Raw genomic sequence first — 72,089 nt, 5'->3', positions numbered from 1 at the left:
TACAGAACTTTGTGTTCAACTAATGTGGAAGCTGTTTATGGCAGTTCCATTTTTTTTTTTTTTTATTGTGTTTTAACATTGATTTGCTTGCTGAGGTATTGATGGATGACCAGTGCCTGTTGATCTGAGGTAGAGATAATAAAACATTAAAGGAATCTATGAGGTTCTTGAGGTGTGATAATCTGAGGCTTGGTGCTTATCACCACATTCATTTGTAAGTTCAAAATTCAAAGTATACATATGTATTGGATAAGATTCTCATTCACACTCAACCAGAGGGGTACTTGTCTTTCAAGAAGACGTAAACTGAATTGAATTCAGCATAAAACAACTTTACACTACCAACATAATATAAAATGGGCTCAATAAATACAAAATTCAGGCTCTAAGAAAAAGCAAATGTTTTGATTGTGTATTTTAACTTAAAAACAAAACAAAACAACAAAAATGTAGCCACTCAAAGTCTTTTGGCATTTTTCTTGTCACAGGCCTATATATAAAGGGTGTAGAAATCTTACTAATCAAGGGGAAAAAAAAAAAAAGAAAAAAAAAAGAAAAAAAAAAAGAAGATTATTTTTGAGGCATATTATCAGTCAATGATAATGAGCTCTATGAGACACCTCAGTTAACAGCCAAGCGCAGGATAAATGATACGGAACTGGTGACTTGAACACCAAAAAATTTATGAGCAGAAAAAATACTTCAGATTTCATATATTTTAGAATTCTTGTACTGCTGGGAGAATTAAATAGCCATTTAATATTTAATCTACTTTTTAAACAATATTTTGCTCAAACTGAAACCTGTCATTCCAATTCCCTGGCACTAGTCTAGTCTTTAATAACAGAAAGATCAGCTGCATGTTTTCTTTAAGTGGGCATAACTTCAACTGGATACGGTGGGCCCTGTAAGTTATAACCAAACAGTTTTATAAATTTAAATGCAGATGCCATCAGGAGAATAAGAGTTGATCTGTGAGACAGTGCAAGACCTTCAAAACTCTAAGAGTGCCACAACAGCACCACTTCACATCTCTTAATGGTACAAATTGGACTTCTTCCCCTCATATAGGAAGCCTGGCTACATCCCAGGTGTAGCTATTGGCAAGAGTTAGCCACATTTATGAAAAGATGATATCCTGCAAATAAAGTGCTCTTAACCCTTGATGAGAATTTAAGAAAACCACTAATTTTGGGAAAAAAAAAAAAAAAAAAAAAAAGGATTTTAACCATGACTCCAACAGAAAATATTTTAATAGCTTGCACCATCCTGCAGAGAAAATTGGGTTTTGTCCCTGCTTTATGTCCTTTCTGCAACCATCACCTCTCCTTTCCTTTTATCTTCCTCCACAGTCATCAGATTATTATTTTTTTTTTTTTTTCCCCAACTCATGCTTTTTTCCTTGAGGTCTAGAGTACTGCTTGTTCAGATTGATGTGTGTGACTGGCAGTGAGAACTGAAATGAAAGATGGCTACATGCTAACGAGAGCTCCCCTCTCATTCTGTGCTTCACACTCCGTGGAAACCAGTGATGGAATGAATGGAGAGGAGGACTATGTGGATGGGTGACACCGTCCTGTGCTGCTGTCAGGATCCATGGAGAGCAGCAGGAAAGCATCCACCTACATTTACATCTCGTCTGCCTCAAACATTTGCTGTGTACCCTTTGCCTTACTTTTGCCCTATTCACTGCTTTCATCCTCTCTCAGTCTCGCTACTCCTTCAAATATCTGCATTTCTTCTATCCCTCTCAGAACTTTTAACCTTTGTTGCTGCTCACTGGTGTGCAGATACATTTGGTGAGGTGTTGGAAAGCTTTATTTTGCCTATGAGATAATGGCAAGCGCTAACCCGGGAAAATGTCCAGAACTCCTACTTTGTGAATACTCTTGGTTTGGGACACAATATAAATCATTCTGCTTGAGAAATTTCCTTAGCTATCCCAGTACTGCTTAAGGAGAAGGAGAAGGAGAAATGTGATCAGTCCAGGAGAACATGCATGTGGGGGAATACTTAGGCAGGGTAAAGGGATACTGAGGAGAATTTCAGCTCAAAGTCCAGTTGTTTCCCCTGTTTAAGGCTGCAAATGAAGAAAGAATTGTGGGGCAGCAAAACCCACCATTCATGGGAAAGGAAAAGATAACTCCCTTTTTTTACTTTCTTCATACACAGTTAGGGAAGTATAATTTGTCTTTTCATTTAGTTACCATCAATCAGATTGCCCTTATCCTGTACCCTATCCCTATCCTGTCCCCTTTGCTCTAAGCTTCCCTCAACAACCCTGTTAACTCAACAACGTGCAAAAGTACATACACTGCTGCTCCAAAACTACAGTGATCATATCTCTGCACTTTATGATTTATGGATTGCACTACCTCTTTATGGTTGAATCAGCAGCAGTTAAAATTAAGTTAACAGTTTTCCAAAAAAAAACAGAGTGAACTTGCTTGATGGGTTCCAGTAGCTTGATCATACATCTAGTGTCCTTTTGTACAGGATGAACTTCCCTCAAACTGGAAAAATACCTATTCCAAACCTGTACTGTAGTGTTAATAATCAGAGTCACTTTCCAGAGTGATTAGTTTCACAATATGACTAATACTGGTATTGGGTATCTTCATGCAGGACATATGGTCACTGAACTTCTGCTAAGGAAACCAGTCTTGAAAGAGAGCATCTTGTCCTGAAACCTCTTGAAACAGATAGGACATCAAGGAAGATTATTAGAGGTGGTTTGCTATTGTCCTTTTGCTGAACTTAGGAATTGCAATAACCTTTGTTAGTCTTGACTTCTGTCTTCAGAGCAGCTTCAAAGAAAATGTTCTCAATGTATATTTTGAGACAATTAAGTATTGTTTGTACCAAGTAGTATAAATAAAAGCCACTGTTCTGCCAAGATCTACATTCCCAGGATTGAAAAATGGATATATTTGACATACATATGATATTATATCAGTCTTTTCACTCACTGTATAAGAAACCAGCATTACAACACTATTCAAAAGGTCGTCTCACAGGTTTCATGATTTTTTTTTTCAGATTATATATCAAAATATTGTATCTGTTAGTTTCAACCTTGTTCTAGTTGCATTGACATATGATCCCAAACCAGCACAATTTGGCATGTTTTGAACAAAGTGTCATTCAGTTAGACTGTAAATGTGAGTTATAATTGGTGAGATTAAAAGAGAACGGAAAAAATTATACCCTTTGTAATGAGGTGTTGTTTTTCTGTACAAATGACAAGGGTCTACCATGGCAGCTGACATCAGCAGAAATGTCAAACCTCTCTGCTGAGCAAAACTCAGTACAGAATACAACTTGCAATTCTCATTTACTAGCCTTGTTAAACCTCTTATCAGTGACACATACACTTTTAATAATAAAATAACGACTGCAGCAAAAGTTAGATCTCTGCCTCGAGAGTGAGAGATGTACTATGGGATCTCTGAAAGAGCCCAAAATATTTTTTGTATCACCTCATATTAACACAAGCTATATAATCTTAATTTGCATAGCTGCCGTGAGACATGTGCAGGGAAATTTGCTTCCAGGTCTTCAGAAACAGCTTTTGTCTTTTCCCATGATATGAATTTGTAGTAACTGGAGTTACACCATGTGTACCATTAGAAAGGGATGAATAAGCATTGACTCGTTGGAATTCCAGAAGGATGTAGCTTTTCAGGGTAGTATGGAAGCTGTTGCTCATGAATTTTTCAGTGTTCCTTACTGCAAGAATGCCACTCCCATAGTGTGGTTTGCCTCTGTTAATCCTTCTATTGATACTTCATTAATCCATAAGAAGGATGAATGGATGGGATGATGGAAAAGAAATAAATAAATTCTGTTTATTTACATTCTGACCTTTTCATCTCTACATGTGTAAAAGATTAATTCCCCAGTCATGGCATACACTTCTTGCAGAAAGTTACCCATGTAAACAGCTTGCTTAATCAGGTAAGTTGACAACTGAATGGGCTACCTTAAGAGGGGCTTTGGCAAACCCTTCTCTGTAGTCAAAGTTTATGTTCCCAAAGCATGCAGAATAAGACAGGTTAATTTATCCTGTACTCTGAAATCCCCTCAGAGTCTGGGGTGGTAGTAGAGGTGGTTTGTTTTTCTTCAGAAATCATCTGTAGAGACCTGTGTTCATGCTGGCATGTTCTAATCATGTTAAAAAGTGAAGCAAATGCTATTACATCTGCTAGTCCAGAGAAATAAGACATATGAATGAAGTCCTTTCAATCTAGAACTTGGAAATATTTCACTAGAAAATGGAAGATACATAATAAAACATCTGTGATAGAAAAAATGTGTAACTGTTATAAAGAAATACTCGTGAATTCTTCTTCATATACTTCAATATTTCATGAGTTCTTCTTCAATATTGAATTTCACATATTCACTGATTGATGACAAATCTGCCATTCAGGTTTAATTCTGAACAACATTAGGGGGTCTTTCCTCATCTAAGCGCTGCATTGCAACTACTATCAAATCCATTTGTATTGTGATTTGTTTGTTTTTGAGAAGAACTATCATATCTGAATACAAACTAAAGATGCGGCAGGAGTGTATTAAATAACTTAAATGGAAAGAGAGGAGAGAGCAATACTGATCAATGAGATTGTCCCCACCTTTAAATCAGTGGGTTGCTCACTACCTGATGACTGTGAGCTTCTTGTAGTCCAGGACTTTCTGCTGTTTTCTGACCTTTCTGGCAGTAGGCTGTACAAAAATTGAGTCCCTTAGAGCTGTGATCTCTCTACCCTAGTGTCCTCAGTCTCTCTCTCTCTCTTTTTTTTTTTTTTTTTTTTTTTTTTTTATGAAGTCTTCTCCTCCAAACTTTAGCTTTCTTTCAAAGATCTCCTTAACCATTGCCTTCTCCTCCAAAACCTTTCCCATGCCAGGGAATGTTCCACTTCATTGATTTACTCTAAAACAACTGCTAATACAGAGATTTTACCTTTGCCAAATGCAATGCTTCCTTGCTTCAAATTCCTCATCTCACACATTTCTGCTCTGGTAGCATCATCCCTGAGTCATACCAAGATAACCAGTAGTGTGCTACAGATCTTTCAGACCCTTTCTTAGCCAATAACATTATTCCTCCTTTATTTCTATAGCCTAATGGGACCTGTTACCAGATACAGGTATCTGTTACCAAATACAGGTATTAAGGGATTTACATGACCAAGCCCATTTCACTCAGCCAGGTCATTGTTTTCTCAGGAGTTCCACCTTGAAAAGCTAAGGTCTGGCAGAACTGATGATCTTTAGAAAGCATGACTCTTCCAGAAAATAACTTTATATCCCTGTATTGACAGATAGTTGAAGAATTAGGATATAAAAGAACACAAAATGATTGGTTGTGGTGGCATGGGTAACACTGCATGCCCATCGTGTATAAGGAAGGCAGGGGAGCAGGATGGCAGGGTCAGCCACAGCCCCAGCTGTTCAGTGGAGTGCTTCTGCTGACACAGGACCGGTGCTAGAGGACATGTTGGAAAGCTTGTGGGAGCTAGGTCTGGGAGGTACATAACCCTTGGCCATGATAAGATATATTAAACACTCCAAGGTTCAGCTTTGCAGAAGTGTTTACAGTAAATGCAAATGCAGACGCAGTTCCTGTTGATCAGCTGACATGCAGAAAGCAGCTCATTCTCCCAGAGATACAATTAGACTCTTAATGAGCCTAAGCACTTACTTTGGATACCAATGGTAAGAACTATTGGTAAGAACTATTGCCAGACCTTTTATTAAAAATAATTATTGCTTCAGCACTATTGCTTCAGGGTAACTCTGGTAGATTTATTATAGCCTGGTTACAGTTAGTATATTTTCTTTAAAGCTGGATGAGGCTAATGAAGAATAATTGTGAATATTTGATCCATATTCAACAACTCTTCATCTAACTTGTGCTATTCTGAAGCCATAAAGCAATTATGGACAGCTACGGCACAAACGACAACAGATTTGCTATTTTCTTGCATTGCCGGAGTGGCACAAACCAGTCAAAACCACCAGTATCACTCTTTTGTCCTTTGAGCACTTTGGTTCAGCTATACCATGTCTGAGCAGTATTCAAAGAACTGAGGTAGGCAGGTTTGAAATTCATATCACAAATAACAGTGTTAAAGACTTTTAAAATATCCTTATGCTTGTACATTGCTGAGATGCACTTCACTTTAATGAATTTTTAAATCGCAGAATTTCTTTGTGAATGCTCTAGAAAAATTAAAGACAAAAAAAAAAATGATATTCTATATCCATAAGTACTACTCAAAGAGTTCTAATTTCTGTATAGCTCGTGCTTCAGCATTCAGGCATTATAGGTTTCCAGAGAGATCTTCAGTTGAATTATTGTTTATATTTACAGTATGTCTCCTGACACTGAAATTGATGTGTATTCATATTTTATTTTAATGGCATTGAAGATGATACTTATGTTGCTGTAATAAGTATTGTCTTCAGGACTCAAAGAGCTTAAGATTGGATCAGAGCTCCCATTTAAGTATCAGTGCTAATGCTGCTAATACTGATCCTATTAAATTGCACATAAACTTCTTCAGACACTTAGAAGATCTTTTCAGTGGTAGAATTCAGTAAGCATTTACTGAAATTCAGTAAGCATTTATGAAGCAGTGTACAGTTGTGTACATCAGCACAGTAATATTTACTTTGCTCCTGGAAATAATATGTATGCGTTTACTTTCTCTTGATTTCTAGGATAATAATGTATGTTTTTATTCCTCTTAAAAGAGAAGCTTCCAGGAAACGGGATTGCTAGCACTGAAACTTACTCTTCATTTGCCTGCTGGTTAGCTATACTAGTTTCAGACCCCATCAAGCCTTCTGAAATGGAGCTGATAACATTGTAGCATCTCATAAATAGAAAGCATAGATGCATACCATATTTTATTACACTGGCTGTATCTGCAGATGTGAGACAACAATTCTGTAGCTCTCATACCAAAACCTTCATTAGATTATGTATTGTATGTCCCTTCAAAGACAACTGTATTCAATGCTGGAAGTGGAAGAGTATGTGGTAGAAACATAATACAAGATGGTTTTATTTTATTTTTTTTCTTTTGTTGTTTGCTTTCCTTAAACAACAGCAACAACAACAACAAAAAAAAAAAAAAAACAGGTCACCCACTGTAATATTTCATTAGGAAAGGACTATATTGATAATACAAAAAGGAACTTAGTGAAAGCATCTGTCTCACCTTCTCCACAGTACAGTGCAGGTGTAGCCCAGCCCAAGAGATTCCTTCAGGAGCATGCCCTGTTCAACAGCCACGTCTTGCTGGGTGAGTGCTTTGACTTTGGGACCAGCAGCTACATTTGATGGTATTTAGGCATCATTCAAGTTAAATGAAACCTTGACATTGCCTTTGCAATTCTCCTGCACCTACCTTGAGAAAAAATATAAACAAATGCTTGAGTTCTTGGGCTGGAAAGACCATCTCTAATTTTCTCACACTTTTATCTCATCCATTTATAATTAAACTGTGTTTAATTATACTTTCAGCTGTTCCAGAAGACTGGCTGAATTGGGCATGGCCTCAGAAGTGCCAGCAAAACTGTCAGAACTAGATAGTTAAAGACCAAAATGGCCTTTAACAAAAAAGAACCAGTAACATGCATGGTTCATACTGCATTTACTCTGGTCCCAGTTTTTTTGTGATTGCATATATGAGTGCAAAGTGAAGTCCTGCCCCTCTTTTGCATTTACTGGGCCTGCTATGGTTGCTTTCCTAAGGTTACATGCCTCTGAAAGATCCAAATCATGGTTCTTAACTGTTTCGATAGGATAGTGAAGAGAAAGGGGCACTGAAAAAAAATGTGATGAAGAAATAAAAATAAAATTACAAGACTGGTTAGCATTTCTATTCCTAACTGAGAAAGTGTCACCTGCACTCATGTCTGAAACTCCAGGTAATCAGAAAAACTAAAGGCAGCTGCAGTGGCAAAATGAGGTTCCTGACCAAATTATTTTCCCAATGTTTTGCAATGTAGCTAAAAATTCCTTGTACCTGTTATCTCACATTCGAATATTATTAGAATCTAGTGATAATAATAAAATGCACAAGATCACATGCAAAGAGCCTCATTACCTGTCAGCCCTTAGGAGGGCTGATGCAAGGGAATTGTAAATGCATGTCACACCGTGGATACTGAAATGACTGCCATCCTCTGCCTATGGGAAAGTATTTGAACACCATGTGTCAGCACCTTCTGTACCTATTCAAAACAAGGATACTAACAAAACTGAACAAACTGCTAGTCTGGGCATTTCTAATTAGATGTGTGGCATGGAAATATTCCACACGAGAGGGCATCTGAATCTGACTCACAGCAAGCTTCACGTGTTATTTAGCAAAACTGCTTAGTACAGTTAGCTGTGCAATACAGTTATATAACTTCTTAAAATAATTTCGTTGCAGTGTCTCAGATCTTCAACAAAGATATTGGAGTGTAGTGGGGACAAAGTATCAAAGATTAAAACCCAAGAAAACTTCCGTATCCAAAACAGAATGAACACGTATGAAAATCATGAACTCAGGTACAGCCATTCATTTCAAAACAGATCATTCAGTTCAAACATTGACGTCTGAACTCTGAAAAAGATTCCAATTTTCTCTTTAGCTCCATTTCCCTGCATACCTAGAAGTATGCATTTGTAGACAGATATTCAGAATTCACTTTGTTCTGGAAGGGACGGTCAGAAAGCATTTAACACTTCCTTAGGCTAGGTAGGAAAAAAAAAAAAAAAAAAAGTTTTCTGAAAGCCTAATGTATGAGCTAAGCAGTTAGGGAACAGGGAACTTGGAAATAGAAAGATGAAATCTTTCTAGAATAATGAAATCCAGACCTCACACTCCCAGAAGTATATAAATATTTATGAATTGTATATATATATATATATATATGTTGCTTAATATTGAAGTCCAAAATAACTCTGGGATCAGAAATCAGAAAACACACTTCTCTCAAACCTATCTCAGCTCAGCAAACTGTAATTGCAGTTACAGCATCTCAGTGTTCATACATGCATTCCTGTCTAGATTTCTTTGTTTGTTCCTTTTTTCTTCTGTGGTTTAATAGCTGCAAAATGAGCATTAAGTGTGATACATTTCACCCCTACTGCCAGCAAATGGCCTGTAAAATGGCCTTTGGAAACTTCCGCTTTGCAAGTTGCTTCATTCCAGGTTAATATTGTCAGATGGTTCTTCACCTGGTGCAACTGAGGAAGTGATGTCCCATCACCAGAAGATGGAAATGCCTGTTATGGGAGGGCTTGGGTGGAACCACTGCTCTCACACCCACCTTACTTTCAACTTTTATAACTGTAGAAATCAGGAAAAGGACCCAGAACAAAAAGAAATCTTCCCTGAATGAGGTGCCAAAACACAGAGGAGCTGAGGATCCTCTGGTAGCCATAGGTTTTCCTACTTTCTAGCTTCAATCAGCTGCATGTTGACTATATTAACACTAGGGCTCTCCCTACTTAGAAAAGTCCTTTATATCACTTTTGGAGGAGAATAAATAATTCTATAATCCAATCTATAGGAGTCAAGACAACTAAAACAGGTTTTGGTGCACACAGCAGTCTATAAATTAAAATTCTGGGATATGTCCAGGGTGCCTTCTTGCTACAGGGGTGTTCCTGCAATACAGACATTGTCCTAAACCTTTTTGGTTATAAATTAGGTACTTCCCAAATATTGGCATGGAGATAGTAGCTCAGAAACATTAATTGCATGTCTGTTTTAGAGTGAAAAGTTGGGCAAGACACTATTTGCATAATCATGTTATTTCTAGGAAGGATACTTTTCATGCCAAAGTAAATACCATTCTGAGAATGTGCTTATGCATTAGACAGGCAACAAGCAATTTGTAGCTGCCAATTTGTCCTAAGCTATCAATCGTAGATGCTGAAATTGCCTTGGAGATTTTTTTTTTTAATATGTATTTTGTTTAATATACAGACACATAACATAATCTGTTTTTAAAAAGACACATCTTTCTTAATTTTCAATTTTACGGCACCTTCACTCAAGTTAGATGACATCTGAAGCAAACAGGGGTAAAAGAGCCTTCCTGTGGGAGTAAACTATATTTACACCCTCTATGAAGTTTTTTTACTGTACCAGAACAGTCTAGTATAATCAGAATCAGGTGTACTTTTTGCCTACTGTTTTTTTTTTTTTTTTGCTTGCTCTACCATTCTTTATTTTTTTTCTTTTATTTTTTGAAATGCCCAATGATTTCCTAGGTGGCAGGTCTGATTCCCTGGTGCTATATATTTTCCTGTTGATGACTTCTCCTACAGTTCCAAATTCCTCAACTATGCTTAGTTAACATTGACCTTCCCAAGACCCAATGAAATGCAGAGAGAGAATGAAAGCAGGGTACATTGCTGTCTGGAGGTACTTGTATTTCTTTCTAATTTAGAGCAGAAAATTAAACTAGCTTAGATTAGGTACCTAAATTTTGGATGGCAGATACTTGGTAAGATGTATCCCACTCATGACACTTCTTTACAAGTATATAGCAATTAAAAAACAACGAAAACAAATATAAATTTTCATCTATCCCAAGGATCCTAAATATTGCAGTGCTACAACTGTTATAAGTAGCCCCAGGAAAATCAGTCCAAACAGCAGGGAATTTCCCAGAGATGATGCATTTCTCACTGTGCTACCTTTGGATCCCTGGGCCACATGACATACTGAACACCGAAACCAAATTCAAACCTCAAGTTTTAACAGAAAAGTGAATAGCGATTTAAAATTAGGAAAAGAAAACAACTGTTCAATAAAAGCAACAACACAAGTAAAAGTATGGAAAAATCTGAGGCTGGAAAAGAGATCACAGGGGAGAAGACAGGGTGGCTCTTAGAGCCACCAGAGCAATGGAAACCATTTAGAAAGGAAAACTTCTATTCCTCCCATTAAATTAAGTATTCTGCAAGTACCCAAAGATTAAAAAGATACTCTGGGAAACATTAAAATTTTAAGTAACTTAAAATACAGTAAAAAACAACAACAACAAAAAAAAAGCCACTTGCAAAACAACAGTAAAAAGTAGAAAGAAAAAGCAAATTGTTTTCGCACTGTGACCAATTGATCAAAAATCTCAGCCCTGGCAGGAAAAAGGAGGGAATAAGTTCAGGAACTACTGATATGTCACAAAGATTGTCCCAGAATTAGTCCTTTTTTCCGCTTATGACAAGAGATCTCCAGCTGAAGCACTATCCCTCTTTGCAACAACGGGCTGAGTAACAAAATGGAAATTAAAGCGGATTTCATTTTCTTCATCAGCCTTTTCCAGAATCTGCTTGGGGAAATGCATGAGACTGCCTATCTGTCTGTGTGTGAAAACTGGCAGGGTAAACAGGCTAATCAGCTCCAACCATGCCTTTTGCAATCAGACTCTCATGAGAATTGCACACACTTTTTCCACCCTGTTTCTTTTGAAAATAAGCACTCATATTACACAGACAATCTGCATTGAATTAGTGACAGCTCTGGGCGAACACCAACCCGCCCAATTTAGGCAAGTCTGCTCATCAGCTTTGTTTTTTGAATCTGTACAAAACGTGTGCCCCTTGTAGTATTGCCTGGTGCTGCTCGTTTGCTCTCTTTAGGCACATAGGAACAGTATGCCCAGGATATTGCTGATTCAAGCAAGAAGTTGGCTAGCTCAATTAATTTTTATATCAGCGTTCAGCTTTTGGCCTCTTTCTTTCCCAGGTAGCAGAACCTGAAAATTAACAAGACACTGTGGTAATTTCACTGTGTTTGTCATTAGAAGAAGCTATGAAACCTTGCAGCCAAAGCCTTTATCTATTGGTGGACAATTGCTCAGAGTGAGAGATACTGGGTACAGCAACATCCCCCGGCAGCAGAAGTCTCTTTCAAGAAGTCTCCATCCTCACCAACTGACACCCTTATGTGTGACCATATACTTTGCAAGCAACTGTCATTGCTCCATGTTGTTGAAGGACAAGCTCTGAAAGGCCATCATATAAAAGGTGTGCTCCCCACTGGGGATTAGCACTGAAATAGCAGATTTAGCTATTTAAAAACAGGTTAGCATAGTTTTGCCCTCCCTGACAAAAGGTTTGAGGAGCTTTTCAAGTAAACCATGCCCAGGAAGATGTGCAATTTTGGTGGTTACTTCTGTAACAGAGAGACCAAAAAGAACATTATTTTCTTTTCCTTTTCCTTTTCCTTTTCCTTTTCCTTTTCCTTTTCCTTTTCCTTTTCCTTTTCCTTTTCCTTTTCCTTTTCCTTTTCCTTTTCCTTTTCCTTTTCCTTTTCCTTTTTCATTTTTTTCACTTGTCTTTATGTATTTGATTGACTGGTGCCTCCGTTCTGTATTCTCGGTTAGCATCATTAGACACCAGCTTGATAAGATTTAGATGAATCCACACAAGACAGCAGGAATGCCTCAGGTGGCTCCCACAGTTCTGCTCCAGGGACCTATGCTCTATCTGTGCACCAGTGTGTTACTTGCTGGACCATGCAGTTCTGTCTCTGACTATTCCCCTAAGGAGAGTCTGCAAACTGAGTGCACATCCACTTTTACCCTTCAGAAGCACTAGGTTGCACTAGGAGCCTGACTTAACTGAAGCAGTGGACCACAAGGTGATTAGGTGATAGTGTTCTAGCTGTCTGTGAGGCTGCAGTGCTCAGTGTCCTGCAGTGCGACTTCTAATTTATTAATTAACTCAGGTATACAAAAAAAAGGTAAAGTGTATTAAGAATTATAGAGCCCTATTTCTTCAGGGTTTGTTCCTATGGCATAATTAAAATGATTCTGTGTTGCTGTTAATTCCTTAAATATAGATTGCTTCCAACAAGGTTTGACTATCTGTTCAGTGTTGGTTTTGACTGAGTGCTGTGACTGCAAGACAATATTGCAGGGCCATCTCATTTGGTGGAGGGATGCTTCTGCAGTCCACTATGCTGAAAGGCACCTTTTATATTTATTTCCACCCCGACTTTTTATTTTACAGAGCATGTTCTAGTTGGAGGCATCCATTAAATAAAGTGAATAAGTCTTAAATAATGTATTTATTACATCATCACTACCAAATCTGAGTATGCATACATAAGTCAGCTTATGAATGGGGAAGTGTGTCCCCTCTGTTATTCACTCTTTCTCCATTGAAGAATCACAGCCCATCCTAGACAATATAAATTAAAAACTCTACACAGCAACTTGCATTGAAGCTGTAAAAATTACAGACATATCCCAGCTGCTTTTATATAATTATTTCAGGGAAGAAGCTTGCTGTAACATGACTGCATGGGCTAGCTATCTGAGAACATGGCTAGCAGGCATCTCACGAGTGCTTGCTTATACAGCAAAAAAGACTCCCCTGGCACCAATTCTTCCCTGTCAGTCAGGCGAGGAACACCAAGGCTGGAGGCTTTCCTACCTGTACTGCTTTCACTTGCTATAGGGATATGTCCCCATAGGAAGGAATATATTCCTTAGAAAGGAATTCAGAACAAAACAAAACTGAGTCATACTGAAGAACTGCTTATCTGTTAAGACTACACAGAAGAAGTGTTCTTCAGCCAGGATGCCACTCACATTAAAATGGTTGTACACAGAAGCCGGTGATAGGCACCCATTTGTGAGAGTGAGATAATGCATTACTTTCCTGAAAGTAGGCAGATTGCTTATTAAATTTAACTTGCCGTCTGTGTCTTCTGGCAATGCCAGTGACAAATCAAACTGCCTGGGCTTGGGCCATATTGGAACAAGAAATGAGGTAAACAATGACATTAAAAAGTAATGCTCTGCAAAAGCGTTTTACTAAGTCATTCTAATACACTATTCCATACATGTAAATTATGCGTGATAGGCATAAAAGACTCTTGTTTCGAATTACCTGCGTTATTTGCTGGTCCTTTCAGAGTGTTAATATGACTGGTATATAGGCAAGCTGGCAAGCCTCAGTCATTTTAATTGATTGATGTATCTTTCAGGTAAAAGATCCTGTGATTTTGAAACTTCTGGTGTAACCAGATTCAGGGAACAGTGTCTGATGGATACTCATACTGCTAGAAAAATACATACTAAAGCAAAATATGTACACTGTTAATTTTTACACAGCACAAGCTGAAATCCAAGCAACTCATGATGGGTATGAGCAGTTTGAAGGGAAGTGTCTAAAGCCTTCAGTGTCTGGCACAGTAAGTGATGGACCATGTCCAAAAAGTAGGAATTAATAGAATCGTAGAATATTTCAAGTTGGAAGGGAAGCACAATGATCATGGAGTCGAACACCTGGCACCACAACGAATCACCCAAAAATGAGACACTATGCCTGAGAGCATTGCGCAAATGTTTCTTCAACTCTGACAGGCTCAATAATGTGACCACTGCCTTGGGTAGCCTGTCCCAGTGTCTGATCACTCTCTGGGTGAAGAACCTTTTCCTAACACCCAGCCTGACCCTCCCCTGTCCCAGTTCCATGCCATTCCCTGGGGTCCTGTCGCTGTTCCCAGAGAGCAGAGCTCAGCACCTGCCCCTCCACTCCCCTGGTGAGAAAGCTGCAGGCCGCCATGAGGCCTCCCAGCAGTCTCCTCTTTTCTGGACTGAATTAATCAACTGACCTCCACAGGACCTCATACTTTGTCCCCTCTAGACCCTTTACCACCTTTGTAGACCTCCTTTGGACACTATCTAATAATTTAATGGAATTTTTATACTGTGGTGCCCAAAACTGCACACAGTACTTGAGGGGAGGCCACAGTAGCACAGAGCAGAACAGAATAATCCCTTCCCTTGACCAGCTAGCAATGCTGTGCCTGAGTCATATGCATTAAGACTCCATGTGTGTTTATATACACTAGTCCAAATGGGTAGATAAATGAACAAAATGAAGAAACCAAATGAAGTTTAGTAAGAGCAAATGTAGAGTCCTGCGCATGGGAAGGAACAACCACACATACCAGTAGAGACTGGGAGACAATCTGCTGGAGAGGAGCTCTGAGGAGAAGGACCTGGGGGTCCTGGTGGATGACAGGTTGACCATGAGCCAGCAGTGTGCCCTCGTGGCCAAGAGGACTAATGGGATCCTGGTGTACATTAAAAGGAGCGTGGCCAGAAGGTGATCCTCCCCCTCTATTTTGCCCTGGTCAGGCCTCACCTGGAGTACTGTGTCCAGTTCAGGGCTCCCCAGTAAAAAAGGCAGGGATCTCCTGGAAAGAGTCCAGCGGAGGGCCACAAAGATGATACGGGGCCTGGAGCATCTTCCCTATGAGGAGAGGCTGAGACCTGTGTCTGTTCAGCTTGGAGAAAAGAAGACTGAGAGGGGATCTCATCAATGTGTATAAATACCTGAGGTGTGGGAGACAGAGGGATTTGGCCAACCCCTTTTCAGTGGTTTGCCGGGATAGGACAAGGAGTAATGGCTGCAAGATAGAGCACAGAAGTTCTGCACCAACACCCGAAAGAACTTCTTCACAGTATGGGTGACGGAGCACTGGAACAGGCTGCCCCTGGAGGTTGTGGAGTCTCCTTCTCTGGAGATATTTAAAGCCCATCTGGACGCCTGCCTGGGCAGCCTGCTCTAAGGAACCTGCTTTGGCACGGGGGTTGGACCCGATGATCTTTCAACCCCTTCAATTCTGTGATTCTGTGAACAGTCTGGAAAAAAAACAAAACAAAACAAAACAAAACAAAAAAGGCTTCATGCCTCTTTTATATTCATTTTGCATAGATATGAATGATTATACAAATGCCAAATGCTAAAGTATCAGATCCATATATAGGTGTTAAACAATAAATAGTTCCCTCTTCATTTCCAAGTCTAATTAGGTTGATCAATTACAGAAACTTCAGAATAGCTCATAGCTAGTAAAATATGAAAATAACAGTATTTTTGTTAAACATTACATACAATTCCATAATGTCTAAGTTCACTAATGTCTTGTACTGGTATAATTGTATTAAATAAACAAAAAAGCAAAACATCACCACAACCACCAACAAAAAAAAACTTTACAAAGACTGAATGTTTTCCTGCAACAGTTAGAATATCGTATCGGTAACTAAAATCAATAGTTAATTGAATTATAACACCATGATTAGATTACATGACAGCCATGTACTTACTTGTCAGTCAGCTGTAACTTGTGTTAATAAGATTCACTGAGCTCATTATCTTTTGTAGACTGTTAATTTCTGAAACAAAACAAAAAAAAAAAAAAAAGAAAAAAAATAGGACCTGTGAACAGAAAGGATGTTGTCTTGTTAAGCAAATGCCAGATTGTTGCTGAACACTGCACAAGAATAATGAAAAGAAATAATCTCCACAGAGAATCTTTTTTTTTTTTGTTGTTTTTTTTTTCATATCCATATTCGGGTATTGTTAAAAGTCTTTTAGGCTTTTAATAGGGTGAGGGATGGAAGTAGTTCTGGAAACTGCCCATGATTAAAAATACAGATTTTTAAATTTCTGAATGAATCACACCCACCTTGATAATAATGCCACTTCATCTCATGGCTGCTCACTAATGATCAAGAAGTGCCCTAAAATATAGGACCAAAAAAATCTACCTGGAACATGTAGTCCAGATTTTTACAATACAGGTATGAAATTTTATTTTCTGCCCTCCCATGCCACAGCAGGCAAACAGCACTCACAATTCTTACAAACTTATGTATGAGTATTGAAGTGTTAAAGGAAAAAAGTGAAAAAATCTCCAGTAGACCACTGAAGAACAGCAGATATGATTGAGCACACAAATTACAGCCCTGAGTGAAATAAATAAATAAATAAATAAATAAATAAATAATAATAATAATAATAATAATAATAATAATAATAATAATAAAGGTTGCTAAGAGTCTGACTTTGGGTAAATAGCTTCCTTTTCCAGCATCTGGCAATCAGTTCAACTCCAAGCACTGGAAGGACACATCAGCTAAATGTAAATGTGAGTTTTTCAGTATTATAGGGTGTTTCAGAACACTTCACACAACTGTTTTTGTGGTTAATCCCTACTGTACCTGAGGAAAGGAAATCAAGTTACAAGGAAAAGGGAAAACTATTTTCTTCAATGCTTACGTGTGATCTCAAGAATATAGTTAATTCAATATAACTATATGACTAAAAAAGTGTTGATTACATTCCTTTCAACTCTACTATAAGAAAGTTTCTTATGTCAATCTTTTATTTTGAATACGAAACACACCTCTAGTATGTCATACAATCCTTTGTAAACATTTATCAAGCTTCATCTTGAAACAATTTAGGTCCTTGCTCCCATTACTCTCTTTGAAAAGTTACTAAAAATTGAGGATGTTATGGTTAAGAATTTTCTTTTAATTTACAGGACCTATTTCCTCATCAATTTTATAGTCTTTTTTTCTCTCCCTTTCTCTCAATATTATAAATGACATTTTTTCCTGTACTTGATTTGCAAAAGTTTGACTTTTTTTTTTTCTTTTTTTTTCCTGTAATTTCTCGTCATGTTTCTGTTGGATTGGCACATAAGGTGTACAAGATCTGTTTATCAGGGTGGTCTATTAGATTGTACTGAGCAGAAAGAGCAGGCCATCATTTTGGTGTCCAACTACCCTTTTTCTCATGATCTCTCCTCCAAACAGTTGGCAGAGCTTTCCCTGTAGTGTTGAGTTAGTTAACCACTAACTACAAAACTGAAAAACTGTGGGCCCAGAATCTTTCTCTATGGGACATCTCTATTTTTTGATAACTGCTTCTAAGTGCAATCCACTGAAGCCTACTCTACAAATATTTCTTTGTCAAATAATCTTTGTTCTTTTTCAACTCCAAACCTATAATCACTCCAAATGTCTCCCCAAGCTGGGAGAATAAATCTGACTGAACTAGCTCTCTGTCATCAAGACATCCTTATGGTAAGCTACAAATCAGAGTCAGTCTCGAATGAGAGAACAAAAGTTATATGAGCACTATGCTCTTCCTTTCCTTTGCTCCTTCAAGATTAAGGAATACAGGCAGCCAAATCTGTCAGGACTTTGCTACACGTCTGGATAAGTATTCTGATGCTAGAGTATCAAAGGAAAAAAAAAAAAAATAAATAATAAAAAGTTATGTCTTAGAGAAATACTAGATATATAACTATGAACAAAACAAAAAAAGAAAAGCATCAATACTGTATTTTTTTTCCTCCTGGTACAAAACCAAATATTACAATACTAACACAAGAGTCTCACCACCACCATAAAACCTTTGGACAGTGCTTATAATATCTTATAATAAATAAGTTATTTTGTTGAGCAGTTATGATTGTGCTTTTTATTCCTCATCCTGCAAACTCCATGAAAAACAGGAAATGTCAATAATCCTTTTCTTTAGAAATGGTGAACTGAAAGCACAAAACCACCAAGTCTTGCAAGATCTAGTGGTAGCAAGTTTGTTTACACACCTGTTCCTGTTCCTATTTTCCATTAATATATATGTTGTTACTTTTATGTAATAACATGTCTCAGCTTTGAGTTCTCAACTAATGTCTCAACTATAAGTTTGTAGAACATGATACACCAGCCTTTCCTACTGAAGAATCACCGTCTGTTTAAGCACAGTTTTCTGATGCCTGTCAACATCTATGATATGCATTTCTTTAAAGTGATACTATTCATTACACTACTTTTACCTAATTCCCAAGTGTTTTGCTTGTTTATTTTATTTTATTTTGTTTTGTTTTGTTTTGTTTCAGGAGGTGCAATTCTACATATTGGTTTTGTATCATTCAATGAATTATCACTCTGAGATCTGCATGTCATTCTGCATGTGATCTTTACCAAGAACTTCTGACTGCTGGAAGCCCACTGTGACAAAGCTACTCACAGAAGGCTTCAGTCTGGAATGGCTGAAAGCTCTTACATAGCGTGTTACATTGCATCTTACATAGCTGAATACCAGAGCTGGCAAAGGATGCCCAGAGCCTAGAGATGGAAGAGAGCTTAACAGGAGAGCTACTGTAGGCCCACATGGATGAGTTATAGTTGTCCCATCCAGAAAGTCAGACGCATTAGGAGCCCAACTCAAATGCCCAACTCAAATGGGGAATAAAAAAGGAGGTATGTGTGCAGTTGCAGGGCTATGATCTCGTCACAATTACTGAGACATGGTGGGACAGTTCTCATGACTGGAATGTGGCCATGGACGGCTTTTTGCTTTTTAGGAAAGACAAGCCCAGAAGGTGAGGTGGTAGCATTGCATTACAGAGAAGCTCTGCCTAGGAGGGGACGATGTGTGAGTCAAGAGCCTATGGGTGAGGATTAAAAGGCAGGCCAACAGGGGTGACGTGGTGGGTGTTTACTACAGGCTACCAGATCAGGCAGAGGAAGTGGATGAGGCCTTCTAAAGGTAACTGCAAGTTGCCTCACATTCGCAGGTCCTGGTTCGTATGGGGGGCTTTAACCATCCCAATATTTGCTGGGAAGACAACACAGCTCAGAACAAACAGTCCAGGAAAGTTACTGCAGAACATTACGGATAACTTCTTGATGCAGGTGATAGGTGAACCAACAAGGAGAGGGGTGCTGCTGGACGTGGTACTAACAAACAGATACTGTCTAGTTGGAAATGTGAAGGTTGAGGGCAGTCTTGGCTGCAGTGATCAGAAGATGAAGTTCAATATCCTGTGAGGAGGAAGCACGTCAAAAAGTAGGACGACAACCCTGGATTTCAAGAAAGCTAAATTTGACCTCTTCAGGGACCTAACTGGAGGAATCCCCTGGGGCAGGGCCCTAGAGGGAAAGGGGCCCAAGTGAGTTGGCTAATATTCAAGCACCACTTCCTCCAAGCTCAGGATTGGTGAATTCCTGTGATAAAGAAGTCAAGCAAAAGGGGGGCAGGAGACCTGTGTGGATGGGCAAGGAGCTCCTGGGAAAACTTAGAAGGAAGCAGTAGGGTGATGGTTGGACCAGATGATCTTGAAGGTCTTTTCCAACCTTAATGATTCTATGATGTGTAAGAAAAGACAGACCACTTGGGTGGTCATAGGAACACTGTCAGAGAATGCAGGGATGCAGGGATGTAATGAGGAAGGTCAACGCCCAGTTAGAATTAAATTTAGCAAGAGACATCAAGGACAACAAGAAGGACTTCTTCAAATACATCAGCAGAAAAAAAAAAAAAAAGAAAAAAAAAAAAAAGAACTAGGGAAAATGCAGCTGAGCTGCTAAAGGAGGTGGGTGCTTTTCCTGGGTTAAAAACTCTCTTGATGGCCATGCCATGTTGGGGGAAATGTCAATCTGCTGGAGGGTAGGAAAACCCTACAGAGGGACCTGGACAGGTTGGATCAATAGGCAGAGGCCAGTGGGATGAGGTTCAACATGGCTAAGTGCCAGGTCCTGCACTTTGGCCACAACAGTTCCATGCAACGCTACAGGCTTGGGGCAGAGTGGCTACAAAGCTGTGCAGAGGAAAGGGATCTCAGGGTGTTGGTCAGTGCTCGCCTGAACATGAACTGGCAGTGTGCCCAGGTGGCCAAGAAGGCCAACAACACCCCAGTTTGTAGAAGGAATAGTGTAGCCAGCAGGACCAGGAAGGTGATTGTCCCCCTGCACTCCTCTCCGGTGGGGCTGCACCTTGAGTACTGTGTTTAGTTCTGGGCCCCTCACTACAAAAAGACATTGAGGCCCTGGAGCATGTCCAAGGGCTACAAAGCTGGTGAAGGGTCTGGAACACAAGTCCTGTGAGGAGTGGCTGAGGGAACTGAGGTTGTTTTATAGTCTGGAGAAGAAGAGGCTCAGAGGAGGCTGCAGAGGAGGCCGCAGAGTTACTCTCTGCAACTACCAGAAAGGCAGTTGTGGGTATCTGTGGGTTGACCTCTTCTCACATATAACCAGTGATAGCACTAGAGCGAATGGCTGCAAGTTGTGCCAGGGGAGGTTTAGTTTGGAAATCAGGAGACATTTCTTCTCAGAAAGAGTAGTTAAGCATTGAAACGGGTTGCACAAGGAGGTGCTGGAGTCCCTGGAGTGTTTAAGGAGAAGTGCTTTGTTTCATATCCCAGCCCAAGGCCTCTGTACATTACTGGAATTTAAAGTACATTCTTCAATCTCAAATCACAAAGTACATTCTTCAGCCTCAAATCATTCACAAACTCTTCTGTATTTTCAACTCTTTTGTGTACCTCTTGATAAGAAACCTCTTAGATGCTTAATTTCTACAGAGAATACAATATCCTTCAAAGTATAATAAACTTTCTGAGTCACCTCCTTATGCCTAAATTGTCTGAAAACTACGAAAACATCAAGTGCTTCAGAACAAGACATTGTTAGTAATACATTGTCTTCCTTTTGCCTGTGCTTGTTGGTGTGAATGGAAAGTCAAACTGTTGAAATTCTTTATCACTCTCTTCTGTATTCCCAAATAATATAAACTCTGGAAAAGATGTTAATTGGTCCATTCGATGTCAGCTTCTTACTTCATTTACTGCGTAATGTTCAGGGATCACTGGGACACAGGAGGTTTGAGCTCTCAAGCACACCACCCTCTCAGTGCAAGAACAGCAGTCCATTCCTACCAGAACATACTACTCCAGATCTGATAGCAGGGGCAGTAGACAAACATCTCCTTAGAGGACCACTAGAAAAGATAGTAAGAAATCTACTTACCACCAAAGCTCTGTTCTCTTTATCAGATTCCTCATTTGCAGAGCCAGTTTCAAACAAAATTAATTACAGCCAAAAGTTGTGTTTGTCGTCCCTCCTTCATCTTTTTTTTTTTTTCCTTGCCTACTCCCCTGATCATGGTTCGGTTCTCGTTTTCTCTATTCTTAAATCAGACAACTTCTTTCCCAGTGCTGCCATGGTGACATCCATGGGGCACCCTCTGATGGTAACTTAGACATCCACCTGACATACTTGAACTAGGAGGGTAGTTCTTTTAGGGCTCCCCATAGTCCTTATGGTCTCTTGTAGTCTAAAATGTCCTCTGCACCTCTCTCCATGCACAGAATAGGAAGCCCAGAAAGGTTAGGCTCCTAAATTAAAAGCCTTGTTTGATGGGATGTATCTGGGCCTGAGAGCAATTGAGATGTAATATTCCTAATGTCTTTGGGCTTGAGAACAGGAGCACTATGTTTCCTGCACTCACTGGCACAGATATATCCCATGATAGCAGGACTTCAGAGGAGAAAACCATTCACTCTGCAGAACATGCATATATAACCTGGGTGTATGTGGGCAAATTCTCAAAGGAAAACCATGAAAGGTGCATCTATATTATAGTATTCTTTATCTATCTGCTCCAAAATTCAGAGATGTAAATGACCCATTTAATCCATACGTTCCCTCTATTTATCAGATATGGCTAAATCATTTCAGCTTGTATTTCATAGCAATTGACCTGATTTTACCTATTTCATGAAGTATCAGTATGGTTAGTATTTGGCAAAACTAAAAAGTGAATGAAAGCAGGCCTTGACCATGGTAAAAATAATAAGAATAATAATAAAATTAGTAATTAGCATTTAAGTTTAGAAACTTACTTTGTAAATATGAGGCATTACTTACAGCAAAATAAAGATCAACATCTGTTGAAAAAATTATTATTCTAAAAATTTTCATTAGAATTTAGCCTAGTCTGCACACATCTGTCCTACACAGTCCACCTAAACAGTATATCTGAGAAACAATCTGTTGTTGCAATAAAAGTTATACTAAATTATGTATTTCACTTTTAGCACTTTTCACTTTTAGCACTTTTTATTTGACATAAAGAATATTCTTTGTTTTTTATTAATAATCATCCTTAAGATATAACACTTTGTAAAAGCAAACAGGAAACATGATATTTATTGCAACAATAATTCAAATTTGTAGAAATTTCTTTATAAATTCTCAGGTGATTTGGGTATTTAGTCAGGTCACTGTAACAATCTGTCCTGAATCAGGTCATCAAGTTGCCTGGCAACCCCGGAAGTATTGACAAAGGCAGTACTACCTTTCCATATTTTTTTACCTCCCCTTAAAAATCAATGACAGTCTTTATATTTGTGATGTGAGATTAGCTGAGAAAATGCATGAAATTGCCAGAGAAGTGCATTGCTCAAGATATTCAATTTTGAAGGCTGGGTCCAAGCACATCACTCTCTATGGTCTCTATCATTATGGTTTTCCCTACCAGAAGCATTTGTTAAAGTATCATTTACAGAGACACTATTTCATTTAGTATATGTACTTCAGCTCAGCATTGGCTTTTTTTTTTTTTTTTTGAGCAGTTTCATTCAGGACTGAGTAAGAGATTAGCCTGTTACATGACAATATCATTATGATATTTTGTATGCAACAGTTAAGTTTAGTGTCATGAGCAAGAGAGAGTGATTATGGGGTGAGGCAACCCTGATGCAGTACTGTTTACATTCAAGAATGTAAAAATGTATTTTCTGAACACAGAAAAACTTTATTTTCTGAACACAGCAAAATTCAACGGACACTAAATTTCATGAACACTAAAGTTCATGAACCAGGTTCCTTTTCAGTCAAGAAGCTTTCTTCTCCCAGTCACTTTGCCAGGATTCTGCAGTGCTTATATCTAGTGTTCATGCTTTCATTCTCCCTTAAAGTCTCCCCAGTCTCTCTGCTATTTGCCACAAGAACATACAAGATACCACTAAATAATAGTTATAAAACCCCAAACTCTTGCCAATTTGTAATGAACTGTGTCTGCATTTGAAATCAATTTTGTTATCTGAGCATGCCATTGTGCATCATTTTGGATATCAGAATTAGAAAGAAATCTGGGTCTAAGACAAAGTCCTAGCCCTGATTCACCATGGTGTCAACCATACGTCTAATCAAACAACTGGTCTGGCCCTGAGGAAGCCAGGACCTGCTACCTTTCTGTAGAGTGAGACATGGCCTTAAATATCTTTACCTCCAAAACAAGGTGGTGTTATTTTATATTGGTTTTCTTTCCAAAAAAACAACAGGGAATATTGTCGATGAGTTGTACAAGTGTAAGAAAACTCAACTGTGGCCAGAAAGTATGTCATGGTGCTGCCATTTTAAAAAGGTTTATTATCCACCCTTCTTTTCTCAAATTCAAAATTTTAGTGGCAGAGAAGCATACATGATTATTGGATTTCAAATTTATAATCTTGCACACCTACTACCATGTAAGAAATTGCAGGTATCAGAATTTATTATAAGGATTTCAATATTACAGAATAATGGAGAAAGGAAAATGAGGGATAAAATCCTAATTTTAAAAAACAAGAGTTAGAGTGTTTAGGTATTTGTTGATTGTTCCTGCATCTAGTATGTAGGCTGTTTATGTGTGAACTATGGACTGTTTGCCACTTGATTGTATGATTGGTTACCTTAATCATTAGACATTTTTTCTGCTTTCTGGTTTGACAAATGAAACTTGTAAGATAGGTGATGAACAGAAGACAAGGGGTGAATAGTGAAACCCCCTTTTTAATGCACTATTACCCAAGTCTGAAGGTAAAGATGGGTTTTGTGTAAAAAAAACAAACTAACTGACCAACAAAGAAAACCAAACCAAAAGTAAAAACATCACCACCACAAAACCTTTTGTGAAAAGTTTTGACAATTAACAAAATATTATTAGGCATAAATATAGCCAATGTGAGAAATCACTTAGCTTTCAAAACAGTGTTCACAAGTTTTTATAATATTTATATTTATATTTATATTTATATTTATATTTATATTTATATTTATATTTATATTTATATTTTATTTTGAAGGGTGTGAGAAGCTGAGCTGAACCCAAAGCTTAAACATCGGTATTTTTTTGTTGTAAAAGTATACTTTTGTATGCTCAAATAGTAGCTGATCTGGCTGTCATACACTTTCACATTTCACTTACCTTCTGAGAGACATACAGTATGTTTTTCAAAATTCTGACAGAGTCTGCCCATGCAGAAAAAATGATTTCTAGGCTAGTTTTCGTTTTGCAAATCACGTGGAAAAATATAAATAACTCCAGGAGGCCCTTATCGGGTTCTTCTGTCTGACTTCCGTAACCATTTCCCCAAGGGAAAGATATTTGCTCTCCCAAGAAGACTCCCTTTTCCAAACTCTGTCTTATTTAGCCAAAATTCTTCTGATAGCACTGATAAACATTCAGTAAAGACATAATCAGGTAAGTAAGTAATAAAATAGATCAAAAAGCCCTGGTTAGGGCTAAGTTAACAAATTGTCTTTATAATACAATGTTAGCATTGTACTTGGACATTTCTGTTGCAGAATATGCATTTTATTAGTTACAGACAAAAAACTTGCATTAGATTTACAGTAATGGACTGTTATTATTATTTAATTAATGGAAGCAAAAATGAACTATATTAGACACCAATTTTTGATGCAAAATTGCTTTGTAAATATATGTGAACTCAATAATTTTATACTGTACAAAGTCATTAGTTTGGAGATCTTAAGTGATTTAGCTAGAATTAATCCCTCACATGAAGAGCACATTACAGAATGTAAAATAATAGTTTTATATGTGTAAAATATAAAATTTCTGAAGACTAAAAATTATTTCCACATCTCTAGTTCATAGAAATTGCAAAGGAAATCTATCTCAGGAAAAAAAAAAAAAAAAAGAATAAAATGTTTTGTATGTTTGTTCTTTCTTACCCCCATTCTTTTCATGAATATATCTACTCACATTTTGAATATGCTCATTAGAGAAATCCAGCACATCACAGAATTTGTTGCAATTTTCGTTTTGGAAGGTGAAATGAAGTTGCAAGAATTGAATCAACCACACCTCTTTGTGAAAATCATGTAGCAAAACAATTAATATATAAAATTGCAATTAAAAAAGGAAGAATGCTTCCAAACTAAATATGATGTCATGAAGCTGAATATGTAATGATTAGTGACTGAGACTGAAACCCTTTATCAAAGGCTATGGTGAAAACTGTGTGTTATAATTACAGTTTTTCTTTTAATCTTTAATCTAAGTGAAAGATTTCTTAAGAGTCTTACAATAACCATTGAAAGTGAGGACACTCAATTTCTACTAAGTGCAGAAAGACAGCTTTTTTAACTTATGCCTAAAATTCAAGGGGAAAAAATGCTGACCTATATAACCAATAAAATTACATCCATAGAGCCACTTAGTTGTCTGTGACGTACCCAGTGAACTACATAGTCAAATACCATTGAAACAGAACATATTACCCTTTAAACCTAATATTCAAGTCTCATATGGCAAACAAACTTTATTAGCTTTCCATTTAATTCTGCCTTTTGTTATTAACTAAGAATACATAGATATCAATGGCATATCATGGTAAATTAATAGATATAGATAAAATCTATAAATATTCATTATACCTCATTATTGAAAATAAATGTGTAATGTTTTGAAATTAAGGGTATTCACATTTAGAGATATGTATCACTTTTCGTACATATGAGACATAAGAAATAAATTGCTCTAAAGCAAAGTTTAAATGTATTCCAAGGGTGGCCCTGATAGTCTGAAAATATCATAGAATCATAGAATCATAGAATCATAGAATATCCTGAGATGGAAGGGACCCTTAAGGATCATCAAGTCCAACTCTTGACACCGCACAGGTCTACCCAAAAGTTCAGACCATGTGACTAAGCACACAGTCCAATCTCTTCTTAAATTCAGACAGGCTCGGTGCAGTGACCACTTCCCTGGGGAGCCTGTTCCAGTGTGCAACCACTCTCTCTGTGAAGAACCCCCTCCTGATGTCAAGTCTAAACTTCCCCTGCCTCAGCTTAACCCCGTTCCCGCGGGTCCTGTCACTGGTGTTAATGGAGAAAAGGTCTCCTGCCTCTCGACACCCCCTTACGAGGAAGTTGTAGACTGTGATGAGGTCTCCCCTCAGCCTCCTCTTCTCCAGGCTGAACAGGCCCAGTGCCCTCAGCCGTTCCTCATACGTCTTCCCCTCCAGGCCTTTCACCATCTTCGTAGCCCTCCTCTGGACACTCTCCAACAGTTTCATGTCCTTTTTATACTGTGGTGCCCAGAACTGCACACAGTACTCGAGGTGAGGTCGCACCAGCGCAGAGTAGAGTGGGACAATCACTTCCCTCGACCTACTAGCGATGCCGTGCTTGATGCACCCCAGGACACGGTTGGCCCTCCTGGCTGCCAGGGCACACTGCCGGCTCATATTCAACTTGCTGTCTACCACGACCCCCAGATCCCTCTCTTCTAGGCTGCTCTCCAGCGTCTCATCGCCCAGTCTGTACGTGCAGCCAGGGTTTCCCCGTCCCAGGTGCAGGACCCGGCACTTGCTCTTATTGAACTTCATGCGGTTGGTGATCGCCCAGCTCTCCAACCTATCCAGATCCCTCTGCAAGGCCTTTCCACCCTCATTCAAGTCCACAACTCCTCCAAGTTTGGTGTCATCAGCAAACTTGCTCAAAATACCTTCTATTCCTACATCCAGATCGTTTATAAAAATATTGAAAAGTACCGGCCCTAAAATGGAGCCTTGAGGGACCCCACTGGTGACCGCCCGCCAGCCTGACGCAGCGCCATTCACCATAACCCTTTGGGCCCTGCCCGTTAGCCAATTGCTCACCCATCGTATGATGTTTTTATTTAGCTGTATGGTGGACATTTTGTCCAGTAGGATCCTATGGGAAACCGTGTCAAAAGCCTTGCTGAAGTCCAAAAAAATCACATCAGCTGGTTTCCCTTGGTCCACCATACGGGTGATCTTATCATAAAAGGAAATCAGGTTAGTTAGGCAGGACCTACCCTTCACAAACCCATGCTGGCTGGGACCAATGACTGCTTTGTCCCCCAGGTGCGCCTCAATAAGTTCAAGAACCATCTTCTCCATGATTTTACCAGGCACTGACGTGAGACTGACAGGCCTGTAATTGCTAGGGTCTTCTTTCTGACCCTTCTTGAAAATTGGCACAACATTTGCCAGCTTCCAGTCTACCGGGACCTCTCCAGACTCCCAGGATCGTTGAAAAATAATTGAGAGAGGTTCCGCGATGACGTCCGCCAGCTCCTTCAGCACCCAGGGATGAATCCCATCCGGATCCATGGACTTGTAGGGATCCAGGTGGAGTAGCAAATCCCACACACGTTCAGGGTCGGTTGGGAGTTTGTCATCCCCACCGTCCCGGTCATCCAGCTCAGGGCACCCTGGGTCCCGAAGCCCATCATCGGCATTGAAGACAGAGGCAAAGAAGGCGTTAAGCGTCTCTGCTTTGCCTATGTCATCGTCTGTGAGAAGACCTTCCCTATCAAGGAGCGGCCCTATGTATTCTTTAGTTCTCCTTTTTCCATTCACATATCTAAAAAAACCCTTTTTATTTTCTCTCACAGACACAGCCAGCTTCAACTCTAGGTGTGCTTTAGCCACACGAATTTTCTCCCTACAAACACGAACAGCATCCCTGTATTCTTTCCATGTCACCTGGCCCTCCTTCCAGTAGCGAAACACTCTCTGTTTCCGCCTAATCTCCATAAGAATGTTCCTGGTCAGCCACGCCGGCCTCCTGCCGCGCCTGCCTGACTTGCGATATTTAGGAATTGCCTGATCTTGTGCTTCTAGGAGGCATCGCTTAAAGAATGACCAGCACTGGTGGACATCAAGGCCTTCAAGAGCAGCTTCCCAGGGGACCTTGCTGACTAGTTCCCCGAGCAGCCTGAAGTCCGCCTTCCCCATATCTAGGGATGAGGTTTTGGTGGCACTTTTCCTTCTGTCACCGTAAATTTTGAACTCAACCACTTCATGGTCGCTATGACCGAGGCGGCCACCAATTACCACATGTCCCACCAGACCCTCTCTGTTTTCTAGCAACAGGTCTAGGAGGGCACCTTTCCTAGTTGGCTCCGTTAGCACCTGCACCAAGAAGTTATCATCTAGGTGCTTCATGAACCTCCTGGACTTGCTCGTGTCAGCCGTGTGGCACTCCCAGTTAACGTCTGGCAAGTTGAAGTCCCCCATAAGGACAAGGGGAGTTAATCTCGAGGCCTCTCTTAGTTCTGTAAAGAATAAGTTATCGGCGCTATCGTCCTGGCCAGGCGGTCTGTAATAGACTCCCACAACGACATCCCCTTTATTCGTTCGTCCCTTGATCCTTACCCAGAGGCTCTCAACTTTGCCATCGCTGACCTGGAGTTCCACACAGTCCAGCCCCTGCTTCACATACATCGCCACCCCACCACCTCGCCTACCCTGCCTGTCCCTCCTGAAGATCCTGTAACCATCTATCGCAACACCCCAGTCACAGGACTCATCCCACCAGGTTTCGCTTATGCCGATGATGTCGTAGTTGCGGGACTGGGCCAGGACTTCTAGCTCATCCATTTTATTCCTCATACTGCGTGCGTTCATGTAGAAGCATTTCAGGTACGTCTCCTTACACTCAGCACCTTGTGGATCTGACCGAAGGACCTCACTGGCACACAGCCCCTCTGATTCTAGCGTACCATCCCTTAGGTCTTCACTGGCGTGCCTGGTTTTAGCCCCTTCCCCCTTCGACTCTAGTTTAAAGCCCTATCTATCAGCCCTGCCAACTCCTGACCAAAGATCCTTACCCCTCTCCGAGAGAGGCCCATCCCATTCGGTGCCATCAGGCCCGGTGTAGCATAGACCTTCCTGTGATCAAAGAACCCAAAGTTCTGCCGGTCACACCAGTCTCGAAGCCACGAGTTTATGCGAACAGCGCACCTTTCAGCTTCGATCCCCCCTATCGGAAGGACAGAGGCAAACACAACCTGCGCGCCTGAACCTCTAAGTTGTCGCCCCAAAATGGGAAATTTTGAAAGACTGGAAAACAAAGACAGTGCTGCTGGTTGGCTTTACACATAATAAACAGCTGTCCAGGACATTATTTTTAACAACTTGACTATTTTTTTCATTACTTTGTCTTAAACTCAAAATATTCTATTCTGGTGCTATGTCTGCATCCCTACCCTCTGCAGGAGTGGCTCATGGGGCATGGTCAAGGACATGTTTGCTACTTATATACATTAGTTACCTTTAAGAGAGTAATTTGGCATAGTTCTGGGTGAAGCCAGTCTGCACTTATTGGGGAGGCCACAAGTCACTAGATTTTTGAAAGTGCATGTGTCTTCTAACTCATCTAGTTAGAAGACTACATTTCTGCACTTGCAGTGACATTAAGAGGATTGTTCCAATAATCTCTGAAACTATGGAAGAAGGAATCTGGAGTTGAATAGAAAATTGAAATGGATGTTGATAGTCTGCTAGGAAAAAAATGCATTTATGGTTGTGCCTGTGTAGAACTATGCAGAGCTGAGATGGCTAATTTTTTCTTTCATGTAGAAATACTAGACTATTAAAAGAAAAAAATAAATAAAAATGTATCATTACCTTTCAATCCAACAGCTTTTTAGATAAAATTAAAATTACATCATAATGCAAAAAGTGTAATTGTAGCCTCAATAGTAGTTTCATCATGCTCACTAACTACTGAAGGACTACAAGTCTGAGCAAGAGACAATGTTCAGTATTTCAAAATATTAGCACTAAATTTAGTAAATGTGAATTCCATCCCAGAAGCTGAGTGCTTCATTTTCAGGAGTCTTAACAATTACTATCAAAACATTTAGCATTCTTTTAGGACCCTTAGGCATATGTAAAGCCTCTCCATTTTGGAGTTTACCGTGGACAAGTTCTTGCCCATTTTACCTTCTTTGCCTTCGTGCCTGCCTGCTCCTGTCACTCAGCTGACAGTGGGCTTTCTCCATCTCCTCATTCCACACTACTGTTTTTGGGTGAACACATTGTTTTATTGTTTTCTGCAACTTCTACCATCTGGGAAAAAAAAAAAAAAAAAAAAAAAAAAAGCCTTTTTACATATTTTTCCATTTCACAGAGCTTCCACATACTTTATTTTCAAAGCTCAAATGGAAAGATTTCTCTTACTGTCTTCCTTAATACTGTTTTTATTTCTTCTTCTACCTGCTTTTCTATTTTGAGTTGAGATTACTACGTAAGTCAATTCTTACAATTAAGGTATAAAAATATAAACAAGACTCCCTTTCCCTCGAAGATGTGAAAGAAAGTTCTAGTATTGCAAAGACTCAGACACATGATAAAATTAATACAGAGCAAATGCTTTCACCAATTTATTTGAGCTATGTATAAAGTTTGATATGTTCTAGGAATGTGACTTACCTTTGCTATGCATTAAGAAAGATAAAGACTTTAAAACATGAGCATCATTTGAAAGTATCCATTTAAACCCTGGAAACCAAATTCTGTGACCTCTCTTGATGGGATTTTTGCCTGATTAATGAAAGAAAAAAAGACTGAAGCATTTTGCTCAGATTAATATCAGTACAAGAGGTACATTCATTCCATCTTCTGTTGTCAGTGGATAGACAGTCAAACCTTTGTTAGACAGTACCCATCCTCCCTTCGTATGGGAGATACAAATCATGTCTTTCTCAAGAGAAAAAAAAATCTTCTATGCTCTTTCAAAAAGAAAATTCTAATGCATTTTGGAGGGCCTTTCCCCCTTTTTTATACATGTAGCTACTGCTGACCTAGAAAGATATAACTTAGGACACAGAACAGTTTTAGTGTGTAAACTTGTGATGCCATACAATATGTCTTAATATTATAGGTTTAATGCTAACTGCGCCCCAGTAATTTAATAATTCTGTGGGAAGACTGCTGGGTTATAGAGGATATTTGTCTTGTGATTTCTTTGTGGCAAATCAGAAATTACAGCAGTGCTCAAAGGAATAGAAATCTTAGATACTCATGACCTTCACTGAAACCCCTTTCGTCACTTGTCAGTTCTTTAAGGGGCAATTTAATTGTAGCTCTTTGGCGGTGACAAGGTAAGTGCTGGCATTTTGGCACTGTCATTCATTAACCTCATGCAATGTCAGCAGCAGTGCCTCAGACATGTCACCATTTCCCCAGTGACAGCAAGCTGACTTTTAGGACATATGTTATTCCAGAGATGCCTACTAGACAAGTTGACATGCCTCACATTCTTATGTATTGGGCATCATTTGTGAATTGTTTATGCAGTTAAATAGTTTCAAGAGTAAAACCAGCTTGTCTAAAAACAGGAGAAGAGAATGTGCTATAAGCAGAAAACTATCTAAATTGTTTATGCTGCTTTGGAACTTAAAACAAACAAACAAACAAACAAAATTAAAAAGTGGATTGAATTTAAACTGATAGGTAACAAAAATCTACTGTCATGATACCCAAAGGTTTAATAAAATTCTGTCATGCATAAATTTTTTGAAGCATCATTCAATAAATGAAATGCTAGAATGCACGGCACTCAATATGCATTATAATTATTAGCATTTGTTCTGCATTTCCTATTTCAATGTGCTTGTAAGAAATAAGATTATTAATAATGAATAGATTGAAGGGAAGAATGGGTGCTGAGAACTATTTGCTGATAACAACAATAATTGCTAATGCCTAGAAAAACTGCATATATTTGAATACACCTTTCTTCTTCTCCTTCTTCATTTGGGCCTCAGAGTGACTGGAAATTCTGTGCAATACAGCAATATAAATGTTAATAATGACAATAATAATAAATGAACTTGTTTCTCACTTTTCAAAAAACAATATGAGAACTAAAGATCACTCAAAAATAATGTTGTTATTATGTTAATATTATGCATATCTCACGATAAAAACACTTGAATCTAGATTTCAAACTCCAGGGATGTACATCTTTCGTCCATCTTTATCCTTTTTTTAAAAATCTGCGTCCATGTTGAGGCTGGATCTCAAAGCACTCCCATATCTCCAGCCTATACAAAAATCTATTCTGACTATCCTACAGATTGAACCAGCATCCATTGTAGAGGTGAGAATAATCAGTTATGGAGTTCATTGCCTTCTTAAAAACCATTCAATAATATTTACTGGATACAAAGTGTGACTTCTGTCATTGGAGCAATCTCTCAAACAACATATAGGAAGAAGAAAAGTAGGCATTAAAATGTACTAGTCATTAAAATGATTTTCTGCAAATGCTGAAGGAAATTTTTATGAGACTACTAAACTTTTCCTTTCAGCAGAGACCACATAATGAAAATGTACGTATTGCAAATATCAAGTTATCACGGCACAGAAAAAACATGCAGCTCTTGTATTGAGGTGAAATTGAAGAGAAAGCCAATTACCAATATAATTATTGCACAGTTCAGCAGATGAAATTTCTGTCTTAGAAATTTTTGTCATTTCTACATTTATTGCTTATTTCAGTTAAAACATCATACTTCAGGCAAAAATCACCAACCGGGCAAAACAGTGACACTTTCTTAGGATAAGACATATGTAAGATTGTATTTTGATAAATTACAAATGCTGCTTTATGGTGTTTGTTTGTTTGTTTTTTATTTTTATTTTTATTTTTATTTTTATTTTTATTTTTATTTTTTTTTATTGTAACTGATTCAGAAGCTATAATTGTTAAAATATTTAAATGATACCCTTTTATTTTCAAAAAATTTTCCTTTAATTTTTAATAAATATTGATCATATCACTGTGACTTTATTAATATATATATATATATATATTCAAAGCAGCAGAAAAAGGTTTGAATGACTTGTTTCTATCAGGTCTACTTCTGAGTTCAATAGAAACCTTGTAGGTGAAAGCAAGGACATCCCTGAGAATATATGAGTAGTGTGTAAGCAGAACGACTGAAACCCCATGTAGGTGAAGTTAAATGAATTGCAGTACAGTTGTGACAATCAAAAATGGACATTTCAGTGCACTATTACAGTGTGTCTGTAAAGAAACAATATTCATTTCCGAATATTTTATTATACACAGTTGTTCAAATTATACACACACAGTTTTGCAATTAAAAACACTTTCTGTGCTGAAGAAATATTGAACATTTAGAAATCATCAATGGCATCAGCAGAAAAGTAAAAATGACTGTAGCATGGACTTTTCCAGTCAAACATGTTGAAATAGATGTAAAGAAAAGAAACAACAACAATAACAACAACAAAACCACCTTCAATTACAGAAAGGATTCTGTCCACAGAATTCCATACTGCTCAACCAGGCAGTTTAAGAGATCTCTTTTCCAATTGCAGCACTGCACTGAGAACAGCACTTGTCAGGAGGGCCTATTGTACATTCACACAAATTATATGAATTGATCCAACAGTATTTTCTAGAGCATTTCAAGAGAACTTAGATTCAATCTCTGTTTTTTACTTCCCCCCCCAAACACACCCCCCCCCGCTCCGACACACACACATACATCCTGGGGTTGGTAATACTGATGAGTGATCACCTTCCATCATACATAAAGATTTGGAGACATAACATTAATTGCTGTCTTGATAGTTTTCAATTTGATCACCGAAAATTGAACCAAAGCAAAAACAAGTGCAGGAATAGCTGGATTGAAAGATTGTGATGAATCCCTGAAGTTTGTTTGTTTTCTTCAGTTTTTCTGACACATTTCCAGTGCTATATTACTCCTCAAATAATAAACATAGCATTACAAAATTGTAACATTTCCTACTGCTAAATTAAAGACACTTTTCACTGCACAAATAAATGAATACAAATTCTCACTGGAAGGAGCAAATCTTTATAAGAAACAGATTGGCAGACCTGATTCTATACTGCCTTGTTTCAATTTTTTCTAAATAGAATGTCATATTCTTTTCTACCTTACATTTATATTGGTCCCCACTTTCATGCTATCTCACTTAGTGGGCTTCTCAGGTGATTAATCTTGAAGTAACAAGGCATCAGATGGCTTTTAGCAAGTCCTTTCCTACCTTGAATGGGAAAGATGTGATACTACTGGCCCTGGAGAGCTGAGCAGGTCAATATGAGGGCAGAACTGACTGATTATCTTTACCTTATACACATTTAACCAAAAAGGTGAGAGAAGCTAAATGAGATGATGTTCTGCCTGAGAGCTGGCAGGATAGGAAAACAACAGACAAAGAGATTTGGTCTGTCAACTCCTTCCAAATAGAAGTACCAATTTCACTTTGCTTACTTACCTGCAAAGATCTTGACAAATTTAGCAAACATTGATTAGTTATCCAGGCAAGTCCACAATAAAATATAAATTTGTGACAGGTGACAGAATTCCTCTCCAGACTCAAACACTGGAATGATCTTGTTTAGGTTGACTAAAAATAGGAGCCTATAGCCACAGGCCATCTCTGAGGGTATCTGCATGGGGCTGATAGATGTGGCACAAGACTCCTGCCTTTGGAGCAGCTTCTGAAAGGCCAGACAGGATATCCTATGCTATCTCAAATGGTTTGAGACAACTGAGCAACCCACATGAGGTAAGCAACCCACATTCATAAATGTAGCTGTTTCTGACATGGATTCCTACATGTATATGAGCCAGGTGTAAAGTCACCAGTAACAGTCAAGGGAAATGTGATCAATGTAGTTAATGGAGACAAAAGGGGAATTCAGCTCACTCTCAAGTACTTGTTCATCTGAATTTCTCTCTAGGTTTCAGTTATTATAGTTATTAGATCTTTATGGATGGATACATGGAGATCTCTGAACATATTCTGAACTATTCTTAGGTGCCATAAATATTCTATTCAGGCTTTATGCCTGGAAAAGCTTAGCCTTTCTTCCTATAATATCAGGCCTCATTTTCCATCCACAGAGCAATAAACTGATTATTTGGGGATGTCATAAATATACCAAATATAACAAGAGACAGTCTTCCTTTTACAGAGAAGTAATAGAATACGTTAACTTCGGTATTAATTATGGAGTTACTTCACCATGCAATAAGCCATTATCCAAGGTCTGTCAGTTGGATGATATTTGGTTTACTAACCTCTCATTTTGATAGGAGTACATCAAACTAGTCTAGGAGAACCAGTAATTCCAAATTTATGCTGAAACAGAAAAAAAAATTGAGAGTAGAAAATCCCCAGAGGTTGAACAAAAGGGTGATAGTGGAAATAATTTTGAGAGACTCAAAGAGCATGTCAGTAAGGTTTAAATGGGAGACAGGAAGCTCAATGTATGTTTTCATAGCAAAATAATCTTTTTTAAATGCAGGACCAGCCAAAATCATAGAAAAGTAATCGGCAGCAAAGGGAGGGAGTGAAAGAACATGATTCAGTGGAAAGAAAAACATTTATAGGAGAGAGGAGTTGGTGAATCTTAAAAGTATTCTGTCTTTGGCTAAAACTCCTATGAGTGAGAGGAAACTGTGATAAAGAAAAGTCTATAAGTGTGTTCTTTATTTTGTACAGGTCTGCATTTCCAATCCTAAAAAGGTACAAAAACTACTTAAGGATAAACATTTGTCTGTGTGCTGTTTTAGCCCAGTTGAGTATTAAGCTGTAAAATGGAGTATCTAGAGCTCTATCTGTGCTAGCTGCTCTACTGGGCTAAAGCTTGTTCTGCGTCCCTGAAGCATCTGGCATGGCACAGCTCACTTCCACACAGATAAACTCACCCAGAAGAGTGGCGACACACCTGCTCTGCCCCCAGTCAGCCCAAGCTGGTTTGGCCAGAGTCATGATGCTCAAGCAGCTGGGCCTGGCCTGGTTTTGGTCACTCCTCCTACAATGACAACCAGGAGGATGAAGGGAAAGTACTTCCCTAAGTTACTGACAAATGCTGAGCCTTGAGCGTAGCAAAGGTTGTTCTGGCAAGCGGCACTGCATGCAAGCCCCAGGCGCCCGTCCCCACATTAAACGCTGGGCTCCTGTGTTCTAGGCTCCTACTATGTGGCAGAAGCCTACTATGATTCACATTCAGGGGATTTGCTTGTTCGTGCTAATTTGTTCTGCTAATTTCCCCTCTTATATTTTTTTTTTAACAATTTATGTGACATTAAAAACTAAACTAAACCAACCAAACAAAACAAACAAACAAACAAAAAAAAAACCATTAAAAATAATATCTGGAACTCTTAATCTCTTCTTGTTGTCAAACTCAGCCAATTTCATACTTTATATACCCAAAAAGACATGCAGACACTTTTAGGAAACATAAATACACTTTCATTTATTTAATTACTGGTCCTTACACACTTACACTTTTACAAAAATATGCATTTAATATACAACTGAATTGCAGAACACAAATAAATTTAGTTTAAGCATCAATGACTACGTCTGTCTAGATTTCCATAACAGATAGAGAACCTCATCTGTGAACCCACATTTCTGAACATCTGCAGGTAAAATTAATTTTATACCAGCCTGTATACTGACATCAACATACTTTCAGAAATTTAATGAAACTGTATGCTGCTCTTGTTTACCTGCAGCAAGATTATCAATGCAAATTATGCATGTCACATAGTGCAGTGACCTCAAGTCTCAAAGTGTTACTGCCCAAAGCCCAATACCACATAAGACATACTGCTTTGAGTACTGTACTATTCTCTGGTCCAGGGAGCAAACCAGAGAGAAATGTACTTAATCCAAGCTACTCTTACACAAAATCACTTTTGTACAAGTCTCTGCTCCAAAAATGAAAAGGGCATGAAAACTGAAGAAAAGGATGCTGAGGGGAGACCTCATTGCTTTCTCTAATTACCTGAAAAGAGGATGCAGCAAGGAAGGTGTTCTCTTTTCTCAGGAGATGAGTGATAGGATGTGAGGCAATGATCTCAAGTTGTACCAGTGCTCGAGGTGAGGCTGCACCAGCACAGAGCAGAACAGGACAATCATTTCCCTCGATGGGCTAGCAATGTTGTGCCTGATACACCCCAGGGTACAGGTGGCCCTCCTAGCTACCAGGACACTGTAGTGGGTTTACGTGGCAAAGGTAAACCCACGCTCGAGCCGGTTGACTCATCTTGCCGTGGATGATAAGGCAGACATTGGATCCAGTTCTAAACTGAAGTCAGTGGCTACAGCTATACTGGTAAATTTTACTCTTCCGGGACACAAATCTGGTCAAAAGACCTGTTATCAACTCTGAAAGTGTTAGAACTGTTCTCTAGAACCATTTAGCTTTCGAAAGTGGCACTGTCCCAGGCAATATTCAGACATGTTCATGAACAACCTCAGATGGGCAATTTACGCATGCCAACTTGTTCAGGAGAGCTGCAGAGTATGAATGTACCAAGACAAAATCAGCTAGTGGTGGGGCAAGAGGACAGGACGTATGCTGTTTTTTTCAATAATATAATTTTAGGATCCTTGCCTACTGTGTAGTATCTATGCCCCACAGTGCCAAATCTAGTGAACTTTTTCAGAACTGCACTATACAGGGAGCTTCAGTGGCTCTGTTGGAGCTAGAAGAGCTTGCACGGGTGGAGCTGAACTTGTGTTAATAATTCCAGCCATGCTATATTTGGCTCCTTGAGCTTTTTGGCAGCTTTCTCCAACAAACATTTATTCTGTTTTCTCCAACACAGATCATCTGTTCTATAATTGATTACATATGGTTTTATGTCAACTGAAGATCTAAAGTAAAATATGTAGCAGATCTGGAATACCCCTGTAAGCAAAGTCCCAACACAACAGATAAATACCTCAACCTTATTCAAGAAGGTAGATAAAGTCATTGTACTGCTAAATCCTGGGCAAAGTAGGACAGATGTCTGCTGTAAGCTGAGTTCAGTGGCCTTGAACAGTTTTATATAAAACTTCAAGACATACTCTGACTGCACATCAGAAAGAGTACACGTGTTATGGCTTTCTTGTCATACCACTATGCTATTTTTTTTCATTTTTGTTTTGTTCTGCTCTCATTTAATAGGTCTGAGATTCTAAACTATCCACAAAGACACAAAACACTTCATTCTGCAGAAGTTACAGGAAATACAGGTATCATCCCTGTTGCCATTTTCTTCTGTGCCAAGTGTAAATAAAGGATACATGGGAAATCCCTCTCTTGCTTCGAGGTTTTATCCCAGACTTCAGTGAGGGGAGTATCACACCTTTGGAGAGGAGTGCAGGGGGAGTTCTGAGAAAATATTGTGCACAGATACAAATGTCAGTAAGAGGAAGAAAGAAGTGGAAAAAAATATAGATGAAAATTAACTTTTATAACTTTTTTTTTTTTTTTTTTTTTCTGATAGAACCCCGGAATTCAAACCATCAAACTTCCCTTATAGCTATAACACACTCTGGATATTTCACAATCTTCCAGCAATTGGTGCTTCTGCTATCCTACCCTGAGAGTAAATGAAGAATTAGAAGCAGGGACAGGCTTAGTTATCTCTATACAATTTCAAACACTGCAATGAAAATATATACACCTTTTTTTTTCTTCGAACACTTCCTGTTCATTTCATTCTTATTTATTCATTGTGTTAGAATAACAGAGTACTTGATATTTTTCACTTAGAGAAAACTATATTATAATTTGCTGTCCCTGTACAGGTTCCATATGGACATGGAATAATTTGTTTAGAAACCAAAGGAAATAGATCTTTTAAAAATAATCTGTCATCCTGTAATATTCTCTATGGTATTTTGCTTTAAACTCAGTTCTTCCTGATCTCTCTCATTATACACTGTTGAAATGTCTAATGCCAGAGTTGTAGGCCAACTGGCAGGAAGAATGCAGGCAAAGTATTATTTCCTTGTAACATGAAGTTGGATGTCTCACATTTGCTATTCTCTTTCACACCCAAGGCAAATCCTGAGTTGCATCACAATAACCCACATTGATGAAAATGCCAAAAAGATATGAAAAGAGAGAAAATGAAAGGCTACTAACAAGGTATATTAAGAAAATCATGCTTCTTATTGTTTTGAAATCTTTTCACTATCTCCCATTTGATATAATTAAAGACATTTTTAAGGAGTTAGACTGGAATCTCAGTTCCATTGAAATAAATGGTGAAACTCTAAATATCAGTACCTAAATAAAATACTTGTTGCTTTTGTTATCAAACCTTGTAAATTACCTTTTTGCTAACCAATCCCACTTTTCTCTGGCAGCACCTGAGAACTGTACAGAACAGAGTAAGAATTCATTTTGGTATTACTCTCAGTATACAGGCATCTTGACATAGTAAGACACAAGAAAGTAAGAGATTTGTCCAGACTTCAGCAGGAACAGCTTTCTGGAGCTCCCCAGTGAAAGCAGCATTACTTAACAGAGAGAAAAGAAAAAGCATATGCATTCTTTGAAGCTTTGCACCAATGTTAGATAAAATCTGCTTTTGATTAAATAAATAAATAACATCTGCTGAAATCTTAGAACAGACATGACAAACTGCAAGCTGAAACACTTTCATATATTTGATGATTTGCATCAGGCATATGTAAGCATGACTCTATCAGTAGTTCTGAAAATAAGGGTCAAATTCAGCTGTAGAAATGAGGATCACAACCAGAAGTGGGAATTATCAGCAGAAGCCTAAAAACCACTGCTATGTATGTTAAGCCTGGGTTGTATTTTCAAGATGTTTTTCTATGTTTTATATGCTAACAAGTGTAGCTTTCATACTCCAGACTTCTTTCTTCTTTCTTTCAATTTTTTTTTTTCTTTCTTTCTTCAGTTCTTTAGTTCCAGGCTTTTTACTTGCAGGCAGCACTTGAGTTAGTATATTTGGGATGAAACTCAACCTCTTCTCCCCTGATTAATGCAATTCCCTCCTCCTTGGGTAACCAAAAGTTAATACTTTCAGAAAAGCCTCCCCTTCTAACACTACTCATTTTTCTCCTCTTTAGTACACTAAAAACAAACAAACAAACAAAACAAAACAAAACAAAAAATGTTAATCTCACCTTTCTTTCTAGAATCATATCTCTGTGGTTTTCACTGTCTTTTGCATGCATGTGAGAGGAGGGGTTTCTATTTTTCTCTTTGTTCCTAGTGTATTTGAACTTAAAGATGAGCAGTACTGACATATTCATCCAGATCTATCAAGTTACAATTACTGGTGCAAGTCTTCTGTTGTCTATAGGATACTGACATATGCTATAATTATTGTTCCATCACTGCCCTTAAGAGTGAACATCTGCTCCTACCCTATCATCACAGTTTTAATCTTCTTGTAGCTCCTGTTTCCTTGAAGAGAAATCCGAATGAGACAGACCCTGTCTTTTACTTTTCTCCAGTTTTTGAACAGCTTCCAGGCTTTCACCAGAGCAAAGTGAATACCTCGATCTCCCACCAGTATTCATTTAAATGAAAAACTGAATTCTCTGTAGCTGTGCTTGAGCCTATGAGCAGATGGAGGGAGGTGGGAATCCAACTTGCTCACAGGCATAAACACAGTAATAGCAAACTGAATTTTCTATTCAAGAGGTGGGGTCAGAGTGCTCATAGAGCAGCCAGAGCCACTCTGCAGACTATACCAAATGTGGGGACTGCAGTATTTGCATCAATATGAAACTTCTACCCTTCAACTCAAATGCAACTTTCTCTCATGTAACCTTTCTTATATATGCTATAAAGCCTCTTTTTGCTCCTGCCACCTTGACTCACTCTACAGTCTACCTGTGGAGTTTTTCTTTTTTTTTGTTGTTCATTTGTTTGTTTTGTTTTGTTTTAATTTTTGCTGGTACCCTTTTCCCAGGGTAAATTTTACCCATTGAAATCACCAAGGGCAGAAACAAAAATAAAATATTCTCCCAGCAAATCACAATTCAATAGTAAATAATATTCAGAGCTACATGAGGTAATGCTTTGCATTTTTAATGAATTTCTGTGATGAGAGTGGACAACCAACCATACACATTCAACATGGCATTGCTAAGGAGCCCTTGTCCTTCCAACATTTACCTGTACCTGAAGAACACAGAAGATACAGCCCCCTTGATACAAAAAATACCCATATATAAAAGAATGAGTTGCAACCTCAAATGATGTAAAACTGAGTTCAGTCAGACCCAAAGTGCTGAATGGGAAACCTGTACCCCTTTCAAACCTTCAATGTGAAAAGAAAAACAAACACACAAAACCAGAAAAAAAAAAAAAAAAAAAAAAAAAAAAAAAAAAAAAAGAGTAAACAGTAACTAGAATACAAACACCTTTGCATATTGTCCTGCATGAAATTCAAATCTGAATCCTGCTTTTTGGTCTGGCACTCCAGAATTTAAAACTACACCAGTGGTGTCAAATGGTATTTTCTGCTTTTGTTCACCAGCCCCATCTTTTTTGCCTTGGAAAATGGGTTTGTAAGCAGTCCCCACAAGAACAAAGTCTCTTACATAAATTCCTGCATTGTAGCTTTAAAATGTTGCCTCATATAATGAACTTCTTACACTGAGAAATGAAAAAAAGCACCAGTCATAATTTCAATACCATATATTAATCTTTCTGCTTACTTGAGGGTGACAGCTGTCTGTGCTTGTTGGGTCTTTTCAATGCCACATTACATTTCACCATTTCTTTGGAAATACTGTTTGTCTCTTGCTTTACAGTAAATATTTCATGATACATTCAACAATGAGAGAAGTAATTCATTTGAATGTTTTTTAATCAATTTTTTTTTTTTTTTTTTAGCCGATGATGAAGACTGCTGAGTGAAGCATGCTTGTAATTTTAAATCAATCTCAGGGATAACTCTGGTAATGTCTCAGTTTCTGCAACATTTGAATTTCAGTTATAAACACCAACATTTACAGGAATATCATCACCACCTTAATTTAAAATGACCTGGAAAACCATTTTAAAATAATTTTATAAAAAGCTTATTTTAACCTGTTTTTCTAAGGAAAGATGGCATATGCAGTTATAACTCTCCAAACCAGTCTCTGAGTTTGTTCTCTGCTTTCAAATCTCGTTTAATTTCAACAAAATCCGGTAGGAAAGTAAAAAGCTCAATGATATTAAATTCCTACTTAGTTCCTAAAAGAAGTTACCATATAGAGGAAAGACATCCAAATTAGAGCATGCACTGAGGAAAAAGTCATGCAGTCAAACACAAGAGTCACCACATGGGTAACAGCCACACAGAAAAGTGTTTTTGTTTGTTTTTACATTTTTATTATTATTATTCTGCTGTTTGTGGAACAATTTGTTTTTCAGAAGACATCAAAGTAAAACGCAGTGCATTTTGTAGGACTTTGATATGGTAGGTCTCATTTTGTTCTTAACACACAGTTCTGAATGCAGGAAGTTCGGAGTGCCGTGAAGTGGCACAAGACTTCTCCTGAAAGCAGCCTCAGAAGGGTTTCTACCTCAGACCTCTCTATCAGAGAAAATCACACCATCAATAGCTGTCTGCCTTGCAGAAGTTATATCAGACCTTCCCCTCTATCAATGTTGATTGCAAATGTATGTCTGAAATGGGACTCTTCATGTCATTCCTTTGTTATCTGCAAATGCTTTTTAACTGGTAAAATGGGATACCTTGCCTACCCAAGAGTTTTGATATTCATATCTGGTGACAATGAACCAATGTAGGTCTCATATATGTATAGTACAGGGCATTGCTTTAGGTCACATCAAAGGAGGTGGAGGTATGATGTGGTGCAACCTGACACAACACGGCACCATCATGATTCCCTAAGAGTCTACAATTTTTAAAAGAAACATGTAGAAATGAACATACATTTGCAAATCATAAAGACCATTTATGGTGCACAAACATTCACAAAAGAGACGACTAGCAAGTGAAAAATATTTTTAAAATACAAAGCAGATTGACTGTGTAAATGCAAAATAATGCATTTCAAGTACTTCTTGTGCTATTTATGTTTGCTCTCTCATTACATCTTCACTGCATTGGTTTGCAAACTGCTAATGTGTTTGCTTTTCCTTAAAAATACTGAAACATAAAATAATTCACAGCGTATACAGCTGGTTAGGGCAGGCTTAGCTAGGATAAAAGGGTTAAAATGTGAAAAGGTTTTGTTCATAACAGGAAAATTGCTGGGTTCCCCTTCCTTCCCCAAGAACACAAGACAAGAATGTTCAGAGCAGGGTGAAAGTACCTCAGCAATTCTGGGCAGAAATCTCATATTCCATAACCCTGCAAACTGCAAACCCCTTTACTTTCAGAGAAAAAAAAAAAAAAAAATAAAAAATATATATATAAAAAAAAAAAAAAACACAAACAAACCGTGCTTATCATCCCAAAGCAAACGGTTCACAAATGCTAGCATATAACAACATTTTGCCCGAAGTGATACTTAAATAGGAAAATGCTACTGGAAACCCTTGTTTATAAGGATTTATACCAGTTGTATACTGGTTTAACTTGAAGATTAGTTGTGCCAGTGGAAGAGGAATAATGCGATTCAGGAAATTTGCTGGAAAAATAAGAACAGCACACACTTTATATATTCAATGTTTTCATTCTGAACCAGAGAGGAAAAAATATATGTAAAATCAAATAAAGCAACATTAAACATGCTTCTAAAAGACTTTGAGTTTTCCCTGATTAAAACATTGTAGTTTGATGGCCTAGTTTCTTGGTGTATATGTACCTAGTTGGTTATTTTATTCGTTGCTTAAAATTAAAATATTTATAAATAGAGAATTACACTTTCATCAAGGTCTTCTAAAATACGAATAATGTAAAGATGCAGGACATTTAAAAGGTACTCCTTTTTCAGCATGAGTGCAATAAGCCTATTAAGCTTATTGCATGAAGTCTTACCTGAATGCTGAATCCACAAGCAAGGGCACCAGTTTTCAGGAAAAGGGCACCACATGTCAGGAAAATGATAGACAAGAACCACAGGAGCACAGAAGGATGCTGTCACACCAGTGATACCTATGAGCAAACGTCAGGATATTGCAATATTGCCCCACCTACAGCTTTGAGGGAGGACACTCCCTAGTAGTTGTGATGGCCTCTTTGAATTTGCAGGAAATATGAACCTCGATGATTCCCCAGGTAATGCTGCAAAGTAAGCCAATAAATAAATAAATAAATAAAATAAAAATTATATAGAATAATCCCCAAAAGAACATCAGAAAGGATGCTCATAATGTATTTTCCACTATGTCAAGGAAAATACTCCTTTCTTCTTTTCTGACTGCAAATATATGAATCAGTTTAAACTGATATATTTAAGGGATTAATAAAAGCATACATATTCGTTAGTTTTCTACCAAGAGTAAAAGTCTTTTTAAATAATAAACAAAAATCAGTTCAGGCACAAAGTCTTAGATATTATTTTGGGGGCAGAAATAGAGAAAGGATGGCATAATGACATGTCAATGATTGTTCCTGGAAAAAAATAAAAATAAAAATAATAATGTCAATAATGATATAGATTTAAAACTAAATAAATAAAACAAAGATTAGATCTGTAAATTCACTTCTTACTTTCCACCCATCATTTTTTCCACATTAGCAAAGTACTTTGAGCAATAAATTAAAATTATCCGCAATATGCAAAAGACATTTCATATTGAACAATCTGGAAACCATTTTTTTTTTAAATAAACAAGTTGGATTACTCTTTGATGTTACCTGAAATATAAACTGCTGAAGATTTGCATGCTAAAGTTACTTTCGCAATTGGTAAACTTTCATGCTGGGTCCTATGTAAAATGACTCCTTTATAGTCTGGATACTTTTTTTTTTTTTTTTAAATAAAAAAGTTAGTCATAACAAGAGTTATGACTAACACATGTAACTCAAAAGATTATGCTTTGGAGATGAACAGCAAAGATTTCCTAAATTCATCCTACTGAGGCCATTTGAACTTCATTTTCAGTATCAGCTGCCCAAATTATTTCAACTATACTGTTAGGATAATGAGGCAGATTTTCTGTCAGTGTCATTGTCATGATACACTACCTTTTCTCCATCTGAGAATTATAACTTCATTCTCCCAGGAAATCCACCAGATAGAACTAAATATTACAAATACTCAAGGACAAAAAATAAGCACAGTAGATGATAGTCAAATATTAAGATGACAATAGGCTAGGGCTGGAAACCTGAGTTGTATATGCACACGAAAACATACAAAAATACACACAAATACACCTTTCATTGCAAATACAAAACTTCTGCAGGAGGACTTTCTGGATCCTCTCAAAATAGAGCTTCAAGTATTTGGATTGACTATGATGCAGAAGAGAATATATGAAAAATGTTCCCAGGCAATCTGTTTAAAATATATATATGACTTTTTTCTTTGCTTTTTACATGTATAATATCATTCACTTTAATTGCTTCAGAAACTACTCAAACTGTCTAGAACATACAAGCAATATATAAAGTGTTCCCTTACCTTAAAACCCATCATAAAGTGTTTTTTTGTTTTGTTTTGTTTTGTTTTCCCTGCAAGCTGAAGGCTCTCACCATTCAAAGATCACCATGCATAGCAATAAGGTGTTAGAGTAGCAAACTGAAAGAATTCTCAGGCTCATTAAAAGTGCTAAAGCATTCTCACAGGTCACTGAATTGTCCTGCACTTCAATTGAAATCTTAAACCCACCACCTGCTTCCTCCTTTCCCTGTCCTTTCTCTATGTGCTGTGATAGACCCTGTTCTTTTATCTCCCAGAGCATTTTCTTTTTCTATGTTCTTCCTACCCTTCAGAGGAGTAACTCCCTTTCCTCCCACATTCCCTTTTTACAATACCAAGGCTTGGTTTACATTAAGTAAGAACAAGGAACACAATTAACCCTGTACTTGCTATAATCCTTGAACAAAGTTGTACCTTTTATCTGGCTGAGAATATCCTCTTAGCTCAAGCAAAAATAAATAAATAAACTGAAAGCTAGAACATGCTCACATGCTTGCCTTTATGTTTTTAAGATTGTTCATCAAAGAGGTTCATGCTTAGAAAGGTTTTCTTGCAAACCAGGAAACTCCGAGGTTGCAAAAGCCATGACACATTGAAAAAATTGGGGGGACTTTTTACATGGGCAGATAGTGATAGGGCAAGAGAGAATGGTTTTAAACTAAGAGAAGAGATTTAGATCAGATGTTATTAGAAATACTTCACTCAGAGGGTGGTGAGGCACTGGAACTAGTTGCTCAGAGAAGCTGTGTTTGCCCCACAAACACAGGTGTTCAAGGCCAGTTTAGATAGGGCCCTGGGCAACCTGATCTAGTGGATGGCATCACTACTCATGGAAGGGGTGTGTGGGAACTAGATGATCTTTAAGGACCCTTCCAACCTAAGTCATTCTATGATATTTTATGATATTCCATAAAGCCTGAAAATAAGGATAGTTGATTGTCTCTGTTGCTTACAGCACGTGGCAAAGTACCACCTGTATTGAGAGTAATCATTTTATCCATCAATGCAATGCAGCTGTTTTGAGAAAAATGAAGCTAGTTTATTTTGTGTGTCTGGCCTGGAAGATCACTTGGGTACACAGCAAGTCTTACTCTTCTGAAAATTTGGTTGCGATGTTTCTATTGTCTGTCCCAGAAGTCATCCTTGTTTTACTTGGATGTCTGCCTGTTGACCAGAATGAATAATCAAGAATCCTTTTTTTTTTTTTCTTTTTTCCCCCACTTATGCTCAAAGATTAAATCTCACTTCCACTGGCGTTGTGGTAAGCTCTAACTTAAAGGTTAAGCTTCACTCCTATTTGATCTGGATTCTGCAGTTGATGAACTCTAAACATAATCTGACGATGACATGTATGTACCATACAGAGGACAGAGGACTGTGGATACATGTTTAAGTTAATGTAAGTAGTTGTTTTTGCATTTCAAAATGTATTATAAGCATCTGGAAAAAATATTTTCATTCAATATAGAATTATAGTGTTATAGTGCAGAGCTCTATCTTACAGTTATGTCAATGGTCCTGGCTCTCAGCTGGATACACCCTTAAAATGTACAGTAGCCAGAAATGCCAAGAGTGCTTTACCACTGTGCTTTAAAAGGAAAAGTTACATATTTTATAGGGATATATCCACTAGAACCAGCCAGCAGATAAGCACCCAAATTGTAAATTCAAGTAGAAATAAAAGAACAAAAAATAGATAAATGTCATTTAATAATTCATATTTTTTTTCAAAGTTCTTAAAAGTTCTCCCCCCCCCACTCTCCCAAACACACACACCATTTCCTTATTTTCTAATTTCGGATTATACAAATGTGCAAGATTAGAACAATCAGAAAGTTCTGTGAGAAACTCCATTGGAGGTGAATCTCGCCCATATTAATAATCTGCTGTAGATGTTGCACTACACTGGATAATGCAAAGATAAATAAGAATTTTTCTTTGGATCCACAAGTTACTAAAAAAAATACTTCCATCAAATAGTTTGACAAATAGTTTGACCATAGTTTGACAATTACAGTTTGACTGTAATTCTAAAAAATAAACATTCTAAAGTTAGTAAGTTCTAATAGGTAGAATAATAGATAACATTCATTATGATATACTCGTGACAATAACCTTAGTTTTAATCATAAAAAAAAAACAAAACAAACACAACAAAACACCACCAACAAGAACGACAACAACAACAACAAAAATGGAGTAGTAGTGTTAGTTGATACATGAAGATCTTTTTAATGATAACCACTATATATCCATTTGAGTTATAGGAGAATGTGATGACAATCAACAAGCTAGTTCTGCTAATTACAGTTGCAACCATAGTCAATCCACTTGCCTTGCTTTCACTGCTCCATCATACACTGTTTTACAGTTTGTTCTTTCTGTCACCAAACATAATACATGGTGAACAGATGTGATTTTGGAGAACTCTGCCAAATCTGCATTGTACTTCTGTTATGTAAATTACTTTTTTTTTTCCTATGATGGAGACAGCCCAAGCTCTTCACTAGAGATCATTAAACTTTTGGCTTTGGAAATTTCTGGACCTCATCCAACTTTGTTTTCTATATATTTCACTGGTGTTGGGGAGGATAAGATTCTTTCATTTTCTCTCTTTCTCTGGAAGCTACTTTTCCATTAAAAAAATGATAATCCATTTCCTCTCTTAGCATGCCCCAAGCTACAGTTGGAAGAAACATATTGTGTTTTGACCCATGTATCTGCTTTTGTACATCAAGAGTTCATTGTGCATTGAATGTGTGAGATCCACCTTTGCCTTATAATACTTTGTACCTGCTAGTTGACATATGACACAAAGAAAGCTTCCTTCAGAGGATGTCTCCATACCGAGTACTTGCTAAGAAAGCTCTCTGAGTTAAATGACTCAGTGAAAACGTTTTTATCACCTTGGATGTAACTGCAGTAATCAAGAAACTTTGTAAATGTATTTAATGCCATTCCTGGAGGTGATAAAGCTTTATCAACTACAACATTTATTTTCCAATACACAACATCCCATACTAAAGAGTCTTGTTGATCTTCTAACGAAGCAATGTTTCTCTTGCATGAGCAGGCAGCTGAAATGACTGGGTGACAATGTCAGCATACAAAAGACTCTATTTTGAGTCTAGTTTGGAAAAAAAAAATTATAGCCTTTAAGATTCACTCTTAAATCAAAGTATCTCAGTTCTTATCCTTATAAAACTAGATGAACATTTATTTCATTTTACTGTCAATTCCAAAAATACATGGGTAAATCCGGAGAAACTGTCAATGACATGGTCTTATTTAAAATAAAAGAGCTGTATGAGCATAAAACTGTATAACAGAGAAGTCAAGACTAATGATGTTGTGCAAGAATATCAATAGCATAACTGAGATCAGAATCTGGATCTTCTGTGTTTTCAATTCTCTTTATTTCTTATTTCATAAGGTTTTATAGACTGGATTCTCAGATGGCATAAATCTGGATTGATTTCTGCCTGGCATCAGATCTAATAGATCCTGCTGTGTGTGTCTAGCTGTCTCATTCTCTGCTATGGAACTATCATGTCAAGCACGTGTAGTACCCATTTGCTTGAAATGGAGCACGATTTACAGCTAAGATGTAGAGATAACAGACTTGAGAATAATGTGTTCTGCACAGCAGAGAGTGTGTATTTATGAGGTCAAATCCTGTCATTCTTTTGATCTAAACAGTGCTTAACTATTGCATTAGACTCCAAGATCAGGTTTATGTTATGCAGGAGAGCTTAGGATGGAAATTCTCGAATTAACTCCAGCATGGTGCTCAGCACCAATGTATCATAGATAGGTAGGTAAAGCAGGTAACCAATCTGCAGAAAACTGTGTGCATCATGCTTCATAACACAGCATGCCAGCACCCAGAGGTGTTCTGTTTGTGAACCCCCCTCCTTCTCTGTTTCACTAAGAAACTCTCACAGTAGGAAGAAGAGCTGTGTATGCAGCTAGTTTACAATCTATTGTAGTTTTTCCCTTAAATGGCCAAAATTGTCACAAGCAAGTTTATGAAAAACAGAGTAAAATCTCTACTGACCTCAGAATCCAAAAGCAGGCTTAAAACATGTTCTCTTTATCATACACTGAAGCCCAAAAAGTCCTGCAGATTACAACACAAATGTATGCTAAACAAGGAATCTGGTTGTCTCTGCTTTGACTTTTTGTCCACAAAACCCAATACAAAATTCCATGGAGAAATGGATGAACATTCATCAGGATTGTAAACACTTTAGGCTTCATAATGTAAGTTACTGCATATTTCCATAAGGGTTAGTGCAACAAAACCCCACCTTCAAGAGTGTGATATTCATAATCAAGTCTAGATTTTGCTGCCTGGCCTAGCTCTGAATTGACCAAGATTTTCCAGCGTGCTCAGTTAAAATGGGAAGCCATCATCCATAGGCTCATTTACAGAGCATAGGCTTCTTGCATATAAGCTGTTCCCCAGTGGAACAGGTTTCTTTTGGAACCATATGCCATTCATAATTTAGAGCTGCCTTGAAGCTGTTCTAACTTGCACCAGGCCTTGATCAGTCATAGCTAGGTGAATCTGGGAGCAGCAGAAACTGTTGTATTTGCAAATCCAATCAAAGGAACAAACTAAAGGATATTACAGCCCTTTGGTTTCCATAGTGCAGACAGCATAGCTCTTGGGCTTGTGCCCAGTACTTTATATGGGAAAAATGGGTAAACTGTTCCTCACAGACAAAACCTCTCTTACAATAATTCATCTGTTACTGTGCTTCTAAATTATTCATTTTTTTGATTGATGAAAATATGCTAATTAAGAAATTGCTGTTAAAAAGGTATAAATATATTTCATTGCCTAAAGTAATTAGAATAAGTAATTACTTAAACATTATGATTTAAAATTAAATTTCTTTGATAGCAAGCTGAATGAGGAAAAGACACCTAATGGGCCCCGTCTAAACTGCTCAGCTTAATGGCAATTCTTTTTCTATTGTTTACATAAAATATACACATGCTTGGCATTGAAATTAGTGAATTTGAAGACTATCTTTTGCTTTCTTCGTTCATCTTTGTTTTGATCTTGTAAGAAATGGAAAACACTGGACATAAGTCAAGCAAGCAATTAGACACATGCTTGCCTTCTAGCTTCACAGTAGAATATTCACTCCTTCCATGGCTATATTTACAATTTGTTTCCATGCTTTGCTGAACCATGGCCATATAGTACAGGAAATTCTCAGCTGCTCATAACAATGAATTTTTCTCATTCCTCCCAAGAATCAACAAAAAAAAACTTCAGAATTTGTCAGGATCTTTTCCTCCAGACAGCCATATACATGTATGTAGCATTTTATATGTGAGATCTTGACAAGTCCAGACAAAGCATTCAATCTTATCCTCTGCAAGGTGTGGCAACAGCTCTGGTGCTCTGGTTAAAGTCTCTCTTTCTCTTTTTTTTTTTATTTTTTCTTTCTCCCCCCCCCCATCATCTACTTCCTAAGAAAACTAATGCTGCCGTATAAACACAGACTCCCACACTTTCATCCTCTCTTCTAGTTTAAATGCTTTTATCAGCTCTGGCATTCCCTATCACTGATAACATCATTCACAATGGCTAAGTCTTTCAAGCTCATAGACTTTGTCTAAGTACTCCCACTGTGGTGTAGATAGAAATTTCCTGCTGTTAGGTTTGTCTGGTGAGCAGATGAGAGACTTCCCATGAAAAACAAGGGAAGCAGAAATAGTAGGGGAGAAATGAGAAGGAGATATGGATCATTTCTAGTTCAGGCATGGAAAAAAAAAAAGAAAAAAAAATACAAAAAAAAGTAATCAAAACCAAGAGAAGTTCTCTCATTAGTTCCACTGTTCAGTACTAGCTTCTTTACCACTAGTTCTGTATTTTCCATAGGGATACTGTAAATTTTCTGTCAAACTCACTCTTTCAACTTTTCAAGCTGAGAGAATATGACTTCCACGAATAAAAAATACTATGCAAAAGTCAAAAACAGTATCACTTTTGCCACTTGTATAGTTGCCTACTTGTGTTTTAGAATAGGGCCAATGCTACAGAATGCATAGTCAAGTACCAGAATGAAGAAACCAGGGTCATAAAAGTCAGAAACAGCTTGAGTCAGCTGAAGAGCAGCAGAAAACAGGAAGGTTTTTGCAGGATTTTTCAGCTGTGACCCGTGGCTATGTTATCCTGCAAGGGGAAGGCTAGGACAGAGGAAGCAGAAAAAGTTTTCCTTGACTCTCAGCAGATGGCTTTTGAAATACAATCCTGTAGGGAGTAGAGGGGCCCCAAAGAAGACCTTGGGTAAGGAAAAAGGAATGATTGATGCCATGAACTTACTTTGGAGGAAGAAATCCTGGAGGAAATAGAACTTGTGGCTAGAGTTTTACATTTAGTTATACAAAGTTAATGTATCACCTTATGCTCTTCCTCTTCATGGATTAGCATTCCACAGATTTTGGACATCATCAGAACTATTGCCAGGGGTCAGGGGTGGAGGGCTGAGTAATGCTGGGTATCTAATGTGGCTGTTCTGAAGTTCTAATTTATGCACCAGTAAACAAAGAGAGAACGTGCTTCCAAAGGACACATCCAACTACCCTTACACTAATAGCTTAATCCTTGTCTTCTTAGGTATCCTGATTTACATCCAGGATGCAATTAACTTCCTTCATTTTCTTGAAAGAGTACCTTAGTTCTTAAATTAGATGCTGAAAGTAAGAGGACTGAATACCTTTAAAATGGTGCAGTGGACACAGGGAATCTGTTAAGATCAGAGCCAAAGTTGGTGGGTCTGCAGATCTCGAATGCTCCTGTGACTTGAACGTGAAAACATCACGAATATACAACATAAAGAGTCTTCCCGGCTGAGGGTGCATCTACATTAGTGTATTGGAATAGAGGTAAGTGGCCTACTCTTCTTCAGCCCCATCCCTTCAGCTCTCATTGCAGGGCCCAATTGGAGTACACATCCTGGATTCCTCTTGGTTAAAGCCAAGGTGGAGGATGTCTGCCAAGAATTTGCCTAGTGCAATGCAGCCACTAGTGGACATTTGACAGGATCAAACTGCAGCAGGAATAAATAAAGCAGACTGAAATTACATCTCCCAAAAAATATAGTGTCAATGTTAGGTCCTCATCATCAGCTTTTCCAGATCCACCCCTGTAGCCCACTACTAGCAGGTAATATAAACATATCCTGAGAGTTAAGGCTCACTCAGTAAGTAAATGAAATGACATAGCAAGTCTGAGACTCAGAGACATTGCAACAGAATTTTCATGCTCCGTCGCTGGCTTTGGGCAGTCACATCCCACCGACCCACCACAAACTATCCCTGACTTAGCTGCTTGCTCCCTATTAAAAAGACCCATCATGACTTCTCACATAATTATTCTCTTAAGATTATTTCTGCAGCGCTTGGTGTAAACAACATTCATAAGTTTGCATCTGTTGATTTGTGGCATCAGAGTCTGATTTTCTCAAGTAACTCAATGAAGTTTTGCCAGCCCTAGGATGTCAGCACAAATGAAAAACCTGAATAGACACATTTGTCAATCAAATTAGGTGTCCAAGATGAAATGAGTGAATAAATGAAAGGCATTTTTCTAGTGAGCAGCTGCCCTCATTACTAAAGATCCTGTTAAGATTAAAGCTGTGCTGCCAGCTTCTTTTTTCAGTTACAGAAAATAGAAATAAAAATAATACTAAGAAAATAAAATTTTACATACGATAATTGAAAATATTTTATATGAATCAAATACTTTAAAAACATTGTTTTGCTTGACCTGAACTGAAATATTTGCCTTGAGTATGAGAATGAGGTATTGGATTTTAAAAAATCCAATAAAGTGAAATAAAGTCTAAATAAATAATAATAAGCATGTTTTCAAATACAAAAACAAACAAACAAACAAAAAAACAACTCTGATTTTATCACACTTTTTCTTTCTTTCTTTTTTTTTTTTTTTTATTCAGTTCACATTTAAGCAACTGAAGAAGAAGAAGAAAGCTTTCTGAAACAGCTTGACCTAGACGAGCCCAGAGGGCTCACTGAAAATGGTGCCAATCCAGAACCTAGACACAAAGTATTTGAACAGTGTTGTTTCTGTGAATGCACTTGCTTCAAAGTGATGGCATCTGCTGAGCTTAAAGATTATGTTTAAAGGTAAAATGGTAAAATGCTCTTGCAGTGTAAACATTTCTCATTTCAATGAGGACTCAAATGAGAAAGAAATTCATGAGGGCAGAACAGGACAGAGCAGGTGAAATTTTCAAGGACAGCTATAAAGCCAACAACAGCAATACCCATGTAGCTAATGAGGAAACACACCTAAATGATGGATGACATGTCTTTCCATCCTGGCTTGCTATGAACCTTACAGAAAGCTGACCTTGCTCTGAAGAGATGATAGCAAGAAGAAATATATTTGTCCTCTTTTAAATGTAACAGTGAGCACAGAAAATTCCTGTTAAACATTAATGAGGGCTGGATTTTTAGCATGAGTTAATTGGTGGTTTAATAATGTTATAAACAAAATTGTTCTAATATATGTCTAGTACTGCATTTTAAGTTGCTACAGATAATGACTGCAGGGTGACAAAAGGCAATATATGTGTACTTACCTAGTTCATCTAAAACACCTAAATTTTTATTGCAGACATTCCTCGGTATGCAGTATTCCTGCATCTTTTTTATGCATAGATACCTTCACTTACATGTATTTACATTTCAGAAAGAGATTACATGTTAACGAGGCACCAGAAGAGATTATTCTCTGACCACAGAAAGTACCAAGAAATACCGTTGTGATTAAGGGCTGTATTCTTTCACAAAAATGAACCAGAAGCTGTTACCTGCCTGGAAATCCTTGGTCATGGCACAGCACAGCATGGGACCACCGCTCTCACAGCGCTAATGACAGCCAGGGATCTGTTAGCTCCCCTCATTTACCTGGTAAATCAGTGCCTGCACTAGTCACTGTGCTTTCATGCTCATTTTTCACTCTGAGAAATTTCACCTGGTCTTTCAGGGCCAACTTTAAGCTTCAGATCCAACATTCTGTATGCAGGAAGACGGGAGCCCATTTAAATTAAGTTCAATTGCTTATGAAGCTGTTCAGAAATACCTCACTATGATACCTGCTCGGTCTGCTTTCTGCCTGTGCATGTGGTTCTCTTTCATCTTAACATTCATATTGCAAATTTGTTGAAGCAGAAGTTTTTCCTTTCATGTTCTCCCTCTTTACCATTTTCATTGATTTCATAATTTTTTACTTTTTTTTTTTTTTTTTCAGTGTAGCTGCTGTTATACCAGCCTAGCCCTGAAAACCTCTGTGGCATTAATGGCTTTGACTAAGAAGCAGAAAAAAACACTGTAATTTTCCTTAATCTTCCTTTGAATTTGGAGTCTGCTGAAACCTGAAGCTCAGGGCTTCAAGCTGAAAAAGAAATTCATAGTGTGTGGTATCAAAACTACTGGATCTCTCTAAGGTTCAGGACAATTTTTCAACATTTTGGGTGTAATTTACCTTTTAACACAGGCAATTTAAAACACAGCATTGGTTTGTGTCTTCCCAAGGACAATATTAAATAGATTTTGGAACCAGTAAAATGCTAATTAAAGATCATTACATAGAGTTATTTTTATATCTGGATAATTTATAGAAATTATGGAGACGTAGAATTATTAAATATCATGACATGGATATTTTGGTTTTAAATGAAGTACAGATAGAATTTACCTTAAAGAAAGTGGACTTGAAAATTATACTTTCAACTTAATTATTTAATTTCCTTTTGATAAGCTTCTATAATACATTAAAATCATTATATAATTTAGGTTTTGGGGAATCTCTGGAAGTTCAAACTCTTGCTCGAAACCAGAAAACTTCAAAGTTAGATGAAGAGAGCACTGACCTGTCAAATTTTAAAAGTCTAAAAGGGCAGAGACTGGACTGCCTCTCTGATCATTCTGTTCCCTTTTCATACATATCCAGTCGGAATTTCACTAATTTCAATGTGTGACCAAAGACTAAGGTCTTTTTGTTGTGCTCCTCAGAGAAGAATCTATCTTTGTCTACCTATGAAGAATTGATGTGGGTAATGACTTCTCCAGCACTGGGGAAGCTGGAACTGCTCTACCTGTCCTAGCAATAGTTTTAAGAGACATCAAAGTGGTCTGTGTCATGGATTTGGAGCTAACAGCCTTTGCTAACTGCCGGCTTTTTGGCTGTCATTCCTTCCAAAACCACTAAGCACTCACTATGTCAAAAGCTGTTGAATGGCTTTGAACATTTTCTACTGGAGCAGCTCTCTGAAAACCATATGACTAGAATTCCAGCCATTTTAAATAGAAAAGATCCTGACCAGTGATGTCCACACTGCCCCTTTTCACCCATCTCATAAGACATCAGCTTTATTTTTTTCTGGAAAAATAAATGAATAAATAAAAATAAAAGACAAGGTACTCGGTCCATCAGAATTACTGTAGATACAGAACAATTTGTCCCTTCTTATTTCTAAAAATAAAATAAACTGCCATATATTTTCTTCTAGAGAAGACAGTTACAAATATACTATATCCATTAGGTCGTGGCTGCTTTTGACTGCAAAAGCAAAACCATGTTCAAGTCAAACAAAATTCAGATAAAGCTGCAAACACAAAACATTCTAGGCTATGAATACCAAGGAAGCTACATTTTCAGACAAATGTTTTGGCTGCTTTCCTCCTCCACTGTCTTGAATTGCTTTTCCATTTCACTCTTGTTCACATTTGTAGCTCAATGTTTTAAAATAAATCATCTGGCATAATCATCTCACTTCTATTACCCTAGTGCCTTCATATTTTCTTCTCAGGAGACTTTTTCTTACTTCTTGCACAATGCCTTGTTCAGAAAATCACTGAGTATCTGATTCATACCATAAGATGCAAATATGTTGAACACTTAGCATGTGCTAAGCACTTTCCTGAATTGAATACAATGGAAACTGCCCTTGAAGCTGCCTTGCTCTCTTGAATGGGATGTGCATTGCACCTCTCAGTGCCTGTCACCCTGCTCACCTCAGTAGCATGAGGAAATAGAGCTTTGTCTCACCTTCATCCCTTGACACTTCAATGTTCCATGACTCAGCCTTGCAAGACAACGTGACTGCTGGTTATTACCAATGAGAAAGTTGCTTCTTTCTTGAAGTGATGGGTGAGGAAGGAATGATTTGTGTCTTCCACAGGGTGCATCTGCACTGCATAATTCACCACAGAGCAGAAACACCTTAGCTAGCTCTCAGCAGACTCATCTCAGCGTGAGCTCCATGCAGATTCATTTGCCTCTTTTATTGCATCTCTTCTTGTTTAAGGTTTAAAGCGTAATGAAAGATGAGCTGCATTTAGAAGCCCAACTTCAATTTCAGAGTCCTTTAAGAGTGTTTAGAATATTAAAATAAAGGTATTTCAAGAGTTCTGCGGGTTTTAATTTCTCGTTGTTTTTGAAGGTAACTAAGCTTTCAGCTTCAGGACATGAATTCTCTACTTTCTTCAAAGAGATACATTAAACCCAGGAAATATTTTGAATATCTGTATTTGAATTCACCACTTCTTATTCTAAAATGTATTAAAAGTCTTGGTAGCAAGCTGGAACTTGAACAAATGCCATGAGCAGTTACCACAACTCTTGATCACCAACTGTGCTTCAAGATCAGTTTTCTGTAAAAATAAGTCCATGACCTAAGCAACTAAGCAACATAGTCAGTGCAAGGACAAAAAAGCATCCACACAGCACAGTTCTTGGCAGACTTCTGGATATAAACTAATTAACAGTGTCCCACGAAGTTCTGGAGATAATTTGGGGAGAGCATGCTCTAAGGATTGCTTCCAATAGGCAGTTTGGATGTGGCTACCTGGGTTGGAGAGTTAAGAGAGTTTAGCTGTATAAACATGGGTTTGTGCTCAGGGACAGAGAATAGTCTCTGGTCCATTTTATTTACTAGCATAGACCTAGCTTTTAGGAAAACACCAAACTTGGCAATAATCTTTTTTTTTCTTTTTTAAATGTAGTTCCAATAAAACTCTTTTTCTCTCCACTGCATCATTATTTTTAACTGCAAAGCCGTTAAGCTGAACAGTATTTTAATAATGATTATCAAAACCAGGATTGCAAATAATAATAATAAATACATAAATTAAACACAAAACGAACCTTGAATTTTCTCATAAATCACCTCTATGACATGCTTAAGGAAATAAAAGTCACTATTCCCAGGAGAAGGAATGTATGGATTTTTTGTTAAATACTTTTTAAAACAACATATAATTAAAAACTGATATAGTGCAATTAATAAAAAGTTTAAGTCACATGGGTATAATAAGTAATTAAGAAACTTCCTAGCTTATACCTAAATACACGACTCTTGTATTTTCATGATGAAAAAATGGGCTTATTTAGAGGAAAATAAAATAAAATAAAAAAATCTTTGTATATATATATATATAAATATATATATATATTATATATATATATTATATTATATATATATATATAATATATATATATATTATATATATATAAATATATATATATATACAAATACATATATAGAGAGAGAAAAAAAAAACACACAAAACAAAGACAAAAAACAGAAAGACAGGTAGTTTTAACATGAGCTTCATGCACTCTCAGCATCTTGTGCTTTATCGCACGAAGCCTCACTGAAATTTCCTACACCTCTACGCCTCTGCTCCAGAGAGCTCTGCTAGCCTGGGTAGCAAATTATTTCTCCTCCTGTTCATCCTAGCAGAAAATTGTTTCTTCTTCTGTTATCACTATTGGACAGGGTAGGATGGAGGGGGAAAACTACACTTTACAGGATGAAAACTACATCTACCCTAGCAAATAAAGGAGGAAAAAACCCCAAGGCAAAAGTGGTAAGGGAAATTATCTTTTTCTACACACTCCAGAAAAGATTTACCTTGTCCATATTGCCTCCTTGGAGAAGTATCCTTATTTCAGGTCTGTCCATGACCTAGGAAAATGTGATCCACTGAGTTAAAAGCTTGTTTGTGACTAAGCTATTAAAAAAGCAGTGTGTAAAATTGTAGGCATCTGTGAGGTTCAAACCATGCTTTCCCTGGCCCTATGTAGTTTATTAATATGGATAAAATACCTCAATAGCAACGTGAGGACTTGACTATAAATCAGCTGTCTTTTCTGATGTCTTTCAGATGTGCACAGTCTGACCTTAAATGCAGCTGCTGAACTTTGGTGTCTGATTAGGACACACTTACTGCAGGGGCAGTAACTTAATCTGTAGGCAGAGGTTATCACCTGCAAGAGAATTGCTTATGCAGCCAGGAAGAAGTCAGAACTGGTGAGACAGGATGCCAACGTGGAGACTAAAATGATAAATTAAAAGAAATGGGAAGGAGGCAGTGGATGGTGAATATATGATCTGACAAAGATCATAACACTATAAATTATGTCAGATAAAGATATTGCTTGTTAGTTCAGTTTAGGATAATATACAAGGAAGCCTGTTCTGAATAAGAAGACACCATTTAGTTCTAGCATGATTTATGTGGTTAATTCTGTCATTCTGTCCTTTGAGCAATTTATATTAGGTTTCCAAAACTCTTTTGATTATCAGTTTAAAAACTTATTGTAAGTATTGAGGAAAGGATTACTAAGGGGGGATTTAAATGCATTTGAAATTTAGATTTGGAAAGGGCTTAAAGAAATCTTCTGAATCACAGTTAAAATGATGAAACTCTGCTCATTTTCTGGGACTAAACTGTTATTTCTTTTTATTTCTTAACATTAATTCTTAATCCATAAAGATAAAATGTTTGTGAAAGTTATTTTTAATGTTCTGATACATGTTGCAACAAAACATTTCAAATTTCACCGTAGCTCTTTAGCTAAAAGGATAACATTTTTTGAGATAACAAATAGAATTGTATCCCTTTAATCTCTTTGGTCTACAACTGTAATGTTTGGGAAAAATACTGTATATCCAAAAGTGAAACCACTTTGGACAGTGACCAGACAGGAGAATTATCACCCTAGTGCTTAGGGGAGAAAGAGCATTAAGAAAGCCACTCTTGATCTGTGTAAAGATCAATCAGGTCACAGATTTCAGTTACACACTTAAAGGAGCATGGAGGATGAGGAACAACATGGCATCCTGACAGCAAGACCATTAGCTTCTCCTTTCTTTTTATCAGAGGTGTTCAAAATAAGAGCACATCCCACTTCAACAAGGATAGGAAAGAAGTCCTTGAGCTTTCACAGAGGTGAGAGCAAGTTCCTGTGCAGGGGTAAATCAAATATTTTCCTGATGATCTCTGTTATTTGAACTCCTGGTTTTAGAAGTAAGAGAGGAATTTGTGCCCTGTACAAAGAGAGAAAACAAGGATGTCACTCATCCCTCAGGCAAATACCACCCCCAACCTGCAGGACACAGAGAGCCTGGAGACACTGCTCTCTGCACAAGGGAGATTACATAGCAGAAAAGTTGTGAATCCCTGCATTGTGATAAAGTAGCTGATAAAGTTAAATACAGAGCATACTTTATAACTTATCTAGTCTTGATGATATAACTAGTTATCTGTGGCTCTGTGGAGTCATTGGAGATCAGGTCACTCCATCCTATTGAGGACATTAGTCCAGTAAGGACTGCTATGAGAGGTGAAGACATGCTTTCCTTATTGAAGACCAAAGAACAGGGTATGCTATGGGAATTACCAAACAAACAGGAATACTTAAAATTAGACCTGAAAACCCACATTAAGGAAAAAAAAAATATTGGTTGCATGATTTTCAGAGATTATATGTACTGCAAGTCTTTCTGAGGGAAGAGCTCTGACAACAAATAATTAATCATAGAATCATAAAAAGGTTAGGATTGGGAAAGACCTATAAAGATCATCTAGTCCAACCCCCTGCCACAGGCAAGGATATATTTCAGGTAGCCCAAAGCCTCATCCAACCTGACTGAAGACTTCCAATGATGGGGCATTCACAACTTCTCTGGGTAGCCTGTTCTGGTGTACTAATGCCCTCACCATGAAAGATTCCTTCCTTATATCCAATCTAAATCTACCCTTTTCAGTTTTAAATCCTTGCCCTGTAGGCCCTGGTACTCTCTCCCAGTGTTCCATGTTTTTCATAAAACTTCTAAGAAGGATGCAGAAATAGCAACATGCACATTCTGTAATTCTCTGTTTATTACAGAGAGTTTTCCTATTAGGTACCTGAGTTTCTGGAGTCACACTGATAGGCTTTCTTTAAATGCTACCAGCTCAACCAGTGGTACCTGGCAGCAGACATGTTATGGAAGGAATAGCCACCAACACAGTTTAATTGGCCCAAGAGAATCTCCCCGGGGCAATTCTAGTGAGAAAACCCCAGTGTTTTTCTCTATCAGCCCCAAACAGATAACAGAGTTTATTTTAGCTGCTGTGATTGTAACATCACAGCTTGTTCTGTGCTTCAAATTTTACTTCAGTATAAGTAAACAGCCACAAACCACTGTAAGCCAATACCATACACACTAATCTAGAAAATATTAATTTAATGTTACATATGGGGAACTTCATCAGAAAAGAATGGCAGCCTCATTTTTAAAAAACCATTCTGCATATATCACTTTCAGTAAAATATATGTCTTGACTTATTATGACCATAGATTTTCCTTCTCCCTGTCAAAAATCAGGAAAGGTATTAATCCCTCAGCATTAGCCTTGTGTGAGTACATTTTTATTCAATCTGAACTTTCAAAGTGCAAATTTATGAAGCACTGCAATAACTCCTGAGGTCTAGATGTATGTCTGTATGCACACATAGATACAAAGAAACGCATGTGTCCATTTAGGTGAACGTGTTTTGTCTGTGCACAAGCATATCTCATATCTCCAATGCATACAACAGCACTGAGCAGAAGAATGAACTCAGTAATCTCATTTGAATGCTACAGTTTTTCCCTTACATAGGGATGTTGACATTTTCTACGGTTAAACAAAAAGTGATTATTTTTGGAAAATGATCACCAAAATTAGTATTCCTTGAGATGTTAGTTGTGGGTGCAGAATACTAGAACTAATTACATTTTATTTTTTTGACAGTTCAGAAGGCCCAGTTTAAATTATGATGATTTTCACAAACAATTGTTTTTATTTTTTTTTTATTATTTTTTTTTTTTTAAGATGAGAAAACCCTTTAATAACAATATCTGCTATGAATCTTCTGGCACCAGTTAAGCAACATCTAAAAAAAAGAGAGTGGGAGAAAAAAAAAAAAAAAAAAGCCTTGAGGACTTGTCTTTGAACAACTTCATACCCTCTGAGGTATGCTCTTGGAGCAAGCAGACAGTCTGGTCAGAAGGGTCACCACTGACATCCCACTTTCAATAGTATGAATCTAGACTGATTTTCACTGTACTACATGGGCTTGCTATCCAGTTCAGCTCTACTACCCTGAACGATGTCAAGTCTTACTCCACAGACTATCCATTTGAAATAAATGACATTGTGGAATAAAATATAATCTACTGTCTGTAGAGATGCTATAGTCTTAAGCCTGGGGAAAAAAAAAATATTAAAAAAATCTCATTTTGAAAAGTGTTACATGCATCCACAGACACCTAAATTCATGTCCTGTACACAGATATGTTGACACAACAGATATGTTGAAAGGAACATAAATGGAAATGCGACTTTGTTTGCCTTTTGGCACACAGAATTACTCCTCAGGGATGGAATATATGGAAAAGAACACTTCTACTATGTCCACGGTGTAATCGATTTGCATTTTTGGAGGCAGTTACAAATTCTTAAAATTAAAAAAATTCTTTTGAAAATCAGCCCCACAGACCTACTGTCCATACATTTAAAATCACTTCCTTCCTGTTTGTTTCAAGCCTGCTTTCCCTTAGCAGGTATGATGATCCATTGAGTAACTTGATATTAAAAAGATTGTCTGTTATCCATCAATCACCACATCCATCAGATTTAAGTTACTTTGTAGAAAAGAAAAATTGAATTTAAGCAGTGTCTCCTCGTGGTTTTGTTGTTGTTGTTTGTTTGTTTTTATGGGAGGTGGTCACACTTTGGTTCAAAACTATTCTATCCCCTAGAACAGTACCAGAAAACAGTGTTTCTTCTGTCAGCAGATTATCTAAAGAAAATGTGCAGCTTCTTCAAGGTTTGCCAAATTTTCAAGAAATTGCCCCATCATTGAAGAAAAGATGCTGAACAGAATGAAGCCCCTGTTCATTGGACCAAAAATAAAAATAAGTAAATAAATAAATAAAAGGATTTAAGAGATTTAAGACAAGGAAATACTATTTGATCACCTCATGTCAGCCTACAAGGTAACAAGACAGGATTTATTCCCTTAGAGGAAAATAACTTGCTCGATTAAAGTGACTTTTTGATCCTGTGCTGTACCAGTTCCTCCATGGCATTCTCAGTGCCACTGCAGTGACCTTTACATTCCTAAAATAATATTCATATGACAAGACTGTGTTTAAAGATGTCATCCCAACAACTCTTAAATTGTAGCCTACAGATTACTATAAATGTTTGTCACCAATCATTTGCAAATCTGAGCTCTGCAGCTACTGCACTGTGTAACGAGCACTGTGGGTTGGCTGTGCTGTTCCCTGAGCCTACGGTCACTGTGTTGAGCAAATCATTGGAAAAGATTTGTTTCCATTACATGTATAGTTTATTAGCCAAATGCATGGTGATTTCTTGGCTTGATAAGTGTATCCTAAAAAATAAAGATGCTTATCAGGAAGATTTTTCTTTTCTTTCTTTTCTTTTCTTTTCTTTTCTTTTCTTTTCTTTTCTTTTCTTTTCTTTTCTTTTCTTTTCTTTTCTTTTCTTTTCTTTTCTTTTCTTTTCTTTTCTTTTCTTTTCTTTTCTTTTCTTTTCTTTTTTCTTTTCTTTTCTTTTCTTTTCTTTTCTTTTCTTTTCTTTTCTTTTCTTTTCTTTTCTTTTCTTTTCTTTTCTTTTCTTTTCTTTTCTTTTCTTTTCTATTTATTTATTCTTCTTTTCATATTTTTAAGTTAAATATATATTTTTCTGTCAGAGATGAAGCTATATGGGTGGCTAGGTTCTTCCTATTGGATGTCTCAGGCTCACTTCAAATGGCTATAATGCTATGCAATCATGCTAGCCTTGACTGTGTGAGTTCTGCCTAGGTTCTGAATAAGATCCCAGGAACACTCAGCATGAGGTCACATGCTGGACTTACATTTAGCCATTGCTTGTGCACACCACAAAGAATTTTTATGATTTCTTAACCTAGCCCTGAAAGAATACTATGTTACTACCCTGATTTAGATAACAGCTGATCACAAAACTAAAGAGCAATGGTATCTGCAATACAGTGTTCCTGCCACAATTACATAAAAAGACTAGTCTTTATCAGTAATACTTACATTTGCCGCTCTATATGAGAGACATTAAACAGTCTTAAAATAGATATGGGCAATATCATAAGAAAAGATAGAATGTAACAAGAAATGCATGAATGATGACTGGAATTACCTAACATATATATATTACAATATATATATATAATTATTATTAAATACTCAACAAAGGGCGATTAACTAACTAGATAAAAACTAATTTAGAGAGGGTTGCCAATGGCTTTACAATTTAACAAAATAAAAGAGAAAGAAAACTACTTTTCTACTATAAAACTACTATACTATTTATAAATATAAATCAGAAAACTGATTTTATAGGAAATCAGTAAAGGAATCAAAATTCCCCTTGTAAAAATCGATCCTCAACAGAGCTAAAAACAAGAGAATGAAGGAGGCTTTTTTAGAAACAAAAGCAGTGTCTTCGGTTCATTGTTAAACCAGGTAGAGTTCTCATTAATAATGAATGGTAAGTCCTTAGAAAGGCTTTTGAAAGTCTTGTGCCTCTTGGAAAAGCTTGTTATTTGAATGGTGATTTTTATTTCAGTCATCAGTAAAGAAATCTGGAACAGCATTAAAAAAAAATAAAATAAAAATGTATGTGATCAGCAGGTCTGGAAAACTTGTGTAAAACAAATCTCAAAAAAACATCACAGAAAGGAGCTACTTGGACAGTTACTGTTCATTTCCACTACATCTTAGGACATCAGGAAACCTCCAAAAGCCCAGCAGAAGAAAAAGTTGGCCACTATTTAAGCAGCGTAATCTAAATAATTACAGGGTTATCAGACTGGCATAAGCAGGCAAAAATAATCTAATGAATGATATGGGATTTGATTAATAAATAATTAAAGATATGGAAGGCAATTAGTGCCAGGCAAAAAGAGCCTCAAAAAGCAACTACTGTCAAAGTGATTTTCCATTTTTGTGTAAAAGACTATAAGTTTAGTTTAGAAATGCACCAGTACTGATATTTCTGTCAGCATCAGGCTTGGTAATACAGGATATTCTAATTAAATTATTGGAATATAAACTCTACATGGCACACCAAAGAAAGGATTAAGTTTTTACTTAAGTGTTTTACTATTTTTGTTTTGTTTTTACTAAGCTTTTATTATTTTTTTTTACTTAGGTTCTGTTACATTTTGAGATTTACCACCTGCTAAGTATATATATGGTTTTAGATACAAGTTTACACTTAAGAAATTTTACAAACGATCCAAACTAAAACAAAAAATAAATAATGCAGAGGACAGAACCTTGATTTTGTTTAAGCAGTAATAAGCAGTTCAGGTGTTACACTTGGACTGAAATAATGTAGGAGGTATCCCCAGGAAGAAATTACTTAGATTAGATCTAATTCCAGGAGTGTTTCTTGAATTCCCAGATGCAAGTACCACATCCTGACATCCCATAAGCATGCTCTATAGATGTGCACCAGCCATATGTCACATTCCTGTCTCCATGTATGTGAAATCTAAGCACACGATCTTGTTATCCAAGGAGCAGGATCCAGATTGTCTCCTGGTGTTCTCTTGCAGGTTAGTAAGAGATACAGCCTTTGAAAAGGAATTGCAGATGGTAGAGACAATTGCAATGATAGGGTCAAAAAGGTGAGTCTTGGGTGTATAATTATGGAAGGTGAAGCAGGAGCAGGGAAGTCAGATTGCATCTGCATTTGGCAACAGGGCAGCCTCTGAAGGAATGTTAACTTGTTTTGTATAAGCACATTTCAGGGATATTATGGATTGCAAAATTCTCACAGGAAGACTTTGAGGACACACAAAAAAAGGAAATGTATTACTGTAAAAGCCAAAAGATGATCAATTTGACTTAAAGAACTGAAGGATAACACATTATTTGATCATATTCTATGTATCATATTATATTTCTTTTGCCAAGTAGAGCAGACATTTAAAAAGAAGTCTTCTGAATTTATAAAACCAATTTATAATTAGATTAACAAGCAGATGTTGAAGTTAGACTTGTTCGGCTAGTTTTTGAAAGATAGTTCTCTGACAGAAGGGAAATTAATTCAGGGATTCTTTATTACAAATGAGAGTGGCCATATAAATTAATATGTGTCTGAGATGGCTTTAAAACAGTTTTGAAACAAACATTTGCAAAAAAAAGCCCCTCCCTTCACCTGCACACCATGCCACATATTGAGAAATTGCCATTTTTATTTTAATATTACATTTCTTTTACATGTCCCCCATGATCCTCATATATGGTACATTGCATACAAACTGGCATTAATAAGATTACTCAACTTACTTTAATTCATCACAATGTTTGAGAAGAAAGGGTTTGTTTGTTTCTTTGTTTGTTTTTAAAGGAAAAGTACTAGACAGATTCTGTCCTCAATTATAGTCATCCGTGTTAATATGTCAGCAAGTATAAAGGTGATCATAATCTGCCTCAACAGTTATAATTTATGACTTTATGAACTAGTTACAAGTAATTTTGCAGATATTATAATGTAACAACACACCTATACTAAATAATTTGTATATGTAGGCATCAGCACTAGATCTGTGCTTTCAGAAAAGAATAAATCCTTCCAATGTCATTTCCTGAAAATTCTTGAACATGCAGACAAAGCTATCTACATTCATATCTATATATCAGCTTCAATTATATTACTATTTTTTTTTCTGTCTCCTTAATCATAACTAAATTAAATAATATTTTTCCATAAAAGTATTTAGAATATGGATAGCTTTCATACAATATGTATTGTTTAATTTACTCATATTCTGCAGAAAAGCAAATGTGATAAGACTTTTAATGTGAGAATTATAGACAAGATGGTCATTTGCATGATACTTTCTCTACAGACTTTTAAGGTTGTTTCATTCTTAGACCAATTTTATAGAAGAAGAAAAAAATTCAGTATATTCCCACAAAAATACTAACACCAGAAGCAAAATACATAAACTTAAATAAAATGGAGTATAATGGGAATAAAAAAAAAAAAAAAAAAAAAAAGATTCAAACTCACCTTCATACTGGGCGAGCAATTTTGTTACACATCCATCTACAGTGTGTCTGCGCTTTATAACTCCAGCTTTTAAGCACCTAGAAAGGTTGCTGCTATTTAATATATTCGTATTAGATAGCAACAACAGGAGAGGTCATTTTTGAGTATATGTGTATTCCTATGTCTTTAATTATACGATACAAGGAAACAGCCATGTCTTGCTGTAAAGTTATCCACTTCTGCCAAACAAGGGTTAAAATACATCCTTAGCTAAAAAGCCAATAAAGAGAAGTCCATATTCCTGACACTATCCCTGCACACACCTCATCCCCATACACAAAAAGACACTGTTAGGTAAATCCTGCATTAACTATACAGCAATTTCCTTAAAACAAAAATAAAAAAGCACATAAGGATGAAACCATTTGAACTAGAACCTTTAGGTCAGACAAGCTCTGTGCCTCAATTATCCATCAATATTGTGTGTCATAACAACCCTTCTAAAGCAGTCAAAAATTCAGTGCAAAAGAACACAGTGAGACCATTTATGTTATTAGGAGGTAGATTTTTGGGTACGGTAGTGATTCTTTCATCATTAAACAATGCTTACAGTTAGATGAACTGCATTAACTTTCAACAAACAGCATATAAGGGTAATCAATTGTGCATAACACTGTGCAGTGACACTTTTGTGATCTGAATGTCCCTATAAATGAAAAAAAGTTGGATGCAGGAACAAAATAACCTGAAATGTACTTCTGAATCTTGTTAAATATCATATATTCTTGTATTCCATTAATTGTTCTTCAAATGAAGACTTACAATGGTGCTTATTTATTTATTTTAAAGCAACTCTCTGAGACAGGAATATCCTACAGGAAGTCAGGGTAAGAGGAACAGGAAAGAGCAAGAGCTTGGACTAAAACAATCTTTTGAGCAAAGCTGTTTTCATGGGTAAATTTTCTACTCTCATCTATCTGACAGCTTCCAATTTTTTTCTATAATCAGTGGAGAAAAAAAAATAATCAACTCAATAAGAGCACATTTTCCTAAGGAAGCTGAACATGAGGAAGAAAAAACAGTCTAAACATGCTGCCATTGCTGTTGTTGTATATAAAATACATAATCACAACAATAATATTTAAAATATCTAATTACAAACGGAAAAGATTGCCTATTTTTTTATGTTTATACAAGCATTTGGAAGTGAAGCAAAAATAACTGATAAGGGAAAAGTATTCTTGTTTGTTTGTTTTAATGTGGACATTTTTTCCCATAATACCTATCTCCTCTATACTTTTCATGAAAGCCATAAATGAAAAATCATTCAGCTTTTCAAAGTTTTCCATATGTTTTCCCACATGTAGGGAAAGAGATTACAGTACTTGAAGTTCAATATTTTATTCTAAAATTGAAACATTTTCAGCAAATTAGTCAATGCAGCCTGATTTACAGAGTCCAGGCAATGCCACATCCTGATCCAATCACCAAGAAACATTGCTGTTATCCATACCTGGGAGAAAATCTTGCTTCTGAGGTCATATGCTAGAACTGCCTTGTGTCCAATTCACTTTGTCTTTTTGTTGACTTTACAGTAGATCTTCGGAGCTGAGGAATTTGCAAGCTTGAAGCAATCAAGAAACAGTGGCCTAGAGTGAAAAGAAAAACAAAATAAACTGACAGTAGAGTCCAAAGCAATGAATTGTATGATTAAAACATATATAGGAATCATTGTTCACCACAAAAAATTCAGTCACTTACCTGCTGCACTGGGGAAAGTTTACAATAACATTACAAACCATTGAGCATGGCTCAGATATATAATCCTCAGACAAGTTACTCTCAATATAAGAAACAGTTACTCTGAAGCATGGAAGTGTGTAGATAAGCTCTGGAACAGGAGAGGAAAGAACTAAATTGTATTTTATTTTCATCTTTCTCATGTACATTAGGCAACCACTAAATAAAATCAAATATACTGTGTTATATCTTCAAGTTGCACAATGAAACCACATCCTACAGTCTATCCAACAGTCATGGTCCCTTGAGCTCCAAATGATCTGTTTGAGCCCATATTCCCTCCCACATAATCCTCCTCTTTGTTTTGTCTACCTCAGTTTAAATACGGATCTGGAATTTTTGCTACTATAGCAAAACATCATCGGACATATGTTACGAGTCTACTTCTACTGAAAACAATATGCCAACTCCTCTGACAGAAAATACTGTGACATTTGAAGGGACATACCTTGAGGCACATGACCTGAGGTTTATCACAGAATCACTGTGCCGTCAACAAAGCAAACCATTTAGAGTGTGCCAAACTCGAGGCAGTAGAGAACAGACAGTGACTTTCCCAGTTAATGGGCTACTTCAATTTGTCACTGGCAGGCACAGCAAGAGAGGTATGCTAGTGATAGAAATACTTTTACAAAACAAGGAAAGGAATAAGAAAAGGCAGGTCACTGCCTTTTATTAGATAATGCTTTATATTAGAAAAATGTATTACTGGGAATATAGGATAATACCTGTTAAAACTCTTAATTTTGTAACTGTTAAGCTTAGTTCACTTACTCTATTTACTCAAGGATGAAAGAAGCATGGACCAAGTCAAAGCAGTAACATTTTACACTCCCTTTGTGTTGACATAAATACCTTTGTAGTGGGAACTCACGTGTGTGGCATTTGATAAAATAACACATGCAAGAACAAACTAACCAGCAGGAGTTCATCTACCCACAGAAGAAAGGCTGGGAGCGTGTCTGATATGAGTGGAAGGGAAAAAGTCACAAGTAGAACAAAAGGGTAGAGTCTCTCTGATGGTGGAAAGCTCCTTCAAAGGGATCTAAATGTCCTGCAATCACTGCTTCTCCCCAAGACCTGCCTACATCAGAGAAAGCAGTTTTATGCTTTCTTTTTGTACAGTACCAACTAATACCTAATGTGCTTTGTAGAAGGCAGTTTTGCTTTGCTTTTCCTGTGTTTTATGATGTTTTTCACATTAGTGGAATGAAGTGCTTTTGTCATTTATTACGTCTTGCACAGCAATGGTCAATAATCTCTTTAATGAATAATTCTGAAAAATGTGCTGTTAAAAAAGTAAGCCACTGGCCTTTAGTCACAGCTCAGCAACATCTGATCAGGCCAGATAGCAGCGCCTGAATGGCTGTCAGATTGCAGATATCTGAGATTTCCGAGCTAAACCATGATCAGCATGCAGCTCCATTAATCTACTCCTTTCTATTCTTTTCATATGTCACATAATAGTGGCAATGAACCAGGAAGTGCATATTTGTAGACTGCACAATAGACATAAACAATTTATCATTTTCTGTTTAATTAAAGAACAACAATAAAAAGAAAATTATCCATAACAGTCCAGAGTCTGCTGAAGGATTCAAGATTAGCATACAGCTAGATACTGCGAGGCCCACAGTGACCTGCACAGATGAACACCAGGAGAATAAAGCAACCCTGGTGCAAGACAATGAAAATCCTGTGAGTGATGCTGGTGCAAATCTGAGTTATGAAAGTGCTATTAAGCAAGTATAGGTTATGGTTTGAGAACTGAGAGTCAAATATGAAAAGGATAAAGGAAAAAAGAAAGTATTTCCTCTGTACAAAGCATTCACGTGTGCACACAGACAGCATTCTGTGGAACAAATTAACCATTCAAAAGAAAAAAAAAGTCATACCAGATAATTAGCAGCTAGTTTAATTGCGGGCACTAACCTGCTCTTGCTGGCAACACCCTCCAGTCATGTTTTTAATTGGGCTTGACTGTGTCTCATAAGCACAGCCAGGAGTGAGGTGTGGAGCACAGTGAGACACTCTCCAGGAGCATCGTGCCAGTGCCCACATGCCACACATTGGCATGGGGTTGTCTCAAATGGCCAGCAAAGCTCTAAACTGCATTTCTTTCTGAAACCCATAAAAGGCTGAGAACTTTATTCATAGCTTGCATCAAGTAATGAGACTACAAACTCATGCTGCATGTGAATGCACAGCACAGCAGGCATGTTTGAAAGGAAAGAAGCGCCAGGAAATCTAACTTCTATTTGAACTATATTTACCTTTTAAAAAGCCTACTTTCTATTAAGCTAGAAAATGCAGAGGAAGTAGTGGAACAAGCTGAGGAAACAAGGCAAGAGTGCATTACTTCCCCAGGCATCCCTCAGCTTGCAGCCTGCCTCTAGCACTCAAGGGCAGTGATGTGTTTTTTCACAGAGAGCCAGGGAAGTCCAGGCAGGCAGCTTCTCAGAGGGAAGGTTGCTGTTTTTATTGTTGTTGTTTTTTCTTTTCACTCTGAATATTTGTTCCTAATTCTGCAAAGGAATGTGTTTTTTGTTAGTTTGTTTGTTTGTTTTAACATTTAAGAGCTGTTTCCTACAAGTGCCAGAATTGCTTCATGTCACAGTGTCCTTGTCCTTTCAAATGGGATTGAAATGACAAAATGAGTTTCAAAGTCAAAATTGTTCAATGAATGGACTTTCCTTGGGAGCCTACCATAGACATTCCTTGTCCTTGTCTCCATATAATGTAGAAATAACC

General features: G+C 37.3%; 2 long non-coding RNA genes across 2 annotated transcripts; one reads left to right on the top strand and one right to left on the bottom strand.

The window, feature by feature from the left end:
- Nucleotides 1–35,207: 35,207 nt before the first annotated feature.
- On the top strand, nucleotides 35,208–47,520 carry LOC137854717 (uncharacterized). Its single transcript, XR_011095347.1, has 3 exons — nucleotides 35,208–35,306; nucleotides 42,418–42,482; nucleotides 47,361–47,520. It is a non-coding gene; the product is annotated as an uncharacterized lncRNA (long non-coding RNA).
- On the bottom strand, nucleotides 37,068–44,670 carry LOC137854716 (uncharacterized). The gene is made up of 3 exons (XR_011095346.1): nucleotides 44,519–44,670; nucleotides 39,869–39,912; nucleotides 37,068–38,919 (listed from the first exon to the last, which is right to left on the bottom strand). It is a non-coding gene; the product is annotated as an uncharacterized lncRNA (long non-coding RNA).
- Nucleotides 47,521–72,089: the final 24,569 nt, after the last annotated feature.

The sequence above is a fragment of the Anas acuta genome, chromosome 3 (genome assembly GCF_963932015.1).
Source record: "Anas acuta chromosome 3, bAnaAcu1.1, whole genome shotgun sequence".
NCBI lineage: Eukaryota > Metazoa > Chordata > Aves > Anseriformes > Anatidae > Anas > Anas acuta.
The sequence above is the reverse complement of the archived record's forward strand: the minus strand, read 5'-3'. Positions and strand labels throughout refer to the sequence as shown.